Below are 55,478 nucleotides of genomic sequence, written 5' to 3' on the forward strand. Positions count from 1 at the left end.
CATATGCAAACACATAGCAAAAAAACTTTCAAGAATATCTAAGAAGATCAATTTTTTTAGATACTTTTCTATTCTCCCTCCTATTTACTCTAAATTGTTTTTGTAATTACTTAGATCCCTATTAGGTACTCCCTCCGTTTCATTTTATTTGTCGTTTTAAAGTTAAATTTTGTTTTAATTTTAAGTGTCGTTTTATGTTTTCAATGCAAAATTTAATAACAATTTTTCAATTTTTTTTTCTATTGGTTGAAATATGGTTAGGTGTATAGGTAATGATGTTTTTATTTTGGTAATATGCAAAATTAAATGTTTTATTAATATGTGTGTATAAACCTAAAACGACAACTAAAGTGAAACGAAGGGAGTATCTTCCAATGGAAGTGCTCTTACCCACAATAGCCAGTTAGATTAATTGACTTATTTGGAAGCTTTTATTGATAAAACTATTGATTTTTCTTGGCATAGAATTAAAAAAACTATGTTTTTCTCGATGTAAATTAATTTCTGTTGAGATTTGTTTGACTTAATCTTTTCTAAATATCGTTGATAATTATATTGATGTTTAACTATTGTTTATTATTAAGTTGTTAACAGAAACTAGGGATCTTCTTACACTTATATTTGAATATTAATTGTGTATATATATATATATATATATATTACAATCGATTTGAAAGTATTAAATTGTTAGAAATTTAAATTGTTTTGTATTTATTCATTTCCTTGTGTCTAACAAATGTAAAATAATTTAACTCACAAATTGTTGCTGTTATTACTAAAATCAAATGTAGAATGATAACTAAGATGAGTAAAAGTTAACTAAACATATTTATGTTTTAGATACATTTTATCTTATTTATATAGGTTTTGTATAAAACAATTATAACATTTACAGCCAATTTAAACTTTGTTTTAACTTTAGAATCATTGAGTTATAATACCTTATTGAACAATTTAATAATAGAAATAAAATTGAATCAAAAATCCAAACGTAAAAATAATATTATTATCCAAACTATTTGGCTAGGAAGGAAAAGACTTGAATAGTTATTTTCTTATCCAAAATATATTAATAGATATCAGATTGTAACAACCTCAGATTGTAACAACCTGTAACAGATTGTAACAACCTATAACAAACCATTGAGATTTAAAACAACCAATCAAAGTATGACATATTATCATTCTAATTTAATATTTTCAAAAATGTTAATATTCTAAAAAAATATTTTATAAATAAACAGGAATCAATATCAAATAATGGAAACTAAAAAAATGAAAAAAAATTATAAATGTATTAAATTAATATCTATAATAAATTTTCGAAATTCAACATAAATAATTATGTAATTATTTATTATTTTTATACTATATAAAATTTGAAGTTATTTTAATTTATTATTTTTAAAAAATGTCAATGTACTAAAAACAATATTTAAAATAAAAAGAAATCAATATAAAATAATGTTGACTAATAAAAGTAAAAACTTTATAAATTTATTAACTTAATATCTATAATCAGTTTCCAAAATTCAACATAAATAATTAAGTAATTATTTATTATTTTCTTAAAATTTATTTATTTCAAAATAATAAAAAATTTCTTTAAAAAAATATAATAGTGCAGTAATATCAAAATAGTAAACATACAAAATTTTAAAGCAAAAATAAGTAAATTCTCATAATCGTTAAAAAGATAAATAGCAAACATCGTGACCACAATTTTTCTTATTTAAGGTCATTCAATCTGTTATCATGACAACTGGTTTTGAGGCTATAAGTCATTGATCGTATCTACGTAATTTTTAAAATGGCCAATCGTAATATGACAAATCATTTATTATTTTAAAAAAAAATTAATATGTCCAAAAATTGTTTATCCCCTATATATTAATTGAGGATCATTTAAAAAGTTATAAATTTAATTTTGTACTAATTAAAAAGAGACCATGCTTAGGTGTCACTTAATTAAGATGACAATTTAGCTTACGTGACAGCTTAAGAATCAATTGAAAAAATATTGGTCCAAATCCAATTACTATTGAACATTATATTAATCCAAAATATAAGAAGCGTGTATTTTTTTCCTAAATAAAAGCTACAGAATTACCTAATATGATTAACATATATATGACAATTAATGACTATGAATAATAAAGATTTGATAACAATTTTTGCATTATTCTTCATTCTTGTTTATTTTGATATTATTAAAAAAATAAACAATCACATTAACCATATAGTAAAAATTTAGATTCTTTCTTATATGTTATATTTTAAATTTTATAAAACATATTTAAATTACAAAAATATGAGTTTTCCTTAAGCATGTGACTAAAAGCATTACAGTGACATGTATTAATTCGATGGTTGATCTGAAACCTTTCAAAACCATATGAAAGATAAATGTCAAAATAATTCAACTGTGGAAACAATACTGTTCACTTTTTTTCAAGAATGTGTTCGGTGGAAAAAATAAGTTTTTGTGTCATAATATGTTTAATGTCCAATCCGATACAATCATGATATATTAATTATAGCTTAGTTCAACAATTTTTAATAAAAATTGATCCGGTCCATCAGAAAGAAATTATATAATAAAAAAAAAAACATTGTATATGTATAAATAAAATGATAAAATATATATAGAAAATTGTCAATAATATATACAAATAAACTCATCTTGCGATGTGCTGTCTTATCCTAGTTTAAAATTAAACAGAAGCCAATATCAAATTAGTTAAGTTAACAAAAGTGGAAAACTATAAATTATAAATAAGCTGACTTAATATATAATATATTTTCGACATTTGATATAAAAATATAAATACAAAGTAATAATTAATAATTAATTTTAAAAATGTAAGAATTTCAAAAAATTATAAGTAAATAAATTTAACTCATGATTTTCAAATTTTAGGCTACATGCTAATGAAAATATTCACGAATAACATATACTATATATAAGTTAAATTGAAGGTATAAATAATTGAGAATGTTCACATAATATTTTTAAAACACCAAAATATGCTAAATCATCATTTTATTTACTATATAAGAACAAAACTAAAAATCCATTGAGAATATACACATATTATAAGAAACCAATTAAAATATAAAAACCATAATATTATTTTAATATTTTTAAAAATGTTTAAATATCCAAAATTGATTATTTGAAAAAAAAATGGAATTCAATATCAAAAAGACAAAATACTAAATAAATAATTAAAATGGCAGTCACTTATGTATATATACACTAAGTATTTTGAAATTTAACATAAATATATATTATATAAAAGTTTAGGCGATGTTACTAAAAATGTTGAGGCTATAAGTACTAAAGGTATCCACATATGATTTAAAACAACCAATTATATTATGCAAATCATTTTTTAATTTCTATTTTAAAAAATATTAATATTTCAAAAAAAAATTCATTTAAGAATAAAATACTAACCAATATCAAAACAAAGTAAGTTAACATAAGTAAAACATTATAAATAAATTCACTTAATATATATGTATATATATATATATATATAATATTTTCATAATTTAACATTAAAATAAAATGCAAAATAATAATTACTTAAAAAAATACAAGGCTTTTAAACAATTATAAGTAAATAAATTTAACTCATGATTTTCAAAATTTAGGCTATATGCTATTGAAAATATTCTTAAATAACATTTACAATATATAAGTTGAGGCTATAAGTCACTGATAATATTTACAATATATAAGTTGAGGCTATAAGTCACTGATAACATTTACATATTATTTTAAAACACCAAAATATGCTAAAACATCCGTTTATTTATTATATAAAAGTTAAGGCTATAAGTCATTAAAAATACACACATTGGATTATAAACAACCAAATATGAAAAATAATAATTATAGTTTACTATTTTTGAAATGTTAAAATTTCCAAAACTGATTATTTCAATACAAAGTAGAATTCAACATCAAATAAAGCAAAATAATAAATAAATCATTAAAATGGAATTGACTCATATATATACTAAATATTTTGAAATATAACAAAAAGTAACTAAAATAAAGTAAAAGATAAAGTATACATGACTTTTAACTTGTGAGAACACAAAATAAAATATACTCTTCAGAATAAAGTTTCAAAAATTTTATTTTTAAAATAAATGAAAAATCAATATCAACCGTATTTTCTTTAATAATATCCAAATCAAAGAATCGCATAATCCTCATGAAAAAGGAACACATATATAGGGTTTAGAGTGAAAGAAGAATAACGTGGACAAAAACGAAAAAACATCCTCGATGGAAAGTAAATCTTACAAGCTGAAGACAATATAAAAATAAGATTACAAATTTACACTCGCTATCTCTGACGATTATGAATAAGTAAGAGAACAAATGAGAGCTCCAAGCCACAATTTATTTATGAATTTCAAATTATTTTTAATCAAACAAAAGAAATTAACAAATTTATTTATCCATTAATTTTTTTTTAATATTAATCAACACTATTATCTTATGTTTTGACAAATATTATTTTAGTCAGTTACAGTTAAATTTTTCATAGAAACTAACCAAATAAGTTACACCGAAATTATTATTGTTCTTAAATCAAACTACATGATGAATTCTTATAATAATTAGTCTGATTCACCTCATATAACATATAAAATTTTAAGTAAAATAATTCTAACAAAATTCTCTCTGTTGAGTTATGCCGAAAGAAATATTTAGAGAACAAAGTTTATAACATATATTAGAAATAAAGAGCCGAAGCAAGCAAATCAAATAATTTAGTTAAAATTTTAAATAAATTTTATAACGAACACCAAGAATAAATTAGCATGAAAGATAACATAAAAGAATGATAGAAGGAACAATCAATATAAATTTATCAATATAAATATACTGTCTAATTATTATAATCAACAAACTAAAAACATACAAAAACATTTGGAAGAAAAAAAATCTCAAGATTACAATGAATACGTTATCTAATATTTTTTGCTATCTTATCGTCAGCATTTAGCAATTAAAAAAAATTATCAAAATTATGTAATAATTTTCAAAGGATCTTAAAAATCTTCAATGTAAAATCTAAAACAAACAGATATTAAATATTATACCAAAAAATAAATTATAATATATTTTAATGCATTATCCGATCATACAAGTTTAACTGCAATACAAATAATTAATTAGATCAAGTAGTAGATAAATATAATACTTTAGATTCTCAACATTGTTAATTAAATAAATAAAATGTTACGTAACATTAGTTAAATTCATTATATTTACTTTACTTTTTATATTATCTTACAAATGCTTTTTAATATTAACGAAAATTCATCAAAATATTAAATGTGATTAAATTTTAAATCTAAATATTATACTATCATAGATATATATATATATAACAATCACACATTAATTGTAAAGTTATTCTGATTACAAAGTAAAATTAGATATTATGCAAATAGTTCAATCATTTATGTTATTCAGATAAAACATATGTAAAATGTATGATAAAGTATTATGATGTATTAACAGTTTACATCAGTCAATTTATATAATATTCTAAAATACAAATGATATTGTTTCAAAAATATGAATATGTTTATAAACACGATTATTACATTTGTAAATACAAATAACAAAATAGCTAATAAGAATGTATAGTTATAAATTAAAATAAACAATAAAATCGACAAATCATATTTCAGATAAAAATTATATAAATCAATTAAATAATTATTTTTAAATTTATTATAAAACTAAACTAAATTATTAATACAGATTCGCGCGTAGCGCGTGTATAAAATATAGTCTATACTATATAAAAGTTGAAGTTATAAACCATTGAGGGTATCCACAGGATGTTAAACAACCAATCAAAACATGACAAAATACTATTTAAATTTACTATTCTTAACAATGTTAAAAAAAATTTATATAGGATGTTAACCACCAATTATATTATGCCAAATCATTATCTTAATTAAACATCCAAAATAGCCTAAATACTATATTACCTTAACTATAAGACAAAACAATTCATATTCCCAGAGTGCAAGCGAACTCATTAAAATGTGACCTTAACAAAAAGAAAAACCTAACGATCACAAGCTATGACCGACCATTGTATATAATAATTTTAACTAACAAAAACGTAAATAGTAAAAAATAATGCCTTAAGATATGTGAAGTTTTTAAACAAAATATATAAATATAAATATTTTATTTAAAATCAATCCAAAATATGAGAATTGTGACATATACAACTGAGGAAATAAGCAAAATCGGTAGGACTACAACCAAAAAGTTTAAAACTGCTAGCATACACTGTCAGGTTGGTTTGAGCAACTTCCGGAGCATACTATATAAAAGTTGAGGCTATAAACCATTGAGGATATCTACATAGGATGTTAAACAACCAATCAAAACATGACAAAATACTATTTAAATTTACTATTCTTAACAATGTTAAAATTTTGTTTATATAGGATGTTAATCACCAATTATATTATGCCAAATTATTATCCTACTTAAACATCCAAATAGCCTAAATACTATATTACCTTAACTATAAGACAAAACAACACATATTCCCAAAGTGCATACAATGTCTTCTTTCCATGAAACCCCGTACCTTCATTGTTGTATAATCTATTATGCCTGCAAAGGCATTAATGGAGATCCGAGCTTGATCCACTTCCTCATATTCTTCTTCTGTTTCAACACTTTCCAAAGCTTCATGAAACTCAATCATCTTATTCACACTCCATTGAAAACAATTGTGTTTTCTTATGCTTCAAGTAATGGTCTTTTGTGAATTTCTCATCACAATAATAGCATAAACCTTTCGCTCTACGCTCGTTCATCTCAGCATGAGATAGAAAAGGTTCCAGCTTCCCATTAACTTTCTTCTGTCTACTCCCCTCTTCTTTTTTCTGAATAACAAGCCCTCTCTGTTGATTTTGATTCAACTGAGACCTCTGAGGAACCCAACTAGTCTAAGCTTCCTTCCGCGGATGTGCTTTCTCGTATAATCTCCCAAGCACCAAGCATTGCCTAGTTGACTGAGGACTGAACATACGTATGTGCATTTGTGTGTCCAATCTTAGACCTGCAAGATACGCACTCATCAAATATTCCTTACGAAGTCTCGATCTTATCAATTCGAACTTCGCATGATACGCAGCAACTCCGTCAGTCTCCTTCAATTCCTTCAGTTCTGCCATTGGATTATCAAGAATTTCCTCAAATCTTTTTGAGTCTGTTCTTGTATGCTCGCCAATTTCGCAAGATCACTGCTTCCTCATCTTCTTGCCTCACTTCCTGATGCCAAGTCGATGCTTCACCATCGAAATGCATTGAGGCTATTCCCACTTTCGCTTCTTCAGGTGTATAATCAATCGCAAAATATTCCTCCACTTTACTAAACAACTCTTTGATCTTACACCCATCGAATCATGGAAAATCGATCGTCATTAATCTAGTTCAATCGTGTATGTTATTCAAATTAAATATATGTAAAATGTATGATAAAAAATTATGATGTATTAACTGTTCACATGCATCAAAAAAATTATATAATATTTTAAAATACACGGTAATATTTTTCAAAAATTATGAATATGTTTATAAACATAATTATTACATTTATAAATACAAATAAGTAAATAGCTAATAATAGGGTATAGTTATAAATAAATATAAATAACAAAATCAACAAATCATATTTCAGATAAGAAATTATATAAATCAATTAAATAATTAGTTTAAAAGTTATTATAAAACTAAAATAAATTATTAATACAAACTTGCGCGTAGCGCGAGTATAAAATCTAGTGGGTGTAGAAAGATTGGAAGGTATAATAGGACGAGACGTGTGTTTTTCTTCCTTTTTGGTAAATATTGTTTTTAGAAAAAATATTGAAGGAACATTTTTTTGATAATTTTTTGGAGGAACAAGAAGAAAAAACAAGTTTGGATATTAAAATTATTTTTCCCCTAATGGTGTAAATTTTTAAGGAACATTGCCTTTCCTTTTATTTTTTATTCTTCTAATAGTGACCAACCGAAGCATGAATGAAGTAATACTTAATCAACGTTGATTTCTTACTTAATGGATGCTAAACAAATTACTAACGATAATTTAGGCTAATTTCACAGTTAGCAATAATTATTGATTATAATAAATTTAGCATCTATTATTGTTTTTCCAATTTTATATGAATCTATACTTCTTTTTTATAGGTAGTGTATGAGCATATTATACCAAAACCACTTTGATATCAATGATCCCAGATAAATCTTATACTATTTAAACAGAAACATTCATTTGAACTTAATTATTGTGTTGTAAGTTTTAAATTTAATACATCTCATTTTGTATGTTATAACCTAACGAATTCATTAGTTTACTTTCCTGATATTTCGACAGATATATAAAATAATTGATTCACTATTAATTTGAATAAATTATAATAATGTTAATTAATTTAGATAAAATAAATACTATAGAACAAGATTATATAACACCACACATCATATTAGTTATTTATTTATATGTTTTATTCTATTAACTAGAAAAGAAATCTGCAAGGTTACGCGGATCATGACATAGTTTATAACTTAAACAAGACTTATTCTTGGGTTCACCCCCTAGGGTGATCTTCTAGGTTCACCAACCAATATGATTGTCTTATTTCATATTCGATATATTTTATAAAAAGAAATAAAATATTATCAAGTTATAATATGTTTTTAAAATAAAAAGATAAAAATAAATAAATTAAAAATATTAGTAATTACAAAAAAAAAATTAACCAGCAAAACACTAAACCCTAAATCATAATCCTTAAAACCTAAATCCTAAACCCTAAACCCTTGGGTAAACCCTAAACCCTAATCCCTTGGATAAATCCTAAACTCTAAATCAAAAACACTAAACACTAAAACACTCAAGGATTTAGGGTTTAGGATTTTAGTGTTTAGTGTTTTTGATTTAGAGTTTATGATTTATCCAAGGGTTTAGGTTTTACGATTTAGGGTTTTGGGATTAGGATTTAGGGTTTAGTATTTTGCTGACGACGTTAAAAATAAAAATTTTTTTTCTGTAACTACTATTTTTTTTTTACCATTTTATTTTAAAAATATAATATAACTTGACAATATTTTGTTTCCTCTTCTATAAGTTATCAAATTTGAAATAATGAAATTCTATTGGGGGTGAACCCAAAAATAACTCTTTAAACAATACCAAAACTAAAAACAAAAGAGTTCAGAGAATAACATTAAATTTTTTTTTTTTTTAAACACATCAAAAGAGCTATTATAGTTTGCCATGCTTGGTCATATCCTGCATTTAAACTTCCACTTTAACACCTGGAAATCTGCTTCGTACGTAATCCAACCTAGCATAATTGAGTCCGCGAGCTCTTTTCTTAACTTTTTTTGGCATGATCAACTTCAACTTCTTTAGCGATTTTGCGTGCCTGCAAAAGAACTCCACTATATCAAGCTCATGCCAATGGTTTGTATAGCCATCAATCGTTACTTCCTTGATAGAGTTAAACTCGTAGTTGCTGCTCTCCAAATATGACTTTTGATGAATTATCCAAAGCATACCAGGTTCAAATGTGAACTTCTTAATCTGCGCTTACCAAACGAGAATTTTAATAAACTTAATTAGAGTTAGAGAATTATTGATTTTGAGATAGATAAAGAGATACGTACATCGATCAAAACCTTTCCAGCCACGACCAGGCCCAGCCACGACCAGGCCCAACCACAACCGTGTCCAAGAGGAGAGAGAGTCGGCGGCTGAGGAGAGAGAGTCGGCCTATCCTTTGGCCGACCTTAGATCTAGGAAGTTTCCATTTATCTGTTTTAGATCTTTTCCTATTTCATGTTGTATTAGGTTTTGGATAATTTCCTTTTTCCTATTCCTTGTAATCCCTATATAAGGGAACACTTTGATTGAGTAATAATATACAGATACACACGAAATATTCAGACAAAAACCCTTCGTTCACAACAAATAAAAAGTTGATACTGAATCGAGTTATTCAAATAATAATTTTTTTTTGAAAAGGGCTATTCAAATAATAATTGAGAAATTGGAGTGAGTAGCCTTATTGGAGTAAGTAAAAATATATTCATCCCAATTTTCTGTCTAACGAATTGAGTACACCACATTATTTGAGAAAACTGGGATGAATATATTTCTGTGAAGCGGCTCAAGAAAGCTGAACGTCGACGACAACTCTTTGTAAGGTAAGTTTTTTAGTATAAGAAAAACGTCGCAATATTGTTATATATGACATTTTATAAATCTAGTTATGTGATTTATTAACCGGTGATAGTCTAAAAATATAGTCTCTCCGTTTCAGAATGATCCAGTTTTAGAAAGAAAAAAAAATTTCTACAAAATCTATATTTTACTTTTTCAATGTAATAATGGCAAATTATAAATTTCAAAAACATTAATTGTATTTACTGAACTTTGATTGGTTAAAAATCATAGAAAATAACTAAACACAAAAAACAATGTATTTATTGTCAAAACTTTATGTGTTTTCTTAATAAGTGTGAAAACTCTAGAATATACATTATTTTGAAACGGAAGAAGTATAAATTAAGTTGGCCGTTAATAGTAGAAATAAGATTGATGGTGTTTACCGGGAAACAAAATTCCTAATGTAAAAATGTTTTTAAACAAGGCAAAATTAGGAAAATAAACCATAATGAGATAGTTTTGTCCCTTTATACTTTTGCATTAATTGGTCAGTTTTAGACAGAATTATTTTCATAATTATTAAAAATTATATAGAATTCAGAAAATATGAAAAAGTAAATACAATCATGAGAATATTCTACATGTTTTGATATAAAAATTAAATTTAAAAAAAACTAGGATGTGTTGATCTAGATTTGTTAGAATGTTTATTATAACCTTTTTTACAATGATAAAATAAATGTTCTAACTTATTTTTAACGTTTTATAAAAGTTAGCATTCATATTGTAAACTTTTCTCTATTATCTATCTAAATATATAATATGCATGCCTCAGTTCTAACCTGCTTTGTTATTTATAACATACAATATATATATTGTAAACTTTTTACTTCATTGTAGAAAAATATAGAAAAGGTTTACCTCTATTCTATCATTTACTCTATCATATATAGTAGATAAAACAACTACTCCTTACAATCAAGGCCATAGTCTAAGTTCTTTATTTTGAACCCTAATGGGGCCGCTTGGCTTCTTTGTTTTATTTTTTGTTTTCGTGTTTAATTCTATAATTATTTTCTTATTCTTAATAATATATTGAGATGACTTTTTATTACTCAAACGAGTTAATGAGTTCTATTGTGACGTAGGAACAATTGGACTTTTACGTTCGAGAAACTCAAAAATCTCATTTTTCCTATGAAAGAACATTGACATATTTAGGGTTTCTTCTTTAAAATTTCATAACAAAGATATTGTGTCATACCGAAGAACTTTTCAACAACTGTTTTTTTCCGTTGAAAATCTGATTAATCCTAGAATCTACATTACACCATATCATGATTATTAACTAAAATATTGTAACTACATTAGAGCACCCTTATCAATAAAGTTTCTCAACTTGATATCTAAACTTCATAATATTAATATTTTAAGATCAATTAATTGATTGATTAAAATTTATTACCTAAAATAAATTCAAAATATCCATATGCAAACACATAGCAAAAAAACTTTCAAGAATATCTAAGAAGACAATTTTTTTAGATACTTTTCTATTCTCCCTTCTATTTACTCTAATTTGTTTTTGTAATTACTTAGATCCCTATTAGGTACTCCCTCTGTTTCATATTATTTGCCGTTTTAGAGTTAAAATTTTGTTTAATTTAAGTGTCGTTTTATGTTTTCAATGCAAAATTTAATAACAATTTTTTCAAATTTTTTTATGTTGGTTGAAATAAGGTTAGGTGTATAGGTAATGATGTTTTTATTTTGGAAATATACAAAATTAAATGTTTTATTAATATGTGTGTATAAACCTAAAACGACAAAAAAGTGAAACGAAGGGAGTATCTTCCAATGGAAGTGCTCTTACACACCATAGCCAGTTAGATTAATTGACTTATTTGGAAGGTTTTATAGATAAATCTATTTAACTGTGATTTTTCTTGGCATAGAAAAAAAACTATGATTTTTCTCGATGTAAATTAATTTCTGTTGAGATTTGTTTGACTTAATCTTTTCTAAATATCGTTGATAATTATATTGATGTTTAACTATTTTTTATTATTAAGTTGTTAACAGAAACTAGGGATCTTCTTACACTTATATTTGAATATAAATAGTATATATATATATATATATATATATATATATATATATATATATATTACAATCGATTTGAAAGTATTAAATTGTTAGAAATTTAAATTGTTTTGTATTTATTCATTTCCTTGTGTCTAACAAATGTAAAATAATTTAACTCACAAATTGTTGCAAAGCGGATTGTAATATATATATATATACACAATTTAAGTTTTTATACAATTTTACCCTTTAAATAACTAATATTTAGATATCAGTTTGTTTGTATATGTAAATGTATAAATGTATTTATAAGCATGTGTATATTGTTTCTTAATAAAAAATTTAAAAGCTTTATATAGATTGTTCGATGCTTATTAACTAATACAACACTGTTATAAATATTTTATTATAATTTTATATGTATTTCTATTTGAATAACATAAAATATTAATCCTTATGCACTATATCTAACTTTTTTGTATTTACCAAATTTTTAGAATGAAAGTATTATTATATACTTATTTTATGCATATTTGTATTTAAATACTCTTATTTAATTCTTTTAAATGCATATCTAATATTTTTCTATGTATATTTAGGTCTAAATCATAATAAATATTTTTATGAAATTTAAATAATAGTAACTATCATTTTGTTAGATATAAGAAAAGGAGAATATATATATATATAAACAACTCTTTGATCTTACAGCCATTGGATCATGGAAAATCGATCTTCGTTAATCTAGTCATTCCAGTATAATTTTGTACCTGATCATGACGATTGTATCGATACTGCTTGTTTCTCACCGTTTCGACGCCATGAACCTCGCCGCAAACCTCCGCTCCACTTGTTGAAGCATTCATCGGATTCTAACTCGACATCACTTTGAAAGCTTCGATCATCTCCCGTACTTCTACATCGCGTCTCTCATTTTGCTCGATCTGAGATGCGATTGCCTTCTCCAATGCTTCGAATCTGTTCGCCAAAGCTCCTTCCAACTCTCTCGTCGCCGTTCCTTCTGATAACTGATAACGTTTGCGATCTTGTTTCCGCCATAGATTCCGATCAACACCACAATAACTCTGAGGACATGACGGCTATGATTCTACTGATAACAATAAACATACGTAGCTTATCATTATGAATCGACTCGACATTCACGAGAAACACCAAATCGTAGCTTAGTTGTAAAGACACCAAAAAGAACGATATTTTCCAATTATAAGTTCCAAACGAATTACAGAGATGAACCAAGTTCTTGAGAAAAATTACAACAACAATTTGATCTAGAAAATATCTACAAAACTCTGTTTTACACTCGTTACAACGAGAAGATGATCTCGACCAATGAAATGACGACACCTGTCAATTCCTTCTTCCGTTGCAACTAACTTGTAACAAACTCCCGCTTTCTTTATTATTCATCCACGTGTCAGAACTTTGGATGAACTAATGCGAATGGGTGTAAGCTTCGCTGGGTGTGATCCCACAAAGTTTTTTGAAAGGGTAGCGGGTGCATGAGGAGTCCCGGGAAGAGAGCGAAGCGTTGCTCCTGAGGTGTGCTCTCATTTCTATGTATCAGACCCACCCTCACGTGTCCTTTTATACAGCCTGTTCATGTAACTCGAGGGAAAATTCGTTCTCCCCTATATCCTCTGAATTTTTTTCTTTAAAGATAGTGTTGCTGTTTTTTTGGAAGCCTAGAGCATGTTTAATGGGGTTCTTAGGGTAGAGTTCTTATTGGAATATAAGAACCTGTCTCTTTACTTTTAACTAAAAAAACTAAGAACCGGTTCTTAAATAAGATATTTAACTATTTTTGAGATCAGGAATACATGTGTGTTGTCCAAAAAAAAAAAGAGAATACATGTGTGTATTTCCAAAACACCACTTTGAGCAGAAGCAACAAGAAAAGGAACAATGATGCAGAAAATTGCTGGGAGGGTAGGAATCATAAGAGCTCAGAAAGATGGAGGTGAAAACATTAATGATTTAAATGTTTGTATTATTAGTGTAAGTTAGAAACAATATTTACTTTATTTTATATTCATATTAGTGCATATACAAACCACACTGAGTCAATTTCATGTTTAGATTTCTAAGTTTTTTAGGAGGGTCTTTCGGTACATCCGTTCCTCGAACCCAAGACCTCACCCTTTTACATTGTAGTTGTAAATGTCCATCATCAATGTTGAGAGCTGAATGTAAGTCGGTATGTTGTCCATAGGATCATGACTTCAGAAACAGTCTTGGCCGGCTAAATCGATGATTTTTTTCTCAATATCACGATGGTGTGCACGATGCAAGTTCAGTTGCACTTCACACTGTCAATCTTCTGACCTCAACAATTAAAGTTGATACAGATCAGCCGTATCTAAGATTTTGTTTTCGAACTATTTCGCGAACAAAAGGTTATACACTGCAGGTATATGAAGGAAAACATGACTGAAAGTAGAAAGATTCTATTTATTTACCATACGGAACCTTAGCAACTTTCTACAAGGTTCGAGTGTTTTTACATAAGGTGTTCTTGATACCTTGTGTTTCCATGTCCATTAACTGTAGTCTCTATTACTCAGTTTTCGAGAGAAAGATTGTGTTAATCCTTTTCACCCTTTATGATACAGTATGGGAATAAAGGGTGGAGCTCTGAATGTCTCATTTACTTTATGTCTGACTAGATACTTTTAAGATATTCAGATTACCATGAGATTACATATTGTATTTCTTTGCTCTGTTTGTAAGTATTCATGGATCCTCACCTTCAATGAATATACACAGATTAATTCTCCATTTCCGACACCAGCAGAACAGGACCTCCTACCCGAAGGTCAAAATCCACTGGTTACACACAAAGCAGGACAGAGAATAAGATAAAATAATTGCTCCACCGAAAGATACTGTACAAGACGGCTTGAGATGTACAAGTAGAACCGTGTTAATGGATACCAAGACTTTTTAGGACCAGGGCTTTGCAAATAATTACAAAAAACTGAAACTATTTCTTTTGGAAATTGAGTTTGCTCATGAAGAAGGCAAAAAGAGAAGCCACGACAATGGGGAAAGCGATGAGGACAAACGCTACAAGAGCCAAGGAGTCATATCTGTAACCAAAGTAATCCTCCAGGAAAGCTGAAACTCTCTTCGTCTCACCAAATGCTATTATCTGTTTGTCAACATCTCCGTACTGAGAATTCAGCAAGCCTTCCAACACCCATGATGTGGGGCTCAAGTAGTACATCCATATCCACCATTTTGGGATTTTCTGTGGAAAAAGATTTACATTTTTCATGTTTACAAGTCTGAAACTTGATTTCAACCCAAGGCACCAGAATATCTTTCTTTATATATACAATTTCATTCAATGCAGAAACATTTTGTGCTATATATAAGACCTAAAGCAATGTCTATAAGAACACATACTTCATATCTTGGTTATTTGTGAAAATGGCATGAGAGAGAAGGGGGCTTACCTTTTTCGGAATGGTAAAGCCAGCAAACAGATTTACCATGGAGAAAAAAGTCGTCCTTAGAGTCAACGCCATGTGGATGTTAGGCGTCAAAGCGACCATAAGCATGCCACAGTAGTTGAAGATAAGCAACGAGCAAAAAGTGCTGTACCAGCTCCAAAACATTTTGTAGACTGACATATGGTAACCGATCATTGGATATACGATTATAGTACATAGAAGGGACTGGAGAAATGAGTATGGAATCTCAACAAGGACCTGCAAAGCCATACAAGGATTCAACTCTGGATGCTATCCTACAAAAGTATTGGCATCTAATAATAGGAGTGAAAGCAAGATCTATTAACCTGAGAAAATGAGTATGCCCATGAGGAATACATCCGAGCAAACCTTTCACGGTAGAAAACGTTGCGTTCGGTTGCAATGAAGTTCATCACTGTTGCACAGTTGTTTATACCCGAGAAGATTACTAGAGTGTACATTGAGCCAAATATGCTGAAAAGATCTTGCTGATTATTTCTGCAGAGTAAAAAAGAAACACAGACTGATTAACTTGATTTTTTGGTGGAGACTCGCAACACAATTATATTTCAAAATAGGGAACAGAGACTTACATGTCCTTAGCTTTTTGCCAGAAGAGAAGGCCACATAACGTAGAGTTGAGAAACATGAAGACTATGCGAGTGAGATTGTGAGAAGGGTTTCTCCAATACGAGCAATGTTGTTTCCAAAGGCAAGCCTTTAGTTGCCCCCAACCTGTTTGCGAAAAACGCGAAGGAAAGCTTAAAGCGTCTGATCCCACAGACGCAGAACTCAGTTGCTCAACCATCAGTTTGTTCTCCCTGCAAGAAAAGACCGAACAAAACAACTCTCAGAACAATAGTTTTTACCGACGGATGCAAAAACCATTATGAGGATTGCTGCACAAAGACTCACTTGTACAGAGTTGAATCCTTGTATGCTTGTGCAAAATCCATTCCAAGTTGTTCCTCTGTATATTTACTAGTAATATCTAACATCCAGGTGGCTGGATTACAATTCTTTTGGATCTTTGGAACCCCAGGAATTCTCTATTGATAAAATAGTTACTCTAAAAAAAGTTATTTCGTGAAAAAAAAAAATAGCCGAGGATGAAAGCAGTCCAGAAACTGACCTCAAAGTAGTCTATAACTTTACTTGAATGTCTTCCAAGAGGGCCATAGTAGACAAGCTGTCCCCCGTTTTTCATTAGGATCAGCTGCAATTACAGGAATAAGAAGCTGCAGAGGAAGTTTAGAGTATGAGGTTAGAATCAACTGTGTTTTACCTCATCAAATGTCTCGAAGATATCTATGCTCGGCTGGTGGATCGTGCAAACAACCGTTCTCCCAGTCTCAGAAACATTTTTCACAGCCCTCATAACAATGGCAGCGGCTCTTGCGTCTAGCCCTGTGGTAGGTTCATCCATAAATATGATGGAAGGGTTAGCAACAAGCTCCACAGCTATAGTCAGCCTTTTGCGTTGTTCTGTGGATAAACCACTAACTCCTGGAAGTCCCACCATGGAATATTTAATATCCTCAAGCTCAACTGTCTCAAGAACTTCTTTGACGAGTTCCTGAAGCCACATTCAGAGTATATATATATAGTCAGATTAAAATGCTGCCAGTGCCTTGTTGTGGACTCTTTTTTGGAGAATGTGACTACTTACATTCTTGATCTTTGAATCGATGTTATAGGGAAGTCGAAGCCAAGCAGAGTATTTCAAAGACTCTTCCACTGTTATATTAGGAGAATGAATATCAAACTGTTCACAGTAACCTGATACTCGTGCAAAAGTGTCTTGAACCTTAGGATACCCTCCAACTCGGATCTCTCCTTTGATGTCACCACGTGTTTTCCTTCCAGAAAGGACATCAAGAAGAGTCGTTTTACCAGCTCCACTGACACCCATCAGAGATGTAAGAACTCCGGGCTTCAATGCGCCTGTCACATCCCAGAGAAGCTGCCGCTTCTTTCCCTAAGAGGGACATGAGTTACATGTGTAAGCTTGTGCTCTGCTTGAGAAAATATAAGTATAATTTTACCTGAGGAGTCTCAATATGATACTGCACGTTTTGAAATGTGACATTGAGGGGCTTGAAAGGCAAGATGATTTTTCCTGTCAAAATGGACCAAAAGATATTAAAATATATCTGTCAGTCAATGGCTAGTTAAAACTGAAGAAGAGGGACTAGACTATAAGAAAAAAGATACCTGTTTTAGCTCGGGACGTACTTTCCGGACAGGGCTTAAAATCTTCTTCTGAGGGCTGAATATTCTTCCCATGAGAGACAATAGCACGGGATCTTTGTGGATCTTAACATGCAAGAGATGTTCTTGTCAAAGTTATAATTGAATAACCAGTTATAAAGTCATTTGTGGTGAACTTACTATTCCGATATGTCAAAGCCAATGCGTAGAGGACATTGAAGAAGAATATAAACCCGATTAAAGCCCCAAAACCTATCCAATAAGAGTCCCTTCCGAAATTTAGTCCACGTACATCCAACACTTGTTCCCCGGCCGTAGTGTTGCTAGAGATTAACTATTGCAAAAGATGAAGCAGATCAATAAAACTAGAGTTGCTAGAAGAAAAAAATGTGAAAGACTTCTGAAGTATTATAATATTTACCTTTCTCCACCGTGGCGCGTTAAATTCATTTGCAGTTAGACCAATCTCAGCATATGACAATGGAGAAATCCAAAATCCCCATTCCAGTCAAGCAGGCATGGACGCTGAAATATACAACCTTTTTTTGGTAAACTAATCCTCACTAAGTGCATGGTTATAATCAACACTGAAACTTACATTTTGGAATAACGAAGCCTCCGAATGATGAGAGAACCAATACTGAGATAGCTCCGATGATTGAGGAAGCAACAAACGTCCGAAAGATTGCTGCTATGGCGCGAAACATTGATACACACGAAATGTTGAATGTAAATAAGATAAGGAACTGTCGAAAGAACCTGAAGGAAAGTAACACTTACCGTGAGAAGCAGTTTCACTCTGAGTTTTGGATTTAGTTTTAAAAAAATAAAATAAAGTTACCTACCTTCCGACCTCGGGGCTGTAACCAATGGCATAATATGTGAGTAATGTCCAAAGGAACGAGTCAAAAACCGAAAGAGGTATCTTTAAGACAATTGAAGGGATTGCATATGCCCAAGCAGGATAGAAGTATAAATCTTTTTGTTTGCAGAACACTCCCATTCTAGAGAGAGTCAAAGTGAGCTCTGGAAGCCCATCAGCAAGAAGTCTAAACAGAGCAGTGAAGAGAGAACCCATAAGATAGTTCCCATGACGAGCATCCGTCGTAGCTCCAGCTTGTAGAAAAACGGTCATTGTTACTAGCGCATTGAAAACTAACTGCAGAAAAAAGAAAGAAGGGGTTGAGCATAGAATGGTAAATGATGATGGAACCTTCTTTACAGAGTAGAAGGAACGTTACCAGTCCAGATTTGAATAAGTAAATGAAAGAGTTGCGTTTCATCAAAAGATATTCTCTCCTAGAGCAAGCTTTAAGCATCTCCCATTTACCCAATGAGTATTTTCTAAAACATAAACCATCCTTGCGAGACTGAGACTTTTGAAACGGCTTGGAGAGTTCTTCCTTTACCAAAACCCCAAGATTTGATTCTTGAAACTTGTCGATGAATGAATCAACAGATATATAACTGTAGGGCTTGTCTCTAAGGCACCAATATTGTTCTTGATCTTTTTTAGACATAACCTGTTGCAGCAGAATCATGTAAATGGTTAAGGTTCTCCACCAGATATGGTCAATTTTAGTCCCATACCTCTTGGAGGAAGTCAGCAACGCCTTTCCTCTCTGGACACTTAAATCCAAAATCTTCAAAGAATCTGCAGATATCAGCTCGAGGAGCATGGTAAATTATCTTTCCTTCGCCCATCAGAATCACATCGTCGAAAAGCTCAAACGTTTCTGGTGCAGGCTGAAGAAGTGAAACCAATATGGTGGCTCCAGCTATATGCGCCAACTGCTGGAGACATGACACTATCTGGAACGTAGTTGAGCTGTCCAAACCATTCGATATTTCATCCATGAACAGAGTCGTAGCTGGACCCACAACCAGTTCTCCTACAGTAGCCACGACATAGATATTTTAATAGCTCTGTTCAGACGACTGTGAATGGCTGTAGGAAAAGGAAATTACCTGTTGTCAACCTCCTCTTTTGGCCACCAGATATTCCAGGCCTCGAGGCATCTCCAACTCGTGTATCTGCACAGATATCGAGTCCCAGGATCTGAAAGATTGATTCGTGAGATTATGTTAAATGTGGAATAGGGATAAATGGTCAGAAACTTAAGTAAGCAGCATACCTTTAAGATATAGTCAGTTTGCATATTGTTTTTCAAACCTATAACAGATATTGCCTGTCACAGTAAAGATAAAAGAGCAAATTGAGGTTTCTTTACGTTTTCAAAGTGTTTCAAAAAGAATTGCAATCTTTCATTAGATACCTTCATGTAAGCATCTATATCAGGATCTGGAACAATTTCTCGGACTTTCTCCCTTCTACTGATCTCCTTGATAATTTCTGTTGAATCAACCATGGCTTGTTAATGAAAAAACTGAGTCCAGCGAATTAGGAAAAATAGAAGAAATTTGGTCCTCACCCATTCGGCTTCCGATGCCCAGGCAACACGCAGAGAAGTCGAGCGTCTCTCTCACACTCATCTCTGGAATATGCAGATCGTTTTGACTTATATAACTCGACGTTTTCTCTGGAATAAACTCTGAAAGTAAGCAACCATTGTAACTTACTTCTCCTCCAACCTGTAAAGTGAAGACAACCACTTGTGATCTCCGATAACACTATAAGAGGTTTTGTTCAGAAGGCTTATGTATTTACTTCTTTAGTCAGACCTTTACTGAAGGGGCAAGTCGTCCAGAAAGTGCCTGTAACAGAGTGGTTTTGCCACAACCAGGAGGACCGAGCAACAATGTCATTCTGAGAGAAAGACCAATCCATCTTTTAAACTCGGTGATAAAAACAAGAAAAGAAACACTACACAAGATAGCGAATCACCCTTCATTTCTTATTCCTTGCAACATAAGTTATTAGGAAACTGCCTCTTGAATAAATTTACCTTCCAGGCCTTACGATACCGCTCAAGCCTTTTAAGATGCTTATCTTGGTTTCTTTCTTTGAACAGATGAACTCCTGTAAAACAACCATCAAGTGTTTTTGAATTAGCCACACAGAGAAACAACCTTCCGTAAAGAACATGGAAACGGCAACAGCCCTCCACTTCCAGATCGATGTAGCAAACACATTTAATGTTACTTACAGATAGTATGCCTTTGACAGTATTCCAAAGAGTGGGGATAGGCTTTCCGTGAACAACTTCACATTCCGCTTCAACAGAAAGGTCTCTGAACCTCACTTCCACCGTTGGTAACTCTATACCAACCCTACAGTTACAACGGAATAAAAGGTTGTGATATAAAAACACATTATTAACATAAACAGATAACTAGAACATGGCTTACTCATCAATTCTCTTCCTTATCTTTCTGAGTAAATGGAGGTTATCAGCCTGGATTTGTTTGACAAGCTTTTCAATCAGCAAATGTCTCTCAGCAGCCTCAAGTTTAGTAACATCAATTACTCTCCCTTTATCCGAAGCTTCATCTCTTCTCTGAAACAGAGCAGTAGTAATCCTTTTATACGTAGGTAATCTCTCAACTGTAGCCCACTGCGACCGAAGCTCCTCCTTGTCATCGCCAGAAGCAAACTCTGCTTGTAAAGACTGTGCCTTTTCATCATCATCTGCACCTGTTTGAGCCATTGTCAAGCAAAAGATACTTAAAAAACAAGGAGAAGCAAACTTCAGATGAAGAAGAAGCTGCTATAGTCAGAATCTTTGAATATATATATAACTTTAACAAAACTCACGTACACATTACTCGAGCTGCACGTGTGAATACGTGATCTCATCCATAGAATCCGGTCTTGTACAGAGAAATAAAAAAACTGCACAAAAGAATGAATAAACTAATAAACGTCTGCTAAGCGTTGAAAACTCTGATTAAAAGTAAAGAAAATGGAATCAAAATAAGATCTTTTCACCAATAGTGTGCGAACAGATTCAGGGTATTCATACTTCCATACAGCTCTCTGAGGCATTCCATCGAACGCATTGGCCACGTTTTGTTTTGAATCAATGATACGACTTGGTGGGAAACTTCTATTTCCCAAGATTTCTTCAAAGTAATAGTTTTTTGCTGATCGAGTCGAATCAAATCTCCTGTCAGAGACACGAATTGAAGATGAGTGAAAAAAAAAAAACACATGCAAATTTCTTTAACATCACGTCCTCTCTACAGAGATCATCATTATCACAAAATAATTAAGGTTCATGTCAGAGATTAATGAGATAGGTTTTAATTGTAATTCAACGAGAAACTATTACCTTGCATTGCAATTAACAGAAAGGAACAGTTGGATCATTGGCCAACGCCTTTCTCTGTTATTCCCCAGACCCTGACATTATCAAAATTCGTGATGGCTACATTAAGTTTTCAACTGATTTCTTTTGTTTTTTTTTTCCTTGATAACAGGAAAATTTTCTTAGGGAAATTGGATCATATGACCGTGAAAAAAATCCTAATTCACCTATTAGCCGTTTTATCTAACAGACCTATACATATTAATAATGTAATACCCTTTCTCTCAACCGGCGCAACCTGCTAAAAAAAATTAAAAATATTAATTATTAATCACACAAAAACAAATCGTGGTCTACTCGATTTCACATCTTTCTCTCCACAGCGTCGCATCCGCCTGCTTTTGTCATCTCCTTCTTACTCCCATTCCAATTGTGTACTTTCTCCACTTGTGCCATCATCCGACATCGGACGGCATTAAAGTTGTAGCAGCGGTTAGTAACGGAACCTTCCTCTCCAACTTCACCAAGTTGATTCTTCTCAGATCTCTTTCATATCGGCGATTACGGTGAGTTCTGTTGCAATATTGTAAGTTCTCTATTTTGTGCCATAGATTCTATTATTTCTATGTTAGCTCTCCTATTTGGAATAGATTCGGACCTACTGTATTCTAAGTTGATAAATCTAACTTATCGTTTATGTTGCATGCCCGATCTGGTAAGCTGAGGTAAACAAATTGATTTAGGGTTGAAATTTTCTCACTGCAAAGGGGGGATCGTGATTTTGGAATGAAAAGTCCCTTTTGGAATAAAATAAGTATAGTTTTGTGTGAAATAGAATATCTTATGGAACATGTGCTATTTGAAATGGAAAATTTTAGTTTTAGAGATTGGTTATGTGCCATTCCATTCCTCTGCTATTTCTGAAGAATCACATCATAACTAATATACTATTCACTTTCCATTCCATCAGACCATCTGTTCCACTCCATATCTATAAATTATATATTATATTAGATGGTTCAATTCTAATTGCACATGTTACTTCTTTACTCGCATAGGCTATTTGGAATTGACACAACTAAACATTTAACTTAAGCATAAAGTAATGCATATACTAGTAGCATATCTCATATGCTGTCATTTTCTTCCAACTTGTAAACTAATGTGTGTCTTCATTTTCATTTTGTATTTCAGGTTTGTCATGGATGAATTGGAAGGGTAATAGTACTTCTATACTATTTTATGAAATGGAACATATTATTTTTCTTTCAAATTTGGCTCTTCACTTATTTGCCATATTTATTAACATATAATGTACTATATAGTAAGTTATATTTCATTTGATGCTTGAAAGAGAGGGTTCAATCTTGTTTGTTGTTGTTTCATGTTCTATTGAATGAGTTTTGTATTGGTGTTTATATGTGGTTTATATTAGTATGTATATGATTTTGTAAAGAGAAATAATATATTGAACGTAAATGGAATAAAATTTATTATTATATCAAATAAAACAGAATACAATGTGACGTTGAATGGGAATGATACATATATGATGTTATCTCTTCCACCTCTTTTCTCTAATGCCGTTAATCTTCGTTTCTTTCGGCACAACGATCTGAATTTGGTGTAAGCATTACCTCTATCCCTACAATCATAGACACTTCAAAATTTGAACAATATATATATGTAATGTGCTATATCGTTTGTCACATTTTCTATTCTATAGGCTCATGTAGAATGGAAATGCATGTTACTTGGGGGTTTAGTTTATGAAAGATTGGGGTTGACATTGGATTAGGGTTTATATTTCTATATAGGGTTTAGTGATTAGTGGCTAGGGTTTAGTTTATGGAAGATTGAAGTTGACATTGGATTAGGGTTTATATTTTTATGTAGGGTTTAGTGATAGTTGATATGGTTTAGTTTATGTACGATTGGAGTTGGCATTGGGGCAAGCATTACCACCTTCCATGAAGGCATGACCATATCAGCATTTGAAAAATATGTTAAGATGATCTTTAGATTGCAACTACATTTTTACCATTTCTATTCTATATGCCTCATGTAGAATGGTAATGCATCTTACTGGCCTTTTAAAATTTAGGTTTAGTTTATGAAATATTGGGGTTAACATTGGTTAAAGTTTAAATTTTGATATTTGGGTTTAGGGTTCATATTTGGGTTAAGTTTAGGGTTTATGGTTTAGGATTTAGGGGTTGAGGTGTGATTAGGATTGGGTTAGTATTTAGGGGTTTAGGATTTATATTTGGGAAAGAGTTGAGTGATTGGAGTTTAAGGTTTAGTATTTAGAAGGTGAAGGAGTATGGTTGAGGTCAGTAATAACTTCTTTCATGCAATTACAGATATTTTATAATTTCACAAATATGTACTATGTTATTTTTTTGTTCAATTCTATTTGGATTTTGTACTTATATTTGGAGTTATGATTTATATTTGGGTTTATGGTTTAGATTTGGGTTTAGGGTTTACTGATTAGAGTTTAGAGTTTAGCATAGAAGTTGGGTGGGATTGGAATAAGTTTTAATATCTAAGGATTGGATTTGAGATATGTTTATATTTAAGGGTTGTAGATAAAGTTACAATTTTATACTATTTTATATAGAATAGAATTCGGTGGATATGTATGTGGTCAATAAAAGTATATGTGGATGACTCTTCTTTCTAGTGGCCACGTTATTTTTTTCCACCTTTTTACCTGGTACCTGCAAAAATAAAGGATAAAACCGGGCAGTTTATGATATAAATTTTAGATACTAGATTATGTGAAAATCAAAGTTAGTTACTTAATTTAAATGCAATATATGGCTAATTCACAAATTAATCCATTTTCTTATAATGTTCTACCTTTTTTGTACACAAGTCCTATTAGAAGGGTTCTAAGCTTGAAATGAAAAAAAAAAAAAAAACAGTGCAGATCTAGCCTATTTAGCAGATCTAGCAAAACAAAATTGGTTCAAGCTGTATAAAGTTGACAGCGCAAATACTCTCCCTAATTTTCCTTTTTTATTTAACATTTATTTGAATCACAAAAATTATTAAAAGACCACCAACCAAATGAAACCTAGTTAATTACTCCCTTTTCTATCACAATAAATGAGGTTTAATGTTTTTGCACGCCGATTTAAAAATTACAAAATTTTATTTAATTTTTTTCGTTTATATAAAAACAACAATAAATACAAATAATTCAACCAATAAAAAATCATACTGCAGAATACAAATAGTCAAAAACATAAAATTGCATTTACTTTTTACATGGAAACTTGAAAACATCACATAAAATGAAACAGATTTTTTTTCTCATAAAACACCACTTAAAATGATACGGAGGGAGTACACTAACAAATAATTAGCGTAATACTTCTAAATAACCAAACAAGTTTAGGATTTTGTTTCTTCAATTTTTTTTTGTATTTTATCAGTATTATTAAGTTTTACTAAGTTTTCATATTGTTTCAAAGAATAGATGCAACTAATTGTGGTGTTTCCTTCTGGTTCCCGAACTTAATATTTAGAGCTTTCACATACCCACGGAATCAAAATAGCAATTTCAAAATAGTTATGGTGTGATGCTCAATGAACTAAATCTTTCACAACTTCTTTACTTGGAATGAGCAAAAGACAAACATACTAACCAAAATTTTGGGAAGAATCAAGTATAAAGAAATGTGAGACCTCATCGGCGCTCATGATGTAGAATAAAATAAAACAGATTTTTTTTCATAAAACACCACTTAAAGTGATACGGAGGGAGTACACTAACAAATAATTAGCGTAATACTTCTAAATAACCAAACAAGTTTAGGATTTTGTTTCTTCAATTTTTTTTTGTATTTTATCAGTATTATTAAGTTTTACTAAGTTTTCATATTGTTTCAAAGAATAGATGCAACTAATTGTGGTGTTTCCTTCTGGTTCCCGAACTTAATATTTAGAGCTTTCACATGCCCACGGTATCAAAATAACAATTTCAAAATAGTTATGGTGTGATGCTCAATGAACTAAATCTTTCACAACTTCTTTACTTGGAATGAGCAAAAGACAAACATACTAACCAAAATTTTGGGAAGAATCAAGTATAAAGAAATATGAGACCTCATCGGCGCTCATGATGTAGAAGAGAAAGACTACAAATTTAAAGAGAAGAATGTTGAAATAAGCTTGAAGATAGTCTGAGGAAGAAGCTATCCTAATCCTAAGTGAGTTTGGTGATCAAGGAGATAAAAGTCAATTGTGTTTAGGAGTTATCTAAACATACGTGATTACTAATAGGATTAGGATAATATGCTGTTATATATATAGAGAAATCGAGAGATGATATCTGTGTGAGTTTTGATATCGAGAACTTAAGTTTTGTGTAATTTTTTTAAGCAATAAGAAGAGCAAATTCTTATTATCTTTGAGGTTCATACAAACGTTAGATAATATAATATTGACTATTATACAATTGACATGTGCATGGGTGGTAAAAGATTTTAAATTTTTGATAAAATCTTCTAAAAAGATGATTTTCGTTCTATTTTCTTGAAAATTTGGTTAAGTCTCTCAAACACATCATTTGGATGAAATCTTACAATTTTAATTTATCATATAGCATATAAAAACAAAAAAAAATGTTAATGAAAAAGACAGGTAAATGAATTAACTATCTTCGTTTCTGTCACTCTTACAGGAGGACACAACATCTAAAAACAACTACCTTCAAAAAAAAAAAAAAAAGAAGCCTAAAACAGAGCTTTTCTTTTCGTTGTTTTTAAAAGAAACCACATTTTTAGTTGTCTTCCTGTTTTAGACAACATTTTCCGCGTGTGGTTGGGATTGTTCGGCGCCGTAAAAAAGCGTTCGGACGTGGTCGGAGCTTCTCTGCATGGCGGTTTGCTTCCGAGGGAGTACGGCAAAGATATCTACCGTCGTTGTTCTTCCCTCATCCAACTCTCGGCGTTTCCGTGACATGAGAAACGGAGGTTAATGGGGAGATTAACAAAAGCTTTTCTGGCCATCTTTCTCGTTGTTCTTGTTTGCGTCTCCGTTGAGATTATCGCTCGTGACGGTGCCAATCGCTTACGATCCTCTGTTTCCGAGGAGGCTCATGGCGTCGACATGGTAAATTCATTCTCCTTGTTTCGTTGGTCAAATCGTGATTAAGGTTTAGGTTTTGTGTTTCTTGACGAACATCTCATTTCTGATAGGCAGAGCAAACAAAGATACATTGTCGAAAAGAACTCAAAGATGAGAACAAAGACTGTCTTGTCTACATCTCTCGCGAAGCAGCAGCAGCAAATGGGTACCTAAAGCTATCCGTCTTAACCGGTTATCGGCATTGGTTTGGACCTCTCCTTGATTCTACTACAAGCTATCCAAGAAGAAAGCTGATCAGTAAGAAAAAGAAGTTCACAGTATCTGCTCCAAACTTCGCCCTTGGTCCTGCACCACGTCTCACTCCGGGTCCCGCTCCAACCTCTCGAAATTATGACCGTGCACCTTCAACCTCTCCATCTCAACCTTCTTCACATTCGCCACCCGATGAATCAAACTCTGCTCCGGTTAAGAGAAAACCGAGCGTTGTTGCTCCTAGTCCAAGTGTTGTTCTATCACCGGCGAAGAAATATGATATTTTGATGGAACTTATCATTGCTGTTGCTTCAACAGCTGTATTAACCTTCTTTCTAGTTGCATTGCTCTTCCTATGTTGCTTCAGACGCAACCGCGGTCCTAGAGATGGACCAAGAGACGAAGGACAGTTTCTACATCTAGTTGATTTATCACCTGGTAACGATGCTTTCTTTTAATCGAAACGGTTCATGTTTTGATCTTTCAACAACTATAAACTCATAGTTGGACAAAGCCGAATGAAACATTAGCCTCACCCTCCTAATTTTTTTTTTGAAGAAAATTACATAGACATAGACCTCCAACTATAACTCTTGTGTTTGCTCTTTCAGGATCAAATGAGACATCTCCCGCAGTCGCAAACCCAAGCAGAAGATTTTTCAGTGCTAGTTCCAAAAAGAAATCGTTTCTTTCTAGAATGTCTCTAAAGAGAACTACTGGTCATGATCAGTTATCAACAGCTCAAGCGTCCACATCCTCAGGACATCCTCCTCCATTAAAGCTTCCCCCGGGAAGAACAGCAGCTCCTCCTCCTCCTGCACCTCCACAGCCGCCGCCACCTCCTAAATCAAAGCCTCCTCCACCACCTAAACTTGTTCGTCCTCCACCTGCACCACCTAAAGGTGCGGCTGGAAAGCGCCAAGGTCATAGTTCCTCTGGAGATGCTTCTGATGTTGATTCTGAGACCGGAGCTGCAAAGACAAAACTAAAACCGTTTTTCTGGGATAAAATGGCTAACCCTGACCAGAAAATGGTTTGGCATGAGATCAGCGCCGGCTCATTCCAGTTAGTTAAAACATCTTGTGTAAGCTTTTGTTTCCTGGGGCTTTACCTAACTTGCCTGCCTTGTTCTTTTGTAGGTTCAACGAAGAGGCGATGGAGTCACTGTTTGGTTACAATGATGGGAACAAAAACAAGAGTGGTCAAAGAGGAGAATCATCTAGAGACTCTCCTGTCCAGTATATACAGATCATTGATCCAAGGAAAGCTCAGAACTTATCTATTCTTCTCCGAGCTTTGAATGTAACAACCGAGGAAGTGGTCGAGGCCATTAAAGAAGGTAATGAGCTCCCGGTGGAGCTCCTCCAAACGTTGCTGAAGATGGCTCCAACTACAGAAGAGGAACTCAAACTTAGACTATACTCAGGAGATGTTAACCTTCTTGGCCCTGCAGAGAGGTTTTTGAAGATTCTTGTTGATATACCTTTTGCATTCAAACGTATAGAGTCTCTTCTGTTCATGATCTCACTTCAGGAAGAAGTCTCTGGCATCAAAGAATCACTCTCTACTCTCGAGGTAACTAGTCTACACTAATAAACACACCAATTATACACCTGAATCTACTACTACACATAACTTATCTCCCCCTCCATGTGTTGTGTCTTTGCTGCCTCAGGTGGCTTGCAAGAAACTGAGGAACAGCAGACTGTTCCTGAAACTACTAGAGGCAGTTCTCAAGACAGGAAACCGAATGAATGTCGGAACCTTCCGTGGTGACGCACAAGCTTTCAAACTAGACACGCTCTTGAAACTATCTGACGTCAAAGGAACAGATGGTAAAACCACACTCTTGAACTTCGTTGTCCTTGAGATCATTCGTTCCGAAGGAGTTCGTGCTCTCCGCCTCCAAAGCAAAAGCTTCTCGAGCGTTAGAACAGAGGAGGACACCAACAACAACAGCACAGACTCAAGTCCACAATCAGTGGAGCGTTACCGAAGCACGGGACTCCAAGTGGTTTCGGGATTAACAACAGAGCTTGAAGATGTCAAGAGAGCAGCGGTCATAGACGCTGATGGATTAGCTGCGACGCTGACGAATCTAAGCGGCTCGCTGACGAACGCGAGGGAGTTTTTGAAGTCGATGGAGGAAGAGAGCGACTTCGAGAAAGCTTTAGCTGGGTTTATAGAACGTGCGGATGCTGACATAAAATGGATGAAGGAAGAAGAAGAGAGGATCATGGCGTTGGTCAAAAGCTCTGCCGATTATTTCCATGGCAAGTCTGCTAAGAACGAAGGGTTGCGTTTGTTTGCTATAGTGCGTGATTTCTTGATCATGTTGGAGAAAGTTTGTAGACAAATTAAGGAAACTACGACATCAGCTACGAAGACAAGGACTCATTCGGGCAAGAAAGAAACTCAAGTGATGATGATGCAGGATAGTAATCAACCGTCGACGGATAACATTCAACATCGTTTGTTTCCGGCGATTGCTGAACGGAGAGATGACAGTTCCGATGATTCAGACGATGAGTAGTTCTTCATCTTCTTAGTTGTTTTATGACTTTTATCTTCCGGCTAAACTTACTGTAATACACGCTGTTTGGTCATAGCAAATTATTCACACCAAACTGTAACAATATTATAATATACTTATATGCATCTATTTTATAGTTGTATTATGTATATTCCTTTCTTTTAATATCATCTGGGTGCCAACCTTTATAATATATATAGATCTAGGAACAAAAGAACATGAGATCTAGGTAACAAAATAAGAACATGAGATCTAGGTAACAAAATAAGAAAGAGATACAAAGCTAAGTCGAACTCTTCTCTGGAAAATTATGTGAGAGCCTAACATCTAACAATGGTTCCTAACCCAAAAGTTATATTATCAATTTCCAAAATCTTATATTATATGTGGCAAAAGCTATACAATAAAAATCGAGGGGAAAGCGCTGCTTGATTGAGGCTCTTCGCTGCCAATGGCATTGCTTTTGCTTCCCCCCCACCCTTCGGCTGCTCGCTTTCCCAAAAAGGGAACCTTCTGAAATAATAAAAAGGTGTTGTACCTAACTATCCCATGTCGCTTGAAAGACATGCCGTCTGCTTCTTAGCCACTGCAACAGTTCTCTATCTAGTGACGAGTCGTTGAGGACAGCATCGAACATCGGGCTTCCAAATACTACCGGGTTGCTTTTGAACATCCATATTTTATCCTTTGCCCATGGTTTTTGAGGTTGCTTTAACTGTGTACACACAGATAGTAAGAAATAAATGAGAAAAAAAATAACACGACAAAGTGAAAATGTACTTCGGAAGTGGGGTCAAAGCAAGGACTTTTACCATCTGTGAAACCATGGTTTTCACCGTCTTTGGTCCATAAACACGATGCTTAGATGGTTTCTGGGCCTTTGCGTAGAAGGAAGCAACGTCGGGCAAAGACAAGCACCCTCTGGTTGCTTTCACCAATGTAACATCTGGATCAGTATTCGTCTGTTCATACCAGTAAATTAGCTGCCCGAGACAATAGTTCTCGCCATAAGTTTTCCGGTACTCCTTTATACTGTCACCTAGTTTCTCCGCATACTTGGTTCCCAAATCTAAAGGGCTTATGTGTACAGGAGAAGAGACAAAGGACTTATATTCCTGCCACATATCCAAGACCATCTGTCAGATAAAAAGTTCAACAAGATTTTGCCTTCTTTTTTCACTTAAAAGATTTATACGGAACAACTTACCCGAACTTTAAAAAAGCACTTCGTATAGGCATATATGTGTATTAAATCAGCTGCAGCATCATTCCGACACTTGTATGTACAAGGTAGATCTCGAATCTCATCTCTCAACCTTCATAGAGAACAGAATTTTTTTTTTTAATAAGTATAATCTGTTTCCTAAAAGTACAGTGTTTCAAGTATAAGTAATATGATTGATGCACTAACCAAAGTAATGATCTCTGAAGCTCCTCAAGGACATCTGCAGATCCAGATGGATCATGGGCGCGAATTTTGTATCTAAGTTCATCAACAATGCCTTCCTCCACGTGAGGTGACAGGCACTGAAGCAGGTCCTCAACTAAGGAACCATCCCCGTTCCATAAAAGAGAGACTGTTTCTTCAGGAGTAAGCCTCTCGAGCGGAGGAGGAGCGTTCTTTGGATCCCCAAACACACGTCTCATAACATATCTTACCTGTGCATAACATTTTTCAGAGACTACCTTCGTTTGGGGATAATGTTTTTACAAACACTTGCACAAATAATGTGAAAGGTAAGGAAGAAAAGATTGCAGTCACCTTGTCAAGTGTGACAGCCAAATTCTGAAGCCTCTGATTGTAGACACCCTCAGCCTGTATCATCAAAGTTACAGATATAACAAGCTATAAAAGTTGGAGAAAAACCAAACCCCTTTTACTACATCCCAAAGCCAGCACAGAGTTTCATATCATAAAAGACATCATGACCTATTGAAAGAACCTGCAAAAAGATTAAAAGAATGATAATCTGACCTGAACCTCAGCATCACTTTTCTCAACATCAAGGTGTACGTCTGAAAAATATTTTCTCTTTTCTTCCATATTATGCTTAAGAATTTCCTCTGGAAGCTTAGTTCTCTCGAAATTGATGAATCGCACCTTTATGCACAAGAAACTTTCTGTCAGAAGTTGTAATCCCATCAATAGTTTTGCGATAAACTAACATAAACTGATTCAAGACTAACCAGACGAGCAGTATACGCAATCACCCAATCTGGCAGCCCACCAAGCAAACAACTTCCCAGTCCAGCTCTTCCCAACTCAAGATAATCTTCTTCTGAAACTGAATTTAGTATACAAGCTTCTAGCATCAGTTTGTGTCGATCCAGCAGACCATGCCATTCCTTTAATACCTGTTACAAATATGGTTCGTAAAACTAAATCGACAATTAGGACAAAAGATAAACTCCGGTACAAAGAAACTAATTAGTCGTTAGTGAACAAGCACACACCAAACCTCTAAACCAAGCACACAGCAAAAATTTATAGCCCTTTTAAACCAAGCACACAGAACCAATATCATTATCACGTATCTTTGATACCATATATATGTTAATAACCCAATTACCTTCTGAAATGCACCTTCACCAGTGAGATTCAAGTAGCTGCCTCGGCAAACTTGGCTACCACACAAGCAAACAGACGCCTCATATTCTTCCTTACTCTGTTGCAGGCATAAGTATCATTCTTTAGACAGTGGAGTGGAACAAAAAGATTAACCCAACGAATTAATACTTTCCTATAGTGGGAACTGGATATGAAAAGAGGGAAGAACAGACCTCAGTTACAGAATTATAATCAAAAGTTATCTCTTCGCCATACTCAATAGGACGTACTGAATATATGCCAATCTGGTAGTGTCCATCCACCGCAGTAACCCTAGAAGCACCAGATGAAAAAGGAGGGTGGGGTGAGTGAACCATTTATAACTTATTATTAGATAGGAAGACAGTCAAGCGACTCAAGCATCTGGAGTTCCACTCCCAATTTTCGAAATGCATGTATGCTATGCATAGGTAAAAGAAAGAGACTTGCCAAATGCGTATGAGCAGAGTAGATACAACCATAAGCAAATGTTGTTAAGTGTATCCAGACAAATTTTCTAAATAAACAATTGATATATGTGTATTGATCTGAGTATGCTTAAGCAGGCTGGTTTATGCATGCATCATGTATGACACTAATTATAATAACGGTCACTTGGTTCTGCTCTCAGAATCCAAAATTCTGGCAGAAATGGATGAGTGCAGACGGGGAGAATTTAACTTACTTAGCTTCACAGTTCGGTCGGCAAGAGTGACAAATTCGACTAGCATAATTAGCTTTGTGCATGGCATCAACAACAACTAAATCATATCCATCAGCATCACCCTGCCGTGCAAAATACAAAGTAAGAAAATGGTCTAAAATAATAAATACAAGTCCAAGCATCATCTTTTATTCATACCTTTGGTCTCTCAAGATATATATTGTAAAACTCTGGTGCAGGATCAGTTTTGTTTTCCTGTAAGGAACGAATTCCATCTTGCTTCTCAAACCACTTCCAAACAGGATAAACCTACAATATCCAAAACATACGTTCAGAGCTCCCTTTCAGAGAATGTTCCACAGCATGCCCAGTGAATTTCAGAAATGGTGCAGCTGAGTAACTGACAAACATAAAACTGCAAAGCTGCAGACCCACCTCTCCAAGAAATTCAACAACAAAATCTTCTACTACAAAACCACTTTGTTTGTTGCACACCACACCGAGGCCCTACTTGGACAAAAAAGTAGCAGATTAACAGAAGTAGTCCTAAATAAATTGATGATTTCCCTATAAAAGAATGACAGAGCTATACCTTCCGATAAGACACATAATTATCATCAGAACGACTTTCTATAGCCTTTAAGATGCCTTGACACATCCTCATTGTTTGTATATCACACTCTTCACGAGCATTCTCTTTGAGCTCTTCAATCACAGGCCTTAAAGGGAATACCATGGGGGTGTTACCAGATCCAGTGAACAACCTAGCTTGCCTGTTCAGGGTACGCAAGACTACATCTTCTATAAACGAATGTTTATCCTGCAGTGACCAGTCCAATTCTGGCATTGAATCAAGTAAGAGGTTATGAGTGTAGGGATCGATTCCATACACCTCTTGCTCTAAAACCTCGTTGCCAAGAAGCTTTCTTGGTTTATACTCCTTGACTTCAGGAAGTTCCATATCTAACTCTTCAGTACCATTTTTTTGTGCATTAAGCTTCTCAGCATAGTCTTCTGGCAAAGAAACCAGCATCTTTCGCTGTACCTCCTCCTCGTCGGCGACAATTGTGTACTCTTCAATCACTTCATATTTCCTAGTGACTGGTGGCACAAGACCAGCTTTGGTCATACGTGCACCCCATTCTCGCTCTTCGATTACAGAATCAAAGGACTCATCTGATGTGAAGTATTTCTCGACACGTGAGTCCTGTGATCGACCTTCTGAACGGATGTCCGATTCACTTTCTGAAGCTGAAGCTGAGCTATAACTGTCATTCTCAGATAGCTCAGAAGATGTTTCACTTCCCGAACCAAATGATTTACGATTCAGTTTAGACAAACGCCTTCTGATTTCTCGGTCCGATGCATATTCTCCGTAGTCCAACGCACCATTTACACCCAATGTGTCACTAGTCCTGCTCATGAACTTCTTTTCAGTTACTGATTTACTCAACTTCTTGTTGTACTTAGAGGCTGATGAGAACCCTGAGCCATCTTGCCATGACTTCATTAATTCATCTCTTCTGTATGAAGAAGTAACCATAGAGACCTCTTCTAAACGTGTGGCAAGTTGAATAAATGGTACGATGATTCGGTTCATGTCTTTGGAGCCTCCCCGATTCCGCCCTCTGGATACATAAGATAAAATCAGAAGAAAGTTACAAGCCACAAATAAAGAAAGTAAATAAAAAACAACTCCTGCCTCTTTTGCAACAGACTAAATCCTACTTGAGAACTAGGAGCCTAGGAATAAAAAGTCTGCAATACGAAATCCTACAGCCCAACAAACTGAGGCCAAAAATCGAGCACATGGGAAGAAAACGGTTATTGACTTGAGAAATGATAACCCATAATCAAGAAAGGATATCAACAGTCAATCTACATATTGTTTGGCAAGCGGAAGATCAGTAGCGAAGAAGTTGCGTATCTATAACTTGCAAGAAAAGATCGAAGTATCATTGGAATAATCAACGAACTAAAGAAGTCACCAAGACAAAGATGAAAGAAGCCTTACTTAATTGCTTCCCTGCACATTCGACTGATATCCTCCTTGACAGATTTCAAACCATGACTAACGTAGTAACCGTTTTTCATTTTTTCCTCTATTTGAGCGACCTGGTAACCCAAAATACATTAGGATTAAATTAAACTGATGGTAAGGAAATGAGAGCAGACATAATATTGAGCATACACGAAAACCAGAAAGCACCTTCAAAGTAAAGAAGTCAAAAGTATTTTGCTTCATGATGCCCCTAAGGCTTGAAGCAAGGAATTCCTCTACTCGCTTATACCCATGTTCTGACTTTTTAACCGCCCATCGCCTGATACGAGCATCCCTGGATAGAATTGCCGATGATTTCCTTGCATCATACAATTTTGAACGTTTGTATAAGCTCTTTCGGAATAACTGATTAGCTGAGTCTCGCTTTTCCACTCGATCAAAGTAATCCTTAAGGTTACCAAAATCATCTGTATCACCTCCTAAGCCCTTAGACTTAGCAACATCTGTAGTCTGTTTCAAACTCCTTAACCTGGAACGCAATTCACCTGATCGAGGATGCTGGAATTTGAGCCAACTTACTTTTTTATAGTTCAATGTCAAATCTCCAAACTGGGAGCAGCCTGTGATGTTTACAGAAGATATATGGGAAAATAAACGAAGCACTTCCTCAAGCATGCTGGAAGTCACGTTTGTACAACCAACCAGAATGACAGAGTCTATCTTCTGCGTGTTGTAAGTGTTCTGCAAGAGAATGTCATGTCAGATCAGTGAAAGTACTAAATTTCTCAAATACAGTAAACGGAAAGCATAGAGTGCTCACCATGATACTCCAAAGCCTAGAATCTGTGCAGTTGGGACCCAAAGAAGATAAGTCAACTTGTCTTGAAATATCCTTGTATGAATTAACAGTGGCTTTCCAATGTCTACAAGTCATGGACGCAAATGCAAGTGATTTTACATCATATCTCAACAAATGAAAGACCCGTGCTAACGCATGACCATCTAACAGATCCCAGTAAATCCCCGCGGTGCGAGAAGATCCACTTCCTTCTACATGGAAGGTAGCGTCCCCACATAAATCCTCAAATGCCAAATCATCCTTCTGAAACACATCATCCACTTCAGAATGGTCCCCAATTTCACCAGCCATCAATCGAGCTCTTTTTGGATAGGATGAATCAAATTCTGAGGTTTATGAACCAAAAAAAAAAACAAAAGATAAAAGAATTAATGTTCAAAACATATGAGAGCAGAAATTGAACACTGTTATAACAGAAGGGATGAAGAAAAGGAAATAACCGATAATAACTTCAAAGAAAAACATGAGCTAATAAGAGGGATGGAACGGCCTTAAAATACCGGCAGTCATGCATACCTGAAGAGTGGTACATGTACTTGTCAGTCTCTTTCTTTGGCTGTTTCCCATTGATCCAAGTGTCTAAAACATCGTTTATGGCAGCAGAAAATTCCCGACTCTTGAATGTTTTCATAACCAATTGATGGAGTTTCCCACGGAAATAACCAAGGAACTGAGGGTGCATACTATGGAACGAGCTTAGACTAGTGTCCATTTCAGAATGCTTGAAATCCTGCGACTCTGAGACAACAAGGCTTTGACAATCTGAAGGCAGAGCTGGTTTTTTTCCCTGGAGTTTGGCACTTGTTTCAAGAGTTTTTGTGATAGAGGTAACAGGTACCCAAATTTTATCAGATTTCCTGAAGACACTACTATGGCTCTTTATTAAACCTTTATCAACCAATATCTGGAGCGCTGAAAATGGCAGAGGTCCTTGTTCTTGCCCAGCCCCATCTATATAGAACCAATCACCCAAATGCAACTGCAAATCCTCGACTGTATACAGACGATTTGTAGGGGTAATAACAGATGCGCCGGTTTTCCAACACCCCTGCAAATCTTGACTACCGCAAGATGTTGATTGAGAAATAGTTTCGACTGATTCCCACTTGGAATCACTAGATGCAGGGGAAGGACGAGCATGCCTTGAAGAGCACTTTTCCCTACCACGAACTTTGACATGGGGATCAGGAATCGATGGAACTTGATCATTTACGACCAATGAGTTAAGCCTAACTACAGAGAGCACACTAGCCTTGACTCCCCTCGCCTGATTTCTCTCATCGACACCAGAAAAAGCCCACAGGGGAAGTTCCAGCCTAGAGCTGCTTCGAGAATAATACAAATCATCCTTCTGATGCCTTCTAGGATCCTCATGACCTGACTTCTGCATCAGGCATAACGGGAAACCATCATTCAGAACCAACTTCTTTTTGTAATATATATCTTGCGAAGCTTCATCGCGTCTTATCCAGTCCCCTCCTTTGCAAGACCAACGACCTGATAACCAGCTTCCTATCTCATCGCTCTCAGATCCATCAACATTTTCTGACGTCAACTCTTCGACATCCCTTGTCTTGGGCTCTGAAGACCCCGACGCCTCATCCCCTAGCAACTGATCTACCACTTGATAGTAGCACCAGGTGATATCTGCAAATACCAGAGTAGAACTTCTAAATAGTGTCATGTAAAACATGCAGCTAAACAATAAGCTACGATTATTCAAACTTGATGTCTAAATGGATCTCCATGTTCATGCACAAACCATCTTATGGTGGCAGTAGGCGGCTACTACATCTTTAACAAACATACAACACTTCCAAATAGTACAAACGAACTAATATAGATATAACTTGCCATATAACATATCTAACATAAGTAGATATAAACACTCGTATCGTTGTGTTTTCTTATAGACAGTAGGTGATGTAGGTAAAGTTAGGAATATAAACTGAACAGAAGCAAATAAAAAAAAGCATATCATGCTACAGAAAAAGTGTAAGTGGTGCCAACGAAACATACCTTCAGGACTCACAAATTTTCTAGTCTCTTCAAGCTCAACTTTAATCTGCATAGCTTCTGCAAAATGATAAAAATACGCCTATCTTATGTATGGCGGAGAAGCTCCAGGATACAATAAACTAAATTTACAAAGAAAAATGCTCTAGATATTTGCTAGCTTTTTGGCTGAAAAGCATAAAATCGGTGGCCGGAAAAAAATAATATAGTACATTCATTACAGTACCTCCAAGTGTTTCAAGTTCCCTTCCAGGGGTGATAGTACAACCCTCCACGAGACTAGCGATCCTTTTATCAAACTGAAAATCTTCATGATGTTCTACTAAAATTTCCTTAGTATCTGGTATAGACACTGATTCAGGCAAGGAATATCCAGCTTCTTGGTCCATAGGAACTGCTTCGGCAGCATCTACAATGTCTTCTAATAAATTACCAGGCGCTTCAGGAGGATTGACGAGCCGTGTCACTGCATCTGACACGACCGATGGAAAATTTATGTTGACCGTAGGAGATGTTGCATTTTCAATAGTGACCCACCTATTGTTATCTGAATGTTTAATCATATGGTCAGAGAGAAGAATGCCTTGCTCCATAAGAGCTTTAAGCTCGGATAACTTTGCAGGCCCATTTTCCATGCCATAGTAATCAAGATAAAACCACTTCCCCAAAGATGAATCAGCCGCCACAGATTCTTTTCCCTTTGCAGGCTCATGCGGTGGTGTATCACAAATGTCCATATCTACCTCCATTGATGGCAACTCCTCAGTAGGAGCTTCAGAGACTTGCACAGACTCGTTTCCCTTTGCACACGGACTTGGAATCTTGGATGAATCACAAATAGAACTTTTTTCAACCACCGGATCATTGTTGTACAAAATGTTTTGACCTTGCAATTCTTTGCTTGATGAAGCCGACTCTTTCCCATTAGAATCCCTATGTCTGTACTTATGCTCGAGCTCCGTACCAGCCTGAGAATCCCCCTTCTCCCTAACTCCACTTTTCCTGCTTATTTCTCTGTGGCCATTACGTCTGTTACGATCGCTCTGGGGATCTTCCCTATAGTTAGAAGTGCCATCCCTACGATCACTGGACCACTCAGAGTAACTTGGACTTCTTCTATAATCATGGTGATGGCTGCGGTCATGGGGAGACCTTTTACGAGCATGTGAAGACTTCTCAAAGATGTATGGCGACCTCTCCCGGGCATATGGTGACCTCTCCCGATGGATAGGACTTCTATCCCTGTGTTCATGGTACCTAGACCGATCATGTGGAGAAAGGTCAGATCGTGCAGGACTGTGTCCATGTCTGTCCGAAAAAGCCCTTGCAGGGAAAGATGAGTCTTGGTGCTTTCTAGAATACTTTTCCAGAGATGAAGTTTTTGATGAATATGAATCTTTGTAGGGTCTCTCAACAGAGTGACGTGAATAGTGGTCTGAGTGAAGAGATCGGGAATAATCATCAGAAATTTTTCTACATTTGGAGCTCCCATAATCCCCATAATCATCATAAGAGTGTTTGCGCTCAAAGCTATCCGGTTCAGCTCCATGTCGCTTCAGCTTGTTCACGGTAGAAGAATACTCTTTCCCAAGACCATTGGGATCGTTGCATTCGTTCTTGTGTAAATTATCCTCTATTACAATTTTAGAACTGATCCTCGTAGCCCTGTCATTCCCACTTCTGAATTCTCTCCGGCGATAGAAATCCTCATTCACGAACCTTCCACCAGGCGGGGTAGGTTCATGTTCATAATCATACTCGTATCTCCACGTTTTCTCTCTGTCTGATCCATTCCTACGAGACCGGTTGTAACTATGATCATCCTTAACTGTATCCATTTTATGCCATCTGTCTGGGATGAACTCCCCCTTCTCAATTTCATCACTGGGATCTCTCCATGACCTGAAGTCTCTCTCTTCCCCTTTCCTGTACTTATCTGAGGATAAATCCCTTCTCTCTGCGTACCCTTTATCATAATGCATGTAACTGAACTCCGCATTTGCAGTCTCATCTTTCTTCCAACTCTCCCCAGATATCTCGCCCTTTTCGATCTCACTCCTCTGCAATGACTTCACCGGCGAAATTTCACCGTTCTCCAAAATCCCATGAGAACTCATTGTACCTAACTCACCCTCTTCCACTTCATCTTTAAACCCAGAATCTCCACCGTTTTCGAGTTGTCCATTACAAGTATTCTCATGCAGAGGTTCACTCTTCTTATCGTGCTCTTTCGTCTGAACCTGTGATTCTCCAGGGAGTTGCACTGCCTGCTGTTTCGGCTGCTTCTGCTTTCTCACCATAACTTTACGAATTACCTTCTTAACAATTTTCTTCGTCTTCTTCTTAGGTGGCTGAGCTGGCTGAGAGTCTGGAAGCTTATCATTAGCTGAGATTGATGTGTGGCCATTCTCAGAATTACCAGCAAGCTTGGTATCATTGTTGCCTCCACAAAGCGTCTTCTCCACAGCTGGAAGCTTCTCCATTATATTCAGTAGAGGCATGCATGCTACACCCCCATCGCTCATGGAAACCTCAACAATTCTTCCTCTACCCAAAGCTTCCTTAAGCCTCCCCTTCTCCGGGGATATCAATACTCATGCTTCAGAATCCACAGCCCAAAGTTCGTCGCACTCAACAACCTGCAAACACCCAAAAAGCAATCAGCAACAAAACTGAATGTAGACCAAGGGGGACGAGCGAGAATATCAAAACCCTACAGGGTCGATTCGTGAAATTAGAGGAGACGAAGAGACGCGAGACGACGAATTGAAGTTTACCGGGAGGGTAAGGAAACGTAGCGAGACGGATCAAGAAACCCTAGAATGGAGGTGGGAGGGATGATGAATGAAGAAGAATGAAGATTTAGAGAATAGATCGAAATCAAAGAAGGCGAAATCGAGAAGGAAACCCTAGAATGCTCTCGCTAAATCTCAATCTCTTTGTTCCCCTTTCGCCGGGAAATCTACGCCGCCGCGTGTGTCCGTCTCTCTCTGTGACCTTCGCTTCTCTTCTGTATCGTTGTGTTCTCTCTCTCTCCGTTGTGTTTTTTTTTTCTGAAAGAGGAAGGCGTCCGTCGTGTTAATACTTTTTTATGTGTATTTATTTATTTTACTGGAATTAATTATGTTTACTTTTTAACCGTGATTAATTTGATATAAAATTGATGACAAAAAAAAAATTACCAGAAATGGTAAATCTGAAATTTTGGTAACCAAAAAGGCAATAAGGGATTATTTACTTGTAAGGAAAATAGGATTCAGTATTTTAATCTTTGTAATTTATCTTCTCAAATTATAACACATGTTATTTTTTGTTAATATTTACCTGGACCTTGAATATATTAAAAAGATTATCTTCCTATAATAAGTGATATGCATGGTTTTTCTGTATGATATAAACATATGATTTGTTACTATTTTTAGTTACCAGTCATCACGGCCGGCCTTGAGCAATGTTATGTGAAACATTTGCAACAGGGTCCCAAAATTTTTGAAAAAAAAATTACATAACATAAACCTCCAAAAAATAAATTTTAGACTCCTAAATTAGTAAAAAAAAATTTTTACATAAAACATTGTCACAGACCCCCAAAATCTCAGGGCCGGCCCTGCCAGTCATCTACACGAATATATGTAATCAATAAAAGTATAAAACCATAACCTAAATTTTTCTCCAAGGTTTTCCTTTAATATATCTTATTCATATTTTCACAAATATATATATATACCTTATTCATAGTTTTCTAACTATATTTTTTATACGCTCACTTTTCCAATTTCCACATTTAATAATTTTACTAGGGTTTAGCCCGTCAAACAAGAAATAATTAATCATATGTAATTATATTAAAAGTTTCGCTAAGCATTAGTTAGAAATTATTCTATTCAAAGTTAAAGAAATTAGTAAAAACATTTTTTTGTGAAATTATATTATAAATTTTAATAAGTATATAAAATGTTCAGTTTGATCTTAGTTAAAAATAAATAATAGTGTTTACTCCTCTTTACTAATTGTGTTAGAGATTACAAAATTAATCAAATATTAAAAGTTCAGAAAAGAACATAGTTGTTTACACATTTTATTATTTTCATTTTATGTCTGCGGAATGAAAAACTAATATAAGCTGAAAAGTATGTTCAATATGAATTATTATAATGTATAAACTAGGAGTTTTCCTGCGCCATGCGCAGAAATAGTAATTTTTAACATAACATTTTTTATTTCAAAAGAAAATTTTGATTTATATTTCAATATTATTAATTTATATTTTAACTTCAATGGTTATAAAAAATCATAAACGTATTTTTGTAATCTTATTTCTTTTGATTTGGTATAACTATTTAAATTTGATTTTATTTAAATTTTAATAAAGATAAAATTAGATTTTATAAAAATAGTTTTAATTATATTATTGTGTTTAATGATTATTTATTTTAAATATATATATATATATATATATCTTCCCATCTAATTTTAAATATATATATATATTTACATATTAAATAAATTCTAATAAATTTGAGACTTTGTTTGTTTTAGTTAAACTGAAAAACTTTTTGTTAATTTAAATGATGAATATGAACAGATAAATTTAAATAATGTTTAAATATTTAACTATCAAATTTTTTTTGGATTAGTGTTACTTTATTTAGTTTATTTTTATTAATGTGAGATACATATATACATATATATTATTATTTTAATTGTGATATATGAATTATTAATAAATTTAATAGTTTACATATATAAATATTTATATGGAAAATTGACATTAAAGATGATATATGAGTTATTTTTATTACCATATTTAAAATCCCTGCAAAAAAATTTAAATTTTTATAAGGAAATTTTACATCTCACAATTAATACGATGCCATGTCACTATTTTCTAAAACCATGTCATCTATTTTAAGTGTTATGTCATCTTTTTTCAGCGAGAATGATTATAGTGACGACATGTGTATAAATCACTTCACAAATATAGTCTAGGGGATTATGAACAAATTGAAGTGGCGGTTCACTTTGACATTATTACGATATATTATTATAAAGTAGAGTTTGCTCACTTCTCGTGAAGCCACGTAGGCGGACACCTAGATAAGTCTCTCTTTCTCAGAGCGACACGTGGCATCACTCAAAACCCTTAACGATTTAAATTTTAATCTTCATTAATTCTAGGAGACTCCATCGTAACTGGCTATGAACTTGAAAAAGAAAATCATTGGAGATCAAATTGTCGATCGGGAAATGAGCGTACACATACGTCATCTTATATAAAGGAAACCTTGAGTGTCACCAGCGATGAGACTTGTCAACATTGCTCAAAGCAGTTCAGATTGAAGAACTGGATTTGTGAGAGCCGATCAGCCAAACCACGAGTCGATCTTGAGCTGTCTCTTCCCGGTGACGGTGTCTTGATGAGCTGGAAATCACAGTTTATATACTTGCAATCACGAGTGAGTTTGCCGCGTGGACCTTTGACTTTGATCACCTTGGCGTGAACCTTCATGGCGATGCCGTCGGGGATGTCCATCGTCATCTTTCGTCAATGATAGAACGTAACGGCGATTGAAGATGAAACCCTAAATAAGAATATAAAACATCACGTATTTTGTAGGCTTTTTTCTTTGGTAATACAAAATAGGCTGACGATCAAGTGAAAACCATAAAATGAAAGTAATTTAAAGCCCATTGTTAAGAATCGGATATCGTTAAAGTCATTTTGTATAATCAAAATAATCGGTAGCTACATCATGTAATAATACGAAGAATATAGTTATGAAAGTAATATTTGTTTCCATTCAGTTTTACAGGTATTTTGGAAACAAAAAAAAAACCTAAACCATCAATTAGGAAATGATTAGAAGTATAAAAAATTGGGTGTAGCAAGTGAAAAAAATTAGTGTAGAAGGAGCTTTCGAAGAACTAAAATTAGTGTAGCAAGTGCCGTAAATTGACGAATGTTTTCAAAACTCTGCTTTCTTAAATTTCTGTCAGAAGACGTCTATGTCTTTTTGTGCACGAGACGTCTATGTTTTATCGTCCAATTCTACTTTCCGGTTCGGATGAAAAAACAACATATTAAAACATACACAGAAGTCAAACAATTAGTTTCAACTTTCAACTATATTTATTTTATTTAATTTTAAACATCAATTAAAATAAATACATTTCAAATAAATCAACACAGCTGGTATGTCACATAACCTCATAAAATATAATTCATGCGGCATAAATTAATCAACCATAATTATAAACGCAAAAAATGTAATAGTGATATTAAAAAAAACAAATAGTGTTATCATTTGTGGTTTATGTTTTAGAAACTGGCAATAGGAATTGTAGAATTTCCGAGAGGTATTGGTTATATATAAAAACAAATATAAAAAATAACTTGACAACATTTATATTGGGTTGGATTAGAGATACTACAATTTAACATAAATCAAATCTAATGTTCTCCTTTGTTTCTATTCTTTTCTTTTTATCACCTAAGTTGTCCAGCTGAGAATACTTATAATTCATCAACCTCAATCAACAAGCAACATGATGAGTTTATCTAATGTGGTTTGGCTATTTTGAATCTTGGTTTAGTTGGTTTGTCTTTTGTGAAACAGTTTTGCCATTTATGGAAATCTCTATAAAAAGAAAATAAAACATACAACTTTTTCTTCTTCCCCCAAGTTCTGTTCTTTTTCTCTATCTTCATCTTTTACCATCAAAATCATCCAAACTTTTAATCTTCAAGGTGTATATTAGTGGTCTCATTTTTTATTTCAAGTAACATAATTAATACAACCAATCCCTCTTCTACTGCAATTACGAAGGCATGTATTCAAACTAACTAACAAAACGTAAATCATAGTCAGTTTATGGTAATGAAAAGAATTGTAAACCAACAAAATACATTAAAAATTCTTCTTTTAGTTCCACAAATATGAGACCTCTGCATTGTAAATCCTACAACTGCAGCATACAGATACGAAGACAATCAAACATGGAATCTGCACAGACAACTAACACCCAACCTCACAAATAATATGAACAAACTATCATACCCCGCCCGTAGGGCGGATCTCCCCTAGTAAATTAATATAAAGTAGAAATAATTACTATTCTATTTATTTTGAGGAATTTCAAATGTAAACATTTTTACAATATTTAATTCTTTCGTATTCTATATATAAATACTAGGATCGGACCCGCCCTACGGGCGGGTAAGCAAATGAACGAAACAATATAAATATATTTTAAATTGTCACTTTTTTAGTACAAATTTTACTAATTCTTCTTTTTTAGAAATTATATATTTTTTGTCATGTTATAATAATTCATTAAAAATATAAATATTGGGAAATTGCCAAAAATACTATTTTCAAAGTACAACATCTAAGCCCTAAAACATCAACTCTAAACCCTAAACGTAAACCCTAAACCCTATATTTTTTCTGAAATTCGAACCCTAAACCCTAAAACACTAAACGTTCAAATCTAAGCCCTAAAACATCAACTCTAAACCCTAAACGTAAACCCTAAACCCTATATTTTTTCTGAAATTCGAACCCTAAACCCTAAAACACTAAACGTTCAAATCTAAGCCCTAAAACATCAACTCTAAACCCTAAACGTAAACCCTAAATCTAAACTTAAAACATCAACTCTAAACCCTAAATCATCAACTCTAAACCCTAAACCATGAAACACCAACTATAAACCCTAAACCCCGAAACACCAACTCTAAACCCAAAACTCTAAACCATAAAACATCAACTCTAAACCCTAAACGTAAACCCTAAACCCTATATTTTTTCTGAAATTCGAACCCTAAACCCTAAAACACTAAACGTTCAAATCTAAGCCCTAAAACATCAACTCTAAACCCTAAACGTAAACCCTAAACCCTATATTTTTTCTGAAATTCGAACCCTAAACCCTAAAACACTAAACGTTCAAATCTAAGCCCTAAAACATCAACTCTAAACCCTAAACGTAAACCCTAAACCCTAAAACCCTAAACCTTCAAATCTAAACCCTAAAACACCAACTCTAGGGTTTTAGGGTGTAGGATTTAGAGTTGATGTTTTAGGGTTTAGAGTTGAAGGTTTAGGGTTTAGGGTTTGGAATTTATGTTTCGGGGTTTAGGGTTTAAAGTTGATGTTTCAGTGGTTAGGGTCCGTATTTCAAAAAAAAAAAGTTTAGGATTGATGGTTTAGGCTTTAGGGTTCGTATATCAAAAAAGAAATTGGGTTTAGGATTGATGTTTTAGGGTTTAGACTTGAGTTTTAGGGTTTCGGGTTTGAATTTCGAAATAGTATAATTCGAAAAAAAATTAAAAAAATTATTTATTTTTTTAGATTTTTATTTATTTAAATATTTATTTATTATATATATAAAGAACAAGGGCATAAGAGCTTTTTGCCACTTAATGAAGAAGATATTTTTGAAATGTCATTTGGTGGTGGTAAAAATGAAAAGTGGTAGCTCGAATGTGGTAAACATAAAATTTCCACTATATTTTACTTTAACATTTGTATTTAGTTTAAATGATTTGATTTTAATTACATACGAAATTTGATTTTGTATTTTTTTTTTTTAAAAGAGTAACATTTTTCCGTTGAATTTGATTGTTGTAGAAGAATTGAAGTCAATAAATGTTTTTTTTTATGTTTAAAAAAAATATATTTAATTTGTTTGTTTTAGTATAAGTTATTTAATTTCATTTGTCATTTTTTTGTTTGTTATCATATCAATATTAAAATTATGATTGAGCTTTTTATTTAGTAGTTTTTAAAAAATATATATATATATATATTTAATTATTCTCAATAATATGTAACATTAATTTTCATTGTTTTTTAATAAAATCCACTATTAAATCATTGTTTTTCTCAATCATTGTTTTTGTTAGTTATATATGATACTGAATATTTTTTTAAACGATACTTATTAATTTTTAGAAAATAATTTTTAACATTGCCCTCATTAAATGAAATTTGTTTATTATATATAACACCTAAATAATTTATTTTTATTTATTAATATTCTGATTATACTTTAAACTAATAACTTATATATATAATGTCAAACATATTATTAAGCTATCAATTAATCTATATCAATAATCTTTAATAAAAGAATAAAATTTTACATAATCTTAGCAATATACATAGTGGTCAACCAGAATATTAAGTAAAGAACACAGATGATAGAAGGTTGTAGAGAGCTGTATTATTGATAACAAAAAAACAGCTGGAGATTACAATTAGCTTTGGTAACAAAAACACCACTCGTCACTTTTACCAAACTAAAGAGAAGATTCAAAGTACATGAAGATGACATTGCCATGGAGATTACATTTTCATTCACTGAAAATGGGGACATTGCTATACTGTTCTTCCTTTTTACAACTGAAAATATTCAAAAGTAGAACACAAAGACATTCCTAGGTAATAAATTGAAGAAACCAAACAATTTTTTTTAAAAAAAATTGAAGCAACCAAGGAGGCAAGGAATCACACATTTGATCATGTTTCCGCTGCCTCAGGGGCTTCATAAGAGACTGTGTTACTTCCTCTGCTTGCCACAATCCGGGAAATAGAGTCAGCCAGCAACCATGAATGAAAATGTTAAGCAACAAAGCAAGCTATAACATTGATTGTGTTATAGAGGGAAAGAGGGAAGGAAACATTACATTCATTTGTTGCTTCTGAACAATTTTTTTCTTTTTTTTGTACTTGATTTCTTCTAGAGATACCAAAAGAAAGAAGTCACAGAACAGTAGAATGTAGTATTTTCAGATGACGAAAGTAGTACGTAGGATTCAGTCTGTGGACAAACCAAGTCTCACACAAAAGGGATCAACAAACAAAACATTCTGAAACATAGAAACTCTCCATAACTTCAAAACCTATTACATTCCAGTGAATGCCTTCTTGGCAAAGGCAGATGTGCATGCTGGGATCACCTTCAGCACATTGAACCTCACAGTCTTTTGACAATGGCCTGCATTGGCCAATGATGACATGGTCACCTTCTTTGACACGGAAGCAGGGTGCGACATGGGCAGAGATGCTGGAATGTCTTTTCTCATATCTTTGATACTTCTTGACGAAGTGGAGATAGTTTCGGCGAACAATGATTGTTCTCTGCATCTTGACACTGTGGCAAGTACCAGCTAAGATATGACCTCTTACAGAAACAGTTCCAGTGAACGAACATTTCTTGTCAATGTAATGTCCGTCAATGGATTCGGGGGAGTCTTGAAACCCAAACCAATGTTCTTCCAGAAACAGTTTCCTCCTTTACCATGCCTCTTTCCTTTCCCTGATTTCTTCAAGCTTAGGAAAACATTTGGTTGCTTTAGAAATGCCTTCTCAGTCTGTTCCGCTATGGTTACTGGTTGCTCCTGCTCTCCACTGATGGATTGAGGCAAAATGAGATGTTCTCTTCTCAAACAAAATCAGTTGCTCTCCGGTTGCTCTCTGCCGCTTACTCCGTCGTTCTCTGCCGCCCTCCATCTCGCTCTAGTAACATGCCACACACATACTCAATTAAACCTTGAGTTACCGAAGGACCTCACTTTGACAACAATAATACAATGTTTGTTTTATATTAGAAGCTCAAAAGAAAATCGGCCAACGGTGAGAAAAATATCAATTAAAGAACAATTTGCAAAATCTGAAAAATGGCTTACTGCGATTTTTTTTACGAACGATTTTATATCGCTTGACATTCCTGGCCTCACCCTAACCTCAGCGGTGGAGAAACATCTACAGTACATCAAATCAGAAAGAAGAACTTTTGAGTTAGCCATTTCTCAGAAAATAAGTTTACTTTGTTGATTCAACAGATCGAGAAGATGTTTTTGAGAGGAGGAAGGCTTACCTTCTTATACCCGCATATCACCGCCTCGCAGAAGATAACTTCACATTGAAGTATAAATTGTGGCTAAAGGAAGTAAGAAGATGGTTAATGCTACAAATCTGTAAGTAGTTTAGTTTCAATGGATGGAAAAGGAGTTCAAAGGACGCGATCAAAACCCTATGAATGGAATCGTCACGCTGACTACATCAGCTTTCGGACGGCTGAGAAGAAAGAACATGATTAACCCACACGGCTTCAGAGGCTTAGGTCACTTGCTATTGGGCTGGGTTATCTGAGAAAACATGGAGCCCACACACATAACACAGCCCACCTCATCGTTGCTTCTGTTAATGAAACGGATCGTTTCATTTAGAGGACACATGTCGCTCTGAGGATGAGCGAATTAGTTACGTGGCGGGAGGAAAAGAAGAGAATAGTCTTCTTTATATTATTAGATAATGATTTTAAGTGTTGTTTCTTGAGTTGAGTTATGACTTAGACCATCTCCAATGTATTTCTCTATTTTTTCCTCTAAAATAGAGAAACTCCATAATAGAGATGGATTTCTCTCCAATTTATTATTCTATTTCTTTCTCTAAAAAGAAATATTCTTGATATACTTTTCTAATTTTACAAATAGTACCTTTTATTTGTGAAAATTGAAAATCAATCCAATTAGATTTAACATTCATAAAATTATGATATTATTTACACTGAATATTTTTATAGAAGCTATTAGGTAAACAAAAGTATGATTATATATTTATATAAATAGTTTATTTTCACTAAAAATATTTATTTTGGTTATAATTATTAAAGTAAAAAGTCAAAGGATCATTTTTTGAATAAAAAAATATGTCTCTATTATAGAAGAATGATATTTCTTCCTGTAAATATAGATGTGAAAATAGCAATCTATATTTTAGAGGAATAAATAGAATATGATTGAAATGATTTTATCTTTAAATGCTATATAGACAAATATAGAGGTGGATTGAAGATGCTCTGGCAATCATCTGTCTCGCGCCTCCACCTCGTATTTTTGTTTCATTTATTACCTTTTGTGACTTCTCCAAAAATATCGATCTTAGCTTTTGAATTCTCGAATTACGACTCAAAAGATGCATATGTACATATCACTGTCCAACAGTTTTGATTATTCGATTCATATTACCTTGGGTTAATTTCCTAAGACTTGGATCATAGATTTTGATCGCTTGAGTTGCAACTCAATTTAGGTTTTCTTTCCCTGCAGCTTAAGTTTTTCTGCGTCATCATCTTTGACCCTTTGTCTCTTCTCAAAAAAATCTTAGACTTTGATTGTTTGAATTGCAACGCAAGCTGTGTTTTCGTCTCTGCAACACACTCGTGTTTTGTTGATTCATCTTTTACATTGTGTGTTCTCCACAAGCTATTCTTTTTGTCCTTTCAGCTTAACCACCGGTTTTGATGAGTCATATTTACCTTTTGCCTCCTCTGTATCTTGAGTCTAGCATTTGATTGTTTGCGTTGCGGCTCAAACTGTGCTTTCTGCTTATAGTGCTTCATTAACTTAGGAAAGAGAGTAAGAAAGGGTATGTATAAGCATTTCAGGAGGACATAACAAAAGAGATTTGATCGTATGTGCCTATGTATCAACTATTAAGAGCTCATACGAAGACTGAAGCAGGAAGTCTTTATGAGTTTATAGCTTTTTCAGATCTTTATATTTTAACTACGAACCTCTTGATATTCTTCTCTTTTTTTTTTGCGTAAATTTGATGGAGGGACATTGCTTACTATATCCACAATTCAAGCAAAAGAAAGTGAATGCTTTATCTCAAGATTTTATATGGATTTGCCTCTGAACTTAATTTTCAGGAGTTATATGGGAAGAGAAGGAAAATAATAGACAGAGAAGTAAATTCATAAACCTACAACAACTTTTTCACTACCTCTCATGGTTTTGTCTACAAAGAGAACATAATCAATCCAAGAAACTATGTTAAAAGCTAAACCTTTGAGTACTCTTGAATAGCTCTCCAACACAGCTTTTCAAAACATCCTGCCAAAAATATCAATAGAATAACTGTGGATAGTGTTTAGTGCTTATTACAATCAAGCCCAATGATTTGTATTTTTCAGCTTGTTTACCTTATTTTACTTAATCTTTCATATATCTAATGATGTTTGAGATAATTCCAGGCAACAATTTTTCAAACAAAAGATTAGAGTCTCTGCTCTCCCAGCCATAACATAGCTCTTGAATGTAACAATAAACCTTTGGTTTCTCCCGAAAAGAAAACAATAAACCTTTGGAAGACACTGAGGTCTGGTTTCATGCCAATCAACCAGTTGTTGCAGAGAGACCTGAAAGAGATACCTCAACTTGGATGAAACCCCCTTCTGGTACTCTCAAATGTAACGTCAGAAGCTCTTGGTCTAATGATCAGCAAATGAGTGGAGCAGCTTGGATCCTCCGGAACCATAACGGAGACGCCTTACTCCACAGTCGCAGATCATATTCCTTGGCTTTTTCCCACACCTTAGCTGATCTTCATAGCCTTCACTGGGCAGTGGAAAGCATGGTCAACCTTAAGCAAACAAGGATCATCTTTGAATTCTCTTTGCCTTCTCTCCGAGATGCCCTAGCTAATCCTAGCTCTCATCCTGAATCTCAGTGGTTGTTTGATGCAGTACATGTGCTTCCGCAGAAACTAGACTCTTGGTGTCTGAGAGTGGCCCCTTCATCTGAGAACAAGGCTGCGCTGGAAATTGCTACGAGTGTCACCAGAGACTTGAGGCTCCACTCCTACGTAGCTCGAAATGGTCCCTCATAGCTTCGTTCTCTTCTGAACAAAGAAGCTGCTACGTAACCTTACCCAGCCTTTCTTATTTTGGTTTCCTCTGTTTTTCCCTAACACCTAATTGTTTCAAAACTATGTTTGAATTCTTGGGTTTTACCCTAGTAATGAATTGATTCAGTGTTTAAAAAAAAAAAAAAAACCTTTGGAAGAGTTGCCATGTAAAGAATACATAATCTCATCATTGAGGATGCTACTTTTGATAGACATTTCTGATTAGTAGTCTCTCTAATCCCTTTGTGAAAAAATTGTGACACCCTGCCTTTATAAAAAATAGGTCATTCTAGGTAATTTTCTTAATATTATATCACAAAATAAAATGTTAACACAAAAAAATGTCGCAGAATAAAGTAGCGAAAAACAATACATTGCATTTATCATTTTGATGTGAAATTCATTTGTGGAGAAACGGACAAAACAGGATTGCAAAAATAAAAGTGCTCAGATTCGATTCATAACAACATATAACTTCATGACACAACCAGAGTAGTAATTGATTCCGAGACAGTATCTTCAAGTCCAAAGGAAAAAAAAGCAAATGGGAAACCACAAACACAGAATGTCGATTACCGTACAAGTCTAGTGGTTTCAAGCTTAGGGAGTTTCTGCAGCTGGTTGCGTCACACCATGCTTAACCAAAAGCTTAGTGAGAGAGTCAGGCGAGTGAACATGGTACTGAACACTCCCTGATGGAGTCAGAAACACCTCAGCAAGCTCGAGCTTCTCAGATGTCAAGCTCGTGCTGTCCATCGTCTTGCTCAAAACCTTGAGAGCGAGCTCAACCACCTCTTCCCTGGACGCATCATCCTTGTAGTCTTGCTTAAGAATAGACTGAGCAGCTTGATTATTAGCACCAACGGCAGCAGCTTTCCATCCACCGTAGTTCCCACTCGGGTCACTCATATAGAGTTGAAACCCATGGTTCTTGTCCCATCCTGCAAAAAGAAAAGAAACTCCAAAGGGACGAAGACCACCAAACTGTGTGTACCCTTGCTTGGTATCACATAGAGACTGAACCAGCTGCTCAACCGGCATAGGCTCTTGGTACATGAAGGTGTAACGCTGAGCTTGGACTCGAGCGGTGTTGATGAGAATGTTGGCGTCAGACATGATACCAGCGACAGCACAGGCCACGTGGTCATCGATCTTGTACATTTTCTCAGCGGATGTGGAGGTTTGAAGAAGCTTAGAGGTGACTTTCTTTTCACCAATCAGGACAACTCCGTCTTTGGCCAAGATTCCAATAGCGGAGCCAGCGTTGCCAATGGCTTCCATAGCGTACTCAACTTGGTAGAGACGACCTTCCGGTGAGAAGATGGTGGTGCGACTGTCATACCTCCGAGACATGTTGGAAACAACTGCATTGGAGAAAGATGAAAACGCCCAACAAAATTATGACAATGAAAGTCTTCTTCATCTTTATTCATTGTAAGCGCAAGGGTAGCTTTCATAAGAGCATTTGTTTCACGCCTAAGTCATTGTTCTACACTATCTTAGCATCTCTTTAACTCACACAAAAAAGCCACAAGTGAATCCCTGAACACTGATTGATTAAACGGAAATCCACTTTCTCAGACTCAGATTCATTGACACATAGTATTGAAATTCACTAGTGATGCCTAGATAAATCAAAATCAACAGAGAATCCCGTCAAGCTAGGGTTTATCATTCTTCTAGGAAACAAATATTAACGAATTATCCAGATTTTAGTCAAAACTGATCCCACTAACAAATCCATCGAGACGGAACTAATGAATCAGATTTCAAAGATACTGAGGAACAAGGACAAAAGGAAAATTAACGGATTCGATTAACAAGTAAACTACCTGAAGAAACTTTCCTCTCACTCTTCTTCTGGGTTCTCGATTCCTTGATTTCGCTTACAACTTCCTCTGCACTGCGAGCTTGTTCAACAAGAAAAATAAAGAACTTCTTTTACTGGACTTCTCAATTTTCGGCCCAATACATGAATGCCAAGTAAAGCCCACATACTCGTTTCAGATAGGCCTGCGATTTCGGGTATTCGGTTCGGTTCCGAGTAAGATCGGTTCAGTTCCGGGTCAATTGATTAAATAGATTTTGTATCCAATAAGTACTTGACATGCCTTCTGTTCGGTTTCGGACCGGTTCCTATCGGTTCCGGGTCGGATCGGTTTAAAATGTTTTTAACCGTTTGTATACCCGAAACAAACGGGTAACATTCGGTTTCGGTTATTTAGTACCCGGAATTGAAAAAAAAAACCAAAGATACTCAGATTACGAAACATACTTATATTATCCAACTGAAACATTGAAATTTCGAAAACAAGAAATGAGAATTGAGAAAGCAAACACACAATGAAAAGAAAACAAACACATTAGAAATGTAGAAAACAAACACACAAAGCAAAGACATCAAACACACAACACAATGAAAGTCTTGTGGAACTTCAAATGAGACAGACACTTGCAATTCCTTCCTCAAGTCTATGGTAATTCTTGGGCGTTGAATTCAGGTTCATTCGCTACAAAAAATATAATAACATCAGTTTTCAAATTAAACATCAAGAAACAAAATCGAAAGACTTTAAATCTGGTAAAGCTTACCTCTCATGAGATCATCTTCTAACTCCACAGCTTCAAGTAGTTGTTCAATAGTAGGACTGCCTTTCTCATTCATATGCACCTATGTTTTCAACCATTGCTGAGTGCAAACTGATATCTTGCATATTTCATTGTCTTATCCATTCACCCATGTGCATTTTGATCATATAGACTAGGATTTAGCCACGTTTAGGTTGCATTTTGCATACATGAGTCTTTATCAGGTGTTGTAGTCCCACATGGAGTTCTTGGAGGCATTTGGGTGCATTTGGAGCTCAAAAGAAGTGTTTAAAGCAATCAACGGACGAGCAGCGCACCAGAGTGACCTCACCGGAGCGATGCCGTGAAGTCGCTGTGACACACATCCCGGAGCGACCTGGCCAGAGCGACATGGAGAGGTCGCTCGCGTTTCTATCGTGAGACACCCCTCTCAGAGCAACTTGCCAGACCGACGCTCCGAGGTCGTTCGCGTTTCCATGGCGAGACGACACAAAATGAAGCCCGGAGCGACCTCTCAGAGCGACCCACTGAGGTCGCTCCCGAAGGCTGGAGCGACTTGTCGGAGCGACATGCCGAGGTCGCTCCGCGTCTATTTGCATGTCGAACTCATGTTTTCTAAGGGCTTTTGGTCATTTCATTATGCACGTTTTACATAGCCTAAACCTAAGTTAAGTACTTTTGTAAGCCATTAGAGGGAGATAATCTTTTTGAGAGAGAACAACTACTAAAACTTCTTTTGATTCAGATTTCATTGCTTTCATCTTGTGTTCTTGTTGATTTCTTATCTATTTTTCTACATGATTAATCTGAAATCCAATATGGGTTTAAGAGGAATCATGGAGATTAGTGAGTAATCACCTTTTGAATTCATGGGTTAGGGAGATTAAGGGTGATTAGGTTAGTTCTAGGATGTTTTAGTGTAGATCATTCTTGT

The 55,478-nt window shown here is 34.2% G+C and overlaps 5 protein-coding genes and 1 pseudogene across 6 annotated transcripts; 2 read left to right on the forward strand and 4 right to left on the reverse strand.

The window, feature by feature from the left end:
- Window positions 1-15,330: 15,330 nt before the first annotated feature.
- Window positions 15,331-22,359, reverse strand: LOC106298592 (ABC transporter G family member 41-like). Its single transcript, XM_013734729.1, is given in 27 exon segments — window positions 15,331-15,597; window positions 15,806-16,060; window positions 16,150-16,321; window positions 16,417-16,644; window positions 16,739-16,872; window positions 16,956-17,039; window positions 17,109-17,399; window positions 17,493-17,801; window positions 17,869-17,942; window positions 18,038-18,139; window positions 18,215-18,368; window positions 18,456-18,559; window positions 18,633-18,793; window positions 18,880-19,193; window positions 19,276-19,557; window positions 19,625-19,926; window positions 20,003-20,093; window positions 20,170-20,223; window positions 20,311-20,387; window positions 20,467-20,626; window positions 20,717-20,801; window positions 20,941-21,014; window positions 21,142-21,265; window positions 21,344-21,629; window positions 21,754-21,827; window positions 21,924-22,101; window positions 22,267-22,359. Coding segments are annotated over 25 exon segments (4,188 nt in total). The 5' UTR covers window positions 21,758-21,827; window positions 21,924-22,101; window positions 22,267-22,359.
- A 4,689-nt stretch (window positions 22,360-27,048) lies between these two features.
- Window positions 27,049-30,258, forward strand: LOC106299997 (formin-like protein 3). The gene is made up of 5 exons (XM_013736033.1): window positions 27,049-27,366; window positions 27,453-28,032; window positions 28,206-28,659; window positions 28,734-29,169; window positions 29,270-30,258. Exons 1-5 carry the CDS (start codon window positions 27,232-27,234, stop codon window positions 30,125-30,127), a joined length of 2,463 nt encoding a protein of 820 aa, XP_013591487.1. The 5' UTR covers window positions 27,049-27,231; the 3' UTR covers window positions 30,128-30,258.
- A 43-nt stretch (window positions 30,259-30,301) lies between these two features.
- LOC106299884 (histone-lysine N-methyltransferase ATXR3-like) lies at window positions 30,302-41,315 on the reverse strand. 2 transcript variants are annotated; one of them, XM_013735900.1, is made up of 20 exons: window positions 41,033-41,315; window positions 38,482-40,894; window positions 38,259-38,315; window positions 36,756-37,886; window positions 36,201-36,565; window positions 35,588-36,121; window positions 35,393-35,493; window positions 33,971-35,006; window positions 33,814-33,885; window positions 33,577-33,687; window positions 33,400-33,500; window positions 32,909-33,008; window positions 32,698-32,793; window positions 32,315-32,482; window positions 32,103-32,228; window positions 31,890-31,943; window positions 31,539-31,786; window positions 31,335-31,443; window positions 30,940-31,242; window positions 30,302-30,842 (listed from the first exon to the last, which is right to left on the reverse strand). In XM_013735900.1, exons 2-20 carry the CDS (start codon window positions 40,778-40,780, stop codon window positions 30,666-30,668), a joined length of 7,188 nt encoding a protein of 2,395 aa, XP_013591354.1. In that variant the 5' UTR covers window positions 40,781-40,894; window positions 41,033-41,315; the 3' UTR covers window positions 30,302-30,665. The 2 variants fall into 2 exon arrangements, with proteins under 2 accessions (XP_013591354.1, XP_013591355.1); XM_013735901.1 differs by having other exon boundaries at window positions 40,973-41,315.
- A 6,850-nt stretch (window positions 41,316-48,165) lies between these two features.
- Window positions 48,166-49,068, reverse strand: LOC106297552 (annotated as a pseudogene).
- Window positions 49,069-51,490: 2,422 nt separating this feature from the next.
- On the forward strand, window positions 51,491-51,937 carry LOC106297554. The gene has a single exon (XM_013733770.1). It carries the CDS (start codon window positions 51,491-51,493, stop codon window positions 51,935-51,937), a length of 447 nt encoding a protein of 148 aa, XP_013589224.1.
- Window positions 51,938-52,309: 372 nt separating this feature from the next.
- Window positions 52,310-53,888, reverse strand: LOC106296597 (proteasome subunit alpha type-4-A). The gene is made up of 2 exons (XM_013732768.1): window positions 53,788-53,888; window positions 52,310-53,319 (listed from the first exon to the last, which is right to left on the reverse strand). Exon 2 carries the CDS (start codon window positions 53,306-53,308, stop codon window positions 52,556-52,558), a length of 753 nt encoding a protein of 250 aa, XP_013588222.1. The 5' UTR covers window positions 53,309-53,319; window positions 53,788-53,888; the 3' UTR covers window positions 52,310-52,555.
- Window positions 53,889-55,478: the final 1,590 nt, after the last annotated feature.

This window comes from Brassica oleracea, chromosome C6 (genome assembly GCF_000695525.1).
Source record: "Brassica oleracea var. oleracea cultivar TO1000 chromosome C6, BOL, whole genome shotgun sequence".
Lineage (NCBI taxonomy): Eukaryota > Viridiplantae > Streptophyta > Magnoliopsida > Brassicales > Brassicaceae > Brassica > Brassica oleracea.

Coding starts and splice junctions, on each gene's coding strand:
- LOC106296597 (XM_013732768.1), bottom strand. CDS start 53,308: ATGTCTCGGAGGTATGACAGTCGCACCACCATCTTCTCACCGGAAGGT.
- LOC106299997 (XM_013736033.1), top strand. CDS start 27,232: ATGGGGAGATTAACAAAAGCTTTTCTGGCCATCTTTCTCGTTGTTCTT. Junction 28,033..28,205: donor TCTAGTTGATTTATCACCTG/GTAACGATGCTT, acceptor TTGCTCTTTCAG/GATCAAATGAGACATCTCCC. Junction 29,170..29,269: donor AATCACTCTCTACTCTCGAG/GTAACTAGTCTA, acceptor TTGCTGCCTCAG/GTGGCTTGCAAGAAACTGAG.
- LOC106297554 (XM_013733770.1), top strand. CDS start 51,491: ATGAAACCCCCTTCTGGTACTCTCAAATGTAACGTCAGAAGCTCTTGG.
- LOC106299884 (XM_013735900.1), bottom strand. CDS start 40,780: ATGAGCGATGGGGGTGTAGCATGCATGCCTCTACTGAATATAATGGAG. Junction 35,007..35,392: donor ATGTGCAGGGAAGCAATTAA/GTAAGGCTTCTT, acceptor TTATGTATCCAG/AGGGCGGAATCGGGGAGGCT. Junction 31,944..32,102: donor AAAGTGATGCTGAGGTTCAG/GTCAGATTATCA, acceptor TTGATGATACAG/GCTGAGGGTGTCTACAATCA.